At 41.6% G+C, this 72089-nt stretch overlaps 1 pseudogene; it reads right to left on the reverse strand.

Moving 5' to 3' along the window:
• Positions 1–24868: 24868 nt before the first annotated feature.
• Positions 24869–39470, reverse strand: LOC100677308 (transcriptional enhancer factor TEF-4-like; annotated as a pseudogene).
• Between the last annotated feature and the right edge of the window lie 32619 nt (positions 39471–72089).

Raw genomic sequence — 72089 nt, forward strand, 5'->3', positions numbered from 1 at the left:
CAGCCTTGTTGGAGTGAGATGGAATCTCATCGTAGTTTTAATTTGCATTTCTCTAATGGCTAATGATCGAGAGCATTTTCTCATGTATCTGTTAGCTGCCTGAATATCTTCTTTAGTGAAGTGCGTGTTCATATCCATTGCCCACTTTTTGATTGGGTTGTTTGTCTTTTTGTGGTTGAGTTTTAACAGAATCATATAGATTTTAGAGATCAGGCACTGGTCGGAGATGTCATAGCGGAAAATTTTTTCCCAATCTGTAGGTGGTCTTTCTACTCTTTTGGTGAAGTCTTTAGATGAGCATAGGTGTTTGATTTTTAGGAGTTCCCAGTTATCTGGTTTCTCTTCGTCATTTTTAGTAATGTTTTGTATTCTGTGTATGCCTTGTGTTAGGGCTCCTAACGTTGTTCCAATTTTTTCTTCCATGATCTTTATTGTTTTAGTCTTTATGTTTAGGTCTTTGATCCACTTGGAGTTACCTTTTGTGTGTGGTGTGAGGTGTGGGTCCTGTTCCATTTTTTTGCAAATGAATATCCAGTTATGCCAGCACCATTTGTTAAAAAGACTATCTTTTCCCCAATTAACTGACACTGGGCCTTTGTCAAATATCAGCTGCTCATATGTGGATGGATTTATATCTGGATTCTCATTTCTGTTCCATTAGTCTATGTGCCTGTTGTTGTACCAGTACCAGACTGTTTTGACTACTGTGGCTGTATAATATGTTCTAAAATCAGGTAGAGTGAGGCCTCCCACTTTCTTCTTCTTTTTCAGTAATGCTTTACTTATCCAGGGCTTCTTTCCCTTCCATACGAAGTTGGTGATTTGTTTCTCCATCACATTAAAAATGTCATTGGAATTTGGATCGGAAGTGCATTGTCTGTATAGATGGCTTTTGGTAGAATAGACATTTTTACTATGTTAAGTCTTCCTATCCCTGAGCAAGGTATGTTTTTCCACCTATGTAGGTCCCTTTTACTTTCTTGCACTAGTACTTTGTAGTTTTCTTTGTATAGGTCTTTTACATCTTTGGTAAGATTTATTCCTAAGTATTTTATCTTCTTGGGGGTTATTGTGAATGGTATTGATTTGGTGATTTCCTCTTCGATGTTCTTTTTGTTGATATAGAGGAATCCAAGTGATTTTTTTATATTTATCTTACAACTTGAGACTCTGCCGAACTCTTCTATTAGTTTCAGTAGTTTTCTGGAGGATTCCTTAGGGTTTTCTGTGTATAAGATCATGTCATCTGCAAATATAGATAATTTTACTTCTTCCTTGCCAATCCAAATGCCCTTTATTTCTTTATCTAGCCTAATTGCTCTGGCTAGGACCTCTAGCACAATGTTGAATAAGAGCGGTGATAAAGGGCATCCTTGTCTGGTTCCCCTTCTCAAGGGAAATGCTTTCAGGCTCTCTCCATTTAGAATGATGTTGGCCGTTGGCTTTGTATAGATGCCCTTTATTATGCTGAGGAATTTTCCTTCAATTCCTATTTTGGTGAGAGTTTTTATCATGAATGGGTGTTGGACTTTGTCAAATGCCTTTTCTGCATTAATTGATAAGATCATGTGGTTTTGTCTTTTGTTTATATGGTGGATTACAATAATGGTTTTTCTGATATTAAACCAGCCTTGCATACCTGTTATAAATCCCACTTGGTTGTGGTGAGTTATTTTTTTGATGTGTTGTTGAATTCTACTGGCTACAATTTTGTTGAGGATTTTTGCATCTACAGTCATGAGGAATATAGGTCTGTAATTTTCTTTTTTTGTAATGTTTTTACCTGGTTTTGGTATCAGGGATATGGTGGCTTCATAGAATAAGTTTGGTAGTATTCCATCCTTTAATATGCTTTAAAATACCTTTAGTAGTAGTGGTGTTAACTCTTCTCTGAAAGTTCGGTAGAATTCTGCAGTGAAGCCATCCGGGCCAGGGTTTTTTTTTTTTGTTGGGAGTTTTTTGATTACCTTTTCAATGTCTTTGTTATGGGTCTATTTAGTTGTTCTACTTCTGGTTGTGTTAGTTTAGGTAGGTAGTGTTTTTCTAGGAATTTGTCCATTTCTTGTAGGTTTGCAAATTTGTTAGAGTACAATTTTTTGTCATCATCTGATTTGATTCTTTTAATTTCAGTTGGGTCTGTTGTGATATGGCCCATCTCATTTCTTATTCAGGTTATTTGTTTCCTTTCCTGTATTTCTTTAGTCAGCCTGGCCAATGGTTTATCAATTTTTAATATTTTTCAAAGAACCAGCTTTTGGTTTTGTTAATTCTTTCAATTGTTTTTCTGTTCTCTAGTTCATTTAGTTCAGCTCTAATTTTTATTATTTGTTTTCTTCTGGTGCCTGATGGATTCTTTTGTTGCTCACTTCCTATTTGTTCAAGTTGTGAGGACAGTTCTCTGATTTTGGCTCTTTCTTCTTTATGTATCTGTGCATTTATCGATATAAATTGACCTCTGAGCACTGCTTTTGCTGTGTTCCAGAGGTTTTGATAGCAAGTGTTTTCATTCTCGTTGAATTCTATGAATTTCTTTATTCTCTCCTTAATGTCTTCTATAACGCAGTCTTTTTTGAGCAGGGTATTGTTCAGTTTCCAAGTATTTGATTTCTTTTCACTGATTTTTCTGTTATTGGTTTCCACTTTTTATTTATTTATTTTTTGGTTTCCACTTTTATAGTTTTGTGGTCTGAGAAGATGCTTTGTAATATTTCGATGTTTTGGATTCTGCAAAGGTTTGTTTTATGACCTAATATGTGATCTATTCTAGAGAATGTTCCATGTGCACTAGAAAAAAAAGTATACTTTGTAGCAGTTGGGTGGAGTGTTCTGTATAAGTCTATGAGGTCAAGTTGGTTGATTGTAGCAATCAGGTCTTCCTTGTCTCTATTGAGCTTCTTTTTGGAAGTCCTGTCCTTCTCCAAAAGTGGTGTGTTGAAGTCTCCTACTCTAATTGTGGAGGTATCTATCTCACTTTTCAGTTCTGTTAAAGTTTATTTTCTGTATCTTGCAGCCCTGGCTTTGGGTGCATAAATATTTAATATGGTTATATCTTCCTGGACAATTGTCCCTTTAATCATTATGTATTGTCCTTCTTTATCTTTTGTGATGGATTTAACTTTAAAGTTTATTTTGTCAGAAATTAATATTGCTACTCCTGCTCTTTTTTGCTTGTTGTTTGCTTCGTATATTTTTTTCCATCCTTTGAGTTTTAGTTTGTTCGTGTCTCTAAGTCTAAGGTGTGTCTCTTGTAGGCAGCATATAGGCGGATCGTGTTTCTTTAGCCAGTCTGAGACTCTCTGTCTCTTTATTGGTGCATTTAGTCCATTTACATTCAGCGTAATTATAGATAAGTGTGTGTTTAGTGCTGTCATTTTGATGCCTTTTTGTGTGTGTTGTTGACAATTTCGTTTTTCCACTTACTTTTTTGTGCTGAGACGTTTATCTTTGTAAATTGTGTGTTCCTCATTTTCATAGTAGATGGATTTTTGTTTGCTGAGTTGTTATTTTTTTTTTGGTTTTTATTTTGAGTTATGGAATTGTTAGACCTCTTTGTAGTTACCTTAATATTTACCCCTATTTTTCTAAGTAAAAACCTAACTTGTATTGTACTATATCGCCTTGTTTTCCTCTCCATACGGCAGTTCTATGCCTCCTGTATTTAGTCCCTCTTTTTGATTATTGTGATCTTTTACATAATGACTTCAATGATTCCCTCTTTTGAGCATTTTTTTCTTTTTTAAAATTAATCTTAATTTGTTTTTGTGATTTCCGTATTTGAGTTGATATCAGGATGTTCTGTTCTGTGACCTTGTGTTGTGTTGGTATCTGATATTATTGATTTTCTGACCAAACGATTTCCTTTAGTATTTCTTGTAGCTTTGGTTTGGTTTTTGCAAATTCCCTAAGCTTGTGTTTATCTGTAAATGTTTTAATTTCACCTTCATATTTTAGAGAGAGTTTTGCTGGATATATGATCCTTGGCTGGCAATTTTTCTCCTTCAGTGCTCTATATATGTCATCCCATTGCCTTCTTGACTGCATGGTTTCTGCTGAGTAGTCCGAACTTATTCTTATTGATTCTCCTTTGTAGGAGACTTTTCTTTATCCCTGGATGCTTTTAGAATTTTCTCTTTATCTTTGGTTTTGGCAAGTTTGATGATAATATGTCTTGGTAATTTTCTTTTTGGATCAGTCTTAAATGGCGTTCAATGAGCATCTTGGATAGATATCCTTTCGTCTTTCATTATGTCAGGGAAGTTTTCTGCCAACAGATCTTCAACTATTCTCTCTGTATTTTCTGTTATTCCTCCCTGTTCTGGATCTCCAATCACATGCAAGTTATTCTTCTTGATAGAGTCCCACATGATTCTTAGTGTTTCTTCATTTTTTTTAATTCTTTTATCTGATTTTTCTTCAACTATATTGATGTCAATTGCCTTATCCTCCTCCTCCCCCACTCTGCATTTCAATTGCTCGATTCTGCTCCTCTGACTTCCTATTGAGTTGTCTAATTCTGTAGTTTTACTGTTAATCTTTTGGATTTCTGAATGCTGTCTCTCTACGGATTCTTGCAGCTTATTAATTTTTCCACTATGTTCTTGAATAATCTTTTTGATTTCTTCAACTGCTTTATCAGTGTGTTCCTTGGCTTTTTCTGTAGATTGCCTTATTTCATTTCTGAGGTCATCCCTGATGTCTTGAAGCATTCTATAAATTAGTTTTTTATATTCTGCGTCTGGCAATTCCAGGATTGTGTCTTCATTTGAGAAAGATTTTGATTCTTTAATTTGGGGATATGTAGAAGCAATCATGGTCTGGTTCTTTATGTGGTTTGATATCAACTGCTGTCTCTGAGCCACCTATAAGATATTGTAATGATTTATTTTTATATTTGCTCACTGAGTCTTATCTTGTTTTGTTTTCTTTCAATACACATAAATGGGCTGCTGGATTGCACTGTCTTAATTGTTGTAGCCTTTGAATCACTTATGTCCTATTACCAGCTGGTTTGGGCTGTTACCAGATATATAAGCCTAAGATTCCATTCACTATTTCTGAGTGGAATCTGATTTTGGGTCACCAACTGTTTGGTGTAGACTGTCACCTATTCACTTAGAGGAGTAGTGGTGAACATTATGTGCACAAGATTCTAGTAGCAGCAGGGGGTCACAGTGTGGGGGGGCAGGATGCTGACAGGCTTCCCCCAAGTGCCAATGAGGTAGGTGTGTCTCTATTCCTAAAGCACTTTGGTGGGGGGGCTCTGCAACTGTACCTTAGGCACCCAATGCATATACTGCTACAGATTGGTAGGTGTCACTATCCTCAAACCCCTATGGCAGGAGGCTTGGTAGTTTGGATGGAACTTCAACCCTCGGTTCCCCGTTGTGGATCAGTGAGGTCTCTGTTTAATAGGTAGAGATATCAGACCTGGGAAACTTGTCTTTCCAGTAGTCCGCTAAAACAATTACAGTCAGATCACTATCAGAATGCCTTTGCATTATAGTAGCCACCTTGTTCCCTGTAGGGGTGAAAGCCCAGGACTGTGGATGTCATATGCTTGGCTTGAGCTGGTTCTGTGTTTTCAGTCCAATTTCGGGAAGTCAGGGAAGGATTTTTGGTCCTTGGGTTTTTTGTAGCTGCTTCTCTCAGGCCAGGAGAATGGGTTAGGAGAAGACCAAAAAAAAAAAAAGAAAAAGAAAAAACCACAGAGCACTTCACTCTCTGGCCCAAGAAATTCCAATGTTAATGAAGACCCCTGGGAAGGGGAGGGGAGGGATCAGATAGATAGGAGAGAGTAGCACCCAGGAATATAGACAGAGTTACTTATCTTGCTTGGTGATGACTGTTTTGTCTGAGATTCCCGAGGGGTATGTAGCCTGTGTGCGTTGGTTGGGTCTAGATTGCCTCCGAGGTTCAGCCCCATGTCCTGTGCTTGTGCTGTCTCAGAAGCCGTGGTCAGTTCCTCCACTCCCAGTCCAAAGCCCAGCACCAGGGTTCCCCGGCTGGGACACCTCACTCCAGGCTCCAAAACCAGTTCCTGCCTCCTGGTGACTTCTCCTCTTGTTAGCCGCATCGCTGCACTGCCTGCGTGCACTGGCTGGGCTTCCCCCTAGGTCAATTCTGGGGGCTAGGGCTGCATACCGTGTTTGTGCCATCTCAGGATGTCGTTCTCAGCTCCCCTGCGCCTAGTCCAAAGCCCGGCGCCAAGGTTTTCTGACTGGGATGCTGGCTCCAGGCTCTGAAAACAGTCGCTGCTTCCCCGTGGTTGCTCATTCTCTCATTAGCCACGTCAGTGTGCAGCCTGCTTGTGCTGGCTGAGTCTCTGTCACATAGGTCAACTCTTTAGATCTGTGTTTGATGGTCAGGGTTCGTAGATTGTCATGTATGTGATCGATTCACTTGTTTTTCTGAGTCTTTGTTGCAAGAGGAATCCAAGATAGCTTCTACCTAGTCAGCCATCTTGGCCCCGCCCTGATTATCAAGCCAATCTCTTTTGAGACATAAAAGAGAGAAACCAAAAGAGACACCCAGGGACCTCATATCACCAAGAAAGCAGCACTGGGAGCAGAACACGTCCTTCAGACCTGAAGTTCCTGCACTGAGATGCTCCCAGGCCAAGGGAAGACTGATGCATCACAAGGACCTTCCTTCAGAAAAAGAAAGCCTTCGCCTGGAGCCAGCACCCTGACTTCAGACTTCTAGCCTACTGGACTTCTCTTTGTTAAAGTCATCCACTTGTGGTATTTCTGTTATAGCAGCACCAGATGACCAAGACACTATACAAACATTACATGCACTCTGCACTTACGGTTTGTCTGAGCCTATAACTGCTGAAGTCTTATCTTACTTTATGAATTTTATGAGTCTATTTATATACCCACCACCTGTCCATCAGTTTGTGTAGTGTAGTGGCTTACATTATTGCTATGATGCTGGAAGCTACAACACTCATATTTCAAATACCAGAAGGGCCACCCGTGGTGGACAGGCTTCAGTGGTGCTTCCAGACTAAGGAAGGCAGGGAAGAAAGGCCTGGCACTTACTTCTGAAAATTAGCCTATAAAAACCCTATGGATCAGAACAGAATATTGCCCCCTACAGTGCTGAAAGATGAGCCCAGGTTGGAAGGCACTACACCATGGCAGCAATGGACTCAGACATACCAACAATCATGAAGGTGGTACAGGACTGGGCAACATTTTCTTCTGTTATACATGAGGTCGCCATGAGTCAGAGCCAATGGCGACTAACAACAACAACATACAATCATTATCTTTAGCATATAAATGTTTTAGATTCTTTACTTTTTGATCAGTTGCATTGTTTTCAATGATTGACAGGCTGTACTTGCCATTTGGTAACCAAAAAACCAAACCCATTGCCGCTGAGTCGATTCTGACTCATAGCGACCCTATAGGACAGAGTAGGACTGCCCCATAGGGTTTCCAAGAAGCGGCTGGTGGATTCAAACTTCCCACCTTTTGGTTAGCAGCTGAGCTCTTGACCACTGCGCTCCCAAGACATTTTGTGCTATTGCTGCATCTAAGTAGCTTTATAAATACCTGAAATTTCTGTTATATAAAATATTCTTAGGTTCTCTTTTAAGAGTTTTGAAGCTTTTCTTATCGTTCCAGAGGGGGAAAAAAATCTATGTAAACTAAAAAGAATAGAAGCTGGAAATATGTTAGCACGTTTGCAGCTGGGTTTTTTCTACTCCTTGTACATTATGTGGCTTACCCCAACTTGTGGAAAAGTACAGTAAGTTTTCACTGTAAAGGATGTTGTTACAGTATTATGTGGCTTGTATGGTTTATTCTTTCTTGCAAATATTTTATAATAAACACAAAATATGTTGAAATCTTTTATCTATGACTAAGGTCAATTTGCTTAATGAAATATATATTTTTACCAATAAAAGTTCTTTTTAAAACGGTATATTTATGCCAGTTTTTTGCCTCTAGTGAAAAATCTCGAATCCCACAAATGTGCCTTTAGGTTTACTGAAGTCATTTATTTACAGAAGTTTATGTGGTAAGTCAGAGGTGTCCATTAGGAGAGACAAAAAGAAAAATTCTGAGTTATTACTATGCCAGGTTTGCTTACAAAAGCAAATGTACAACTTTTATGCTCCATATAACATAATTTTTCTGCTGTACATTTATGTGTACAGTGTATTCAGTGTGTGTTGCTGTTCGGTGCCGTCAAGTTAGTTCCAACTCATAGCGACCCTACATGTCAGAGTAGAGCTGCCCCCATAGGGTTTTCTTGGTTGTAATCTATGAAAGCAGATCACCAGGCCTTTCTCCTATGGAGCTGCTGGGTAGGTTCAAACCTCCAACCTTTGGTTAGCAGCCAGGCACTTAACATTGTGCCGCCAGGACTCCTTATCTAGAATATATGCCCCATATATTACATTCAACATCAAATGTTTTTAAAAAGTTCCTAGAATTAATCACAATTGTATGATTTTGCTTCTTTCTGACACTCTCAATGGTCTCTTGTCCATTTCTCTAAAAAGAAAAAGTAACTTTTTTTTTTTTCTTGCGTGTGTTTAAATTGAGCACTTAGAGGCCGTTAAAGGTCTACAGCACTATTTTTCTTTGGAAATATGAGAACTCATGGAAACTTAATATTATTTTGTTATGTTTCCATTAATTCTGATTTATACATACTAATGACATTCAAAAACATAGACTAAAATTTTTTTACTTCAAAATCTCACACTGGTGTAATTTCAAAACACCTGTTTTATATGAAAACTTGCTTAATATTAAACCATATACTTATGATTCATATTATTGCATATTTTAACTTAACCGTACCTTTATTTGTACATTAAAAAATCTTATTTTACCATTTTATCATGCCAGTCAACAACAGAGGTAAAAAATACTCAACAATGGTATTCTACGATGAAGTTAGAGATAAATGACTAAATGGCCAGTGACTTTCTAATCTAGAATATTTTTAAATCTTTCTAGAAGCTGTTATGGATTGAATTGTGTTCCCCCAAAACATGTGTTAGACTCCTGGCCCTTGTATGTGTGGATGTAATCCTGTATGGGAATAGGGTTTTCTTTGTTATATTAATTAGATCATACTTGAGTAGTATGGGTTCTAAATCTAATCACTTCTGAGTTATAAGAAAAGCAGATTAGACACAGAGACAAGAACACATGGGGGAAGAGAGATGCCGTGTAAGGATCACCTGCAAGCCAAAGATCACCAAGGAACCAAGGAATGCCTGGGGCTGCTGACAAGGAAGGACTCAGCACTGCTGAGACCCTCGTTTAGACTTTTAGCCTCCAGAGCTGTGAGAAAATAAACATCTGTCCTTTAACACTATCCAGTTGTATTATTTGTGTTACGGAAATACTAGGACATTAAGACAAAAATTATCATTCAATTTGCTGATGTGCTATTGGCCATTCACTAAAGATGCTTGATTTTATCATTCCTATCCACATTACCTTTCTTTTCAAAATCTTCATCTCCCATAGACTTCTTAGAGAAGTCATAGATTTTCTTTTTTATCTGTCTTCTTTTATTTACAATTGTCATTTCTCTATAAGAAAAACCCTCCCGCCTGTTTTTAACCCTACCGTTATGTAAAGTCTTGTTCCAACTTCATTTCTTCAAGGAAACTTTTGTAATTATCCTCAAGGAAACTTTTGTAATTAACCTGATTTGTCTTTGAGGCATCTGTCTGGCAGCTATTTGAAATCAGTCTTGCGGTATACTTACTTGAGCTTGTTGATCTGTTCAGCTTTTTTAATGCATGTATTCTGTTGCCTAAAAAATTGAAAACTTCTTCTGGATAGAAATCACATCTTAAAATGTGCTTGTGATTCCTCCCAGCATCGCTGCATCAATGCACAAAGGACATTCTACAATTTAGTGAGTGGATTATGGGAAAAACCCTCACTGTGACAGAACACCATTATATACAGGTGTGTTCTAGGTTTGCAGTTGCGGCAGATTAAGCCTATACACACCAATCTATTGCTCAGACTGTGGTTTATTAAAATGCCCTTTTAAAATATAATAAGCATCTGCATTCAAATAGGTTTGTCCTTGCTTAAAAGAGTCAATAGTTAAGAACAGCAGAGTTTCTCTGCTGAAATTATTAACACATAAATAAACATATATTTAGAAGCTTATGGACAACATAGCTATTCATTCGCTAATGTCACACTGACATATTTCAGAAATGTTCACTGTAAGTCACAAAACAGTTTGCAAAATGGTTTACAGGGCACTCACAGTTACAACACTGAGTCTATTGTGGCAAAGCGGAAGTCAGGGTCTGTGGGAAAAAAAGACAAAAAATTCACACAAAAAATTGTTCTAGCCCCAGGGTTCCTGTGTGCACTAACACAGAGAGCAATATTTGTAGCACGTGGCACGGGCAGTGCAGGTTAGGTGGCTTCATTTGGCAGCCCTGCAGAAACTAGACAGTGTACAGAGGGAGACTGCAAAACTGTAAACTTCAGTATCACTTCTTATTTAAATAGCCTTGAAGCTATTATGGATGTTACATCAGTCTACAACCCATGATGCCAAAATGTGCAGTGGTCCTTACCAACCATTTTAGTTAGTAGAAAATAAAATACGAAAAGAAGTAAATCATATACTTATAATGTATATGAATAAATAATATTAGTGGATAAAGCACAAAATATGACAGGACCAACATCTAAATATCAAATATTTTTGATAGTCTAAATTGTCTATGGATGTACCATGATCATTAAAAATGTCTGTTACTTATATGAGGTTTATGTCTCTAAACAGGAAAAAAAAATTGTGGTGACATTTCAGTATCTAAATAATGTCACCACAAATTTTTTTCCTACAAATAACACTATCATTTAGAGAAGTTAAAAATAATGGTCTTATGCTAAATTAAAGGCAGATTATGAGCTTTCTTATTAATTATGTGTTCTGGGTTATTTCTCAGTTACATAACAGTATCTTTTAGATATTAATCAGCCACATGAAGCATATTGAAAACCAAAATTTGCTACCTAACATATTCAGAAAATAAAATAGGCTTTCTAACTTAAATTCTTTTTAGAAGAAGTTGAGGCACAGGAAAACAAATAAACATAGTATCTCTTCCATCAACATTTTATTTAGTTAAATTAAGGAGTAGATTGCAAGTGTTTATCTGACAACTTTTCTGTATGAATGTGGAAAATGTAATCTGTGTGTTTTATATATTTACATATACACATATATGTATATATTTACCAACGATAAAAAAGGAAATGCAATATTTGGGTGGGAAAATAGTATGCATGTGGGCACACACCCACTCAGACAGACTATAAAGTTAGATTATACTTCCAATTTAATTAGCCAAGAATATATTTAAAAAATTATATTTATACACATATATATGTACGTATATACATTTAAAAAGAAAAAACCATTGCCATTGAGTCGATTCCAACTAATAGCAACCCTACAGGTCAGGGTAGAAATCCACTAGCAGCCAAGCGCTTAACCACTGTGCCACTAGGCATGTATATATATATATACACACACATATAAAAACCACCTAGATGCAGCAGCAAGTAACCCAGGCTGCACAGGGAAATGCTCTTGGATGCGACAAGCTCAATAACTCTTCTGCCCGTGCTTTTTTAAACTTGGGGCTTACATCTCCATCCTGGAAGAACTAAAATTATCATTTAGGAAAAAGTTAGCAAGGCCACATTCTCATGGGGGAAGAAAACAGAGACGTTTTCAGGCTTGCCTAATGAATACCCATGCCTCCAGGTTACCAGTCTTCTGAAAAGCCCATTTTCTTACAGTTCTTCCACCATCCTCACAGGCCTGCCTAGAGTGATTCACATACTGTGTGCTTCAAGAATTGTCATCGCAAATCGATTGTCTCAACTATAATATTTGCATTTATAGAGAAATTACACCTAGTTCACAGGAGATTAACTATAATATTTTACTATTGATAGTTTTTGATGTATGGTGTTATGGACTGAATTGTGTCTCCTGAAAATATGCATTGAAATTTTAGCTCCTATGCCTGTGTTATACCTGTAATAGTGGCAGAAAGACGTGGCAGACTGCTTTCATAAAGATTACAGCCTTGGTAACCCTACTGGGCAGTTCTACTCAGCCCTGCAGTGTCGCTATGAGTCAGAATCAACTCAACGGCAGTGGATTGTACCTGTAATATGATCCTGTTTGGAAATAGGGTTGTTATGTTAATCTGGTCAACCCAAGTAGGATGGGTTCTAAATCTAATCACTTCTGAGTTATAAAAAGAACAGAGTAAACACAGAGACACACACGGAGGAAGACAAATGCCGTGGGAAGATTGTAAGCCAAGGAACCAAGGAATGCTCCAGGCTAAGGACTGAAGGAATCAACACTGCCAAGACCCTGATTTGAACTTTTAGCCTCCAGAACAGTAAAAAAAAAAAAATAGGTTTCTGTTCCTTAAAGCCAATCATTGTGATATCTGTGTTATAGCAGCACTAGGAAGACAAGCCCCCATGTGTCTGTCAGTTTGTCATACTGTGGGGGCTTGCGTGTTGCTGTGATGCTGGAAGCTATACCATCGGTATTCAGATACCAGCAGGGTCACCCATGGAGGACAGGTTTCAGCTGAGCTCCCAGACTAAGACAGGCTAGGAAGAAGGACCTGGAAGTCTACTTCTGAAAAGAATTAGCCAGTGAAAACCTTATGAATAGCAGCGGAACATTGTCTGATACAGAGCCGGAAGATGAACTTCCTAGATTGGAAGGCACTCAAGGAAGATGAATTAATACAACTATTATTCAGTTTACGCACCAATCACGAAGGCCAAAGACGAAGGAGCTGAAGATTTTTATCACCTTTGCAGTCTGAAATTGATTGAACATTCAATCAGGATGCATTGATAATTACTGGTGATTGGAATGCAAAAGTTGGAAACAAAGAAGAAGAATTGGTAGTTGGAAAATATGGCCTTGGTGACAGAAACAATGCCAGGGATCAAATGATAGAATTTTGCAAGACCAACGACTTATTCATTGCAAATACCTTTCTTCACCAACATAAAGGGCCACTATACACATGGACCTTGCCAGATGGAACACACAAGAATCAAGTCTATTACATTTGTGGAAAGAGACAATGGAAAAGCTCAATATCATCGACTATCAATTGCTCACAGGCAAGTTCAAGCTGAAACCGAAGAAAATCAGAGCAAGTCCACGAGAGCCAAAATATGACCTTGAGTATATCCCACCTGAATTTAGAGATCATCTCAAAAATAGATTTGACACGTTGAACACTAACGACCAAAGACCAGACGAGTTGTGGAACGACATCGACGACATTGAACATGAAGAAAACAAGAGGTCATTGAAAAGACAAGAAAGAAAGAAAGACCAAGATGGATGTCAGGAGAGACTCTGAAACTTGCTCTCAAACATCAAACAGCTAAATCAAAAGGAAGAAATGATGAAGTAAAAGAACTGAACAGAAGATTTCAAAGGGCAGTTCGAGAAGACAAAGTAAAGTATTATAATGGCACGTGCAAAGAGCTGGAGATAGAAAACCAAAACGGAAGAACACACTTAGCATTTCTCAAGCTGAAAGAATTGAAGAAAAAATTCAAGCCTCGAGCTGCAATAATGAAGGATTTTATGGGGAAAATACTAAACGATGCAGGAAGCATCAAAAGAAGATGGAAGGAATACACAGAGTCATTATACTGAAAAGAGTTAGTCGACGTTCAACCATTTCAAGAGGTAGCATAAGATCAGGAACCAATGGTACTGAAGGAAGAAGTCCAAGCTGCACTGAAGGCATTGGCGAAAAACAAGGCCCCAGGAATTGACAGAATACCAATTGAGATGTTTCAACAAATGGATGCAGTGCTGGAAGTGCTCACTCTCTATGCCAAGAAATATGGAAGACAGTTTCCTGGCCAATGACTGGAAGAGATCCATATTTGTGCCTATTCCCAAGAAAGGTCATCCAACTGAATGTGGAAATTACTGAACAATATCATTAATATCACACGCAAGCAAAATTTTGCTGAAGATCTTTCAAAAGTAGCTGTGGCAGTATATGGACAGGAAACTGCCAGAAATTCAGGCTGGATTCAGAAGACGACGTAGAACCAGGGATATCATTGCTGATGTCGGATGGATTCTGGCTGAAAGCAGAGAATACCAGAAGAATGTTTACCTGTGTTTTATTGACTGTACAAAGGCATTCAACTGTGTGGATTGTAACAAATTACAGATAACATTGTGAAAAACGGAAATTCCAGAACACTTAGTCATGCTCATGAGGAACCTGTACGTAGATCAAGAGACAGTTTTTAGGACAGAACAAGGGGATACTGAGAGTTTTAAAGTCAGGAAAGTTGTGCGTCAGGGCTGTATGCTTTCACCATACCTATTCAATCTGTATGCTGAGCAAATAATCTGAGAAGCAGGACTATATGCAGAAGAACGGGGCATCAGGATTGAAGGAAGACTCATTAACAATCTGCGTTATGTATATGACACACCCTTGCTTGCTGAAAGTGAGGACTTGAAGCACCTACTAAGGAAGAGCAAAGACCACAGCCTTCAGTATGGATTGCACCTCAACGTAAAGAAAACAAAAATCCTCACAACTGAACCAATAAGCAACATCATGATAAATGGAGAAAAGATTGAAGTTGTCAAGGATTTCATTTTACTTGGATCCACAATCAACACTCATGGAAGCAGCAGTCAAGAAATCAAAAGACGCATTGCATTGTGCAAATCTGCTGCAAAGGACCTCTTTAAAGTGTTGAAAAGCAAAGATGTCACCTTGAAGACTAAGGTGTGCCGGACCCAAGCCATGGTATTTTCAGTTGCATCATATGCATGTGAAAGCTGGACAATGAATATAGAAGGCCAAAGAAGAATTGGCACCTTTGAATTGTGGTGTTGGCAAAGAATATTGAATATAACATGGACTGCCAAAGAACAAACAAATCTGTCTCAGAAGAAGTACAGCCAAAATGCTCCTCAGAAGCAAGAATGGTGAGATTGCATCTTACATATTTTGGACATGTTGTCAGGAGGGATCAGTCCCTGGAGAAAGACATCATGCTTGGTAAATTAGAGGGTTAGCGGAAAAGAGGAAGAGAGTCAGTGGGTGGATTGACACCGTAGCTGTAATAACGGGCTCAAGCATAACAATGATCGTAAGGATGGCACAGGACCGGGCAGTGTTTCATTCTGCTATGCATAGGGTCACTGTGAGTCGGAAACAACTCGATGGCACCTAACAACAACAAGGAAGACGTGGTTTTATGAATCTTCCTGTGATCCCTCATTCCCACTCCTTCCTGGGTTCTGATGTGCACCACCAGGTGGGAAAGAGGCCCTGGTGGTTGCTGGTAGCTGCACTCAGATTAGTGGACTCAGAACTTGGAGGATTAGGAAATACTGCAGTGTAGACAGTCCACACCATTTCCTAGGGATGGGAAGTCTGTGAATGTAAAGTGCTACATTAACTGTAACACTATCCAAGTAAGGTGTTATCTCATTGAGTGCCTGACACTCCTTTGTCAGTTCCTCTGATTTTGCTAAGCAGTGTGGGAGATATCAAAAGAGAAGTTAGCTACATCCCTTGTTCTCATATAGCTTACAGTCTAGAAGCTTAATACGGAGCCACCCAGGACCATGTTTATTAAAGTGCTTAATTGCATGGGACAAATTTTTTTTTTTTAGTGAGGTTTGGGATTGATACCCTGGGTGGTGCCAACGGTTAATGTGCTCAGCTGCTAACTGGAAGGCTGGTAGTTTGAATTCATCCAGAGGAGCCTTGAAGAAAGGCCTGGTGATGTACTTCCAAAAAATCAGCCATTGAAAATACTATGGTGCACAGTTCTAGTCTGACACACAGGGGGCCGCCGCGAGTCAGAATCAGCTCAACGGCAACTAGTTCTTGTTTTGCCCTTTTTTAAAAATTTTTTAATGAGGTTTGAGTTAATAGCAATAGTAAAGTTTGAAATCTAAGAAATACGAGAACTAATAAAATATAATATTGGAAGACCATCTAAGAATGGCGTGATCAAGATGTTTACTAAGAGTTTGGGAACCTAGCCAATCCAAAGCTCCTAAGAGATTATCATGCTTTATAATTATGGGAAAACCGATTGTGCTAGTATTTTAGATTTCTGCTTACCTTTTTCTTTCATAAATTCCCAACTATCAACTAAGAGGAAGTGGAGGCTGTTAGAGGAAGAAGTGTATATTGATAAATGTCATGATCACATCTTGTTATTTTTTTTGTAGCCTATGCTGACTGTGGAAACCCTGGTGGCACAGTGGTTAAGAGCTATGGCTGCTAATCAAAAGGTTGGCAGTTCGAATCCACCAGCTGCTCCTTGGAAACCCTATGGGGTAGTTCCACTCTGTCCTTTAGGGTCACTGTGAGTCAGAATTGACTCGACAGCAACAGGATTATGCTGACTGTGTGTGTAGCCACACCTCTGTTATATCAGAAACATCAAAATGGCAACACACACTAATTTCCTTTTCCAAAAGATTTCTTTCTGTATATTTTCTAGCAGTTTGGATGAAGTTATTTTGCATTGGGTATAGTGGTGATTGGGGAGTAGAGACCTTCGTGCCCCACACGTCATTCAGTCTTCCTAACCTGTGTCTCCCCACCCCTCTACCCCATCCCTCCACCCACCCCTCTTCTATGACAAACTGCCTAGGGATTTGCGAATCTTAATGTTGTAGAAGAATACCTATTTAGAAGTCTTGGCTAGTGGAGGACACACGAGAAGAGGAAGGACATGTGTATTTTTATGAGTAAATAAAATGGGTTGGAGTCAGTGAACTACTACTGCTCAAAAGATTGATCTTTACCGATTTGGAGACTAGAAGGATAGTCACAGAAGGAGTAACAAAGAATGCAGCTGCCTGCTCCTTCAACTGCACGGTGCGTGGGGAAAGCTACTGTACTGGATGCAGGTCGCTGGGGCTAACTGGACGAGGGAGTGAAAACACTGAAAGTGAGATCTAGAGACAGAATGAGTGAGGGTGGGGTGTGTGGGTGAACGAGCCAAAAGTCACATCTCTACCAAAATCACTCTGGCATTTTGTTAAAATTTGCAGGTGATTTCTGCAAATCTCAAAAATACCATTGCTCGTCCTGTAGATTAATACCAGCTGACTAAAAAATGGAAACTCTGGTGGCGTAGTGGCTAAGAGCTGCAGCTGCTAACCAAAAGGTCAGCGGTTTGAATCCACCAGGTGCTCCTCGGAAACCCTATGGGGCCGCTCTACTCTGCCCTATAGGATTGCTATGAGTCAGAATCTACTTGATGGCAGTGGAGTTTTTTTGGACTAAAAAATAGACTGCCTGTGTGAAATTCTGAACACATCTTCTAGTTTCAAATTGTTACCAATTGCTTAGAAATCACAACATACACTTCTAAAAAAAAAAAAAAAAAAAGTACACGTTGAACCCTAAGTCTGAGCAACACAAAGTCTCTTGAATAGAGGAAAACAGTTACTCCGTATTAGGCGGCTCGCAGTGCTGATATTCCCTACTGTCCTCCTGTGTTTGCTGCCTACTTATTATCTGTTTTGGTCGTTAGCGTCTCTGCCATGTGAGGGCAGAAAGGAGAAGGAAAGCGCGAATGAGTTGATCCTTCTGGTGACTAATGAACTGGTTTAATATTCGGTTGCATAGAGGTTTAAATGAGATTAGGGATGTCAGCTCTTTGTGCCACTCCCATATTTGATTCTAGGAATAATGGGAATTAGTGAGCTTGACATCAAATTGAGAGGAGCCCTGGTGGTGAAGTGGTTAAACCGCTCCACTGCTAACCAAACAGTTGCCAGTTTGAACGACCAGTCGGCTTCCGTGAAGATTTACAGTCTTGGAAACCCTATGGGGCAGTTCTACTCTGTCCTACAAGGTCACGAGGAATGGAAATAGACTCCATGGCAAGGGGTTTGGCACCAAATTGGTTTATATTTCTATTAAGTAGTCTAGCATGCTAAGTTTACCTTGCCACAAATTGTTTAAAAATGTTCTACCTATTTAGTACATTATTTCACGTTGTCTGTGACAGTACGAAGGCATGTATAAAAAAAACAAAACCCAGTGCTGTCGAGTCGATTCCAACTCATAGCGACCCTATAGGACGGAGTACAACTGCCCCATAGAGTTTCCAAGGAGCGCCTGGTGGATTCGAACTGCCGACCCTTCGGTTAGCAGCTGCAGCACTTAACCACTACACTGCCAGGCTTCCCAGAAGGCATGTATAGTAACCTAATATTCCACATGCTATGCAAGCAAATTCTGACAGCTTAATCCTTTCAAAATAGTTGAAAATCTGGAAGTAAGTGAAAGTCCCAGGCCAGATAAAAATCAGAGCGCACGGTCTTACTCCACGGAAGCAGACACTGCACGTCGGTTCTCGAGCACAGGTCACAGTGTTACACCTGGGAAGGGCTGAAACAATTTCGACTCCCTCTGCATAATTATCTTGTTAAAACCCAAACCAAACCCACTGTTGTCAAGTTGGTTCTGACTCATAGCGACCCTGTAGGACAGAGTAGGACTGCCCCATAGGGTTTCCAAGGAGCGCCTGGTGCATTCGAACCGTCGACCTTTTGGTTAGCAGCTCAGCTCTTACCCACTGTACCACCAGGGCTCCAATTAACGTGTTATACACAATATTAGGTCATCTAGAGTTAATCAGGAAATTTTTAATTCTGCTCTGTGTCAATAACAGGATAAGAAAAACGATTTTGTTCAGCTCATTTAAACAGACAGCATCTGTCTCCTCCACGGCCTCAGCTCCTGTGATCAGTCCTTGGTACTGACCAACCCCTGGGTTCCAGGGATACTGCCTCCTCCTTAAACTACGTCCTTTGTTATAGCAGTTTCCTGCTCTTGCCAAAATCTGGGTTGACTCACCTTCCCATTTGTCCTGTCAGCTTCCCTAGCACTTTTGTACGCTGCTGTTGTTAGTTGCCATGGACTTGGTTCCCACTCACGGTGACCCCATGTGCACTCAGTAGACTGCTACATAGGGTTTTCAAGGCCGTGACCTTTCGGAAGCAGATTGCCAAGCACTTAGCACAACTTTTCGGTTAGTAGTTGAGCACCTAACCATTTGCACCACCCAGGGACCCTAACCCTAACTCTGTGCTCCCTGACTGGCACCTGACTGAGGCAGTGGGGTGATTATAACTTCAGTTATTGACAGGTGATGGCAGTGGGCAGTGGAGGCCTAGGGGATATCTGCGTGGAGTCAGGAACAGTATTTATTTGTTTAATTTCCAATCCACCATAGTCAGATATTTACATGAATAAAGGACAATATGCAGTAAGATGCCCCAGCAAAGCCAAATTGCCATACAAGTTTCTAAATGGCTGTTTTCACATTCTAAATGTATCCCGCCCCGAGCTGTTACAAACAATTCATGGGCAAGCTGGACCACAGCTGACTCACAGACTGCACTTTGAGTAGCCTGAATCTAGGACAGAGCTAGAAAAAAGAAACTGCTCTGAAGATCAAAAAGTAGGTGGCATTTGAGATGAAAAGTTCTGGAGTCACCGGCAAATAGGTAGCTGGAGACGTGGAATTGGAAGAAACCACATAGGAAGAGCACAAAGACAGAAAAGAGAGGTGGATTGAGTACAGGACCCTAGTGAGCAAAGAATTTGAAGGGCTACGGAGAGCAGGTCAGAAAGATGACTAACAACAAGCAGACCCTTGGAAGAGAGAAGCCAGAAGTGAAGAAGGTGGAGGACAGAGAAGCCAAAGGGAGGGGAGAGAAGTGTCAGCTCAATAGCACGCAGTTGGGTCCCTTTAGAGTGGGTGAGCACCTTGGCCTGCATCCCTCATAAAGGCACCCAGTTCAGTGTGCTCTGCGGATTAAGGCGGACACACACACGTATTACACTCTTTAGGAAGTATTCCATCCAAACAGTGTACGTAAAGGGTTTGCAGTCCTTTACCTGGGAAATTCAGCCACGGAGAAAACTGAAACCACAGCAGTTGCTGTCCAATTGGTTCTGACTCATGAGAACACTGCGTATGTCAGAGTAGAATGGTGCTCCACAGGGTGTTTTTTTTTTTTTTTTTACAAACTAACTTCTCATTAAAGAGTTAATACACATATTGTTTTATGACATTGGTTAACAACCCCACAACATGTCAACACTCTCCCTTCTCGACCTTGGGTTCCCTGTTACCAGCTTTCCTGTCTCCTCTCCCCTTCTAGTCCTCGCCCCTGGGCTGGTGTGCCCCTTTAGTTCTTGTTTTGTTTTACGGGCCTGTCTAATCTTTGGATGAAGGATGAACCTCAGGAGTGACTTCATTACTGCACTAAAAGGGCATCTGGGGGGCCATATTCTCAGGGTTTCTGCAGTTTCTGTCAGGCCAGTAAGTCTGGTCTTTTTTTGTGAGTTAGAATTTTGTTCTACGTTTTTCTCCAGCTCTGTCCGGGACCCACTATTATGATCCTGGTCAGAGGCTCCAGGGTTTTTAATGGCTGATTTTTCTGAATTAGGTTGCCAGGCCTTTCTTCTGAGACACCTCTGGCTGGACTTGACCCTCCAACCTTTCGGTTAGCAGCCGAGCACTTAAACATTTGTACCACCCAGGAACTCCAGTCATACAGACCACAGCCTTAATTGATAATACGGATAAATATGTGAAGCATTGGTGCTACCCAACAGAACCTTCTTTGATAACAGAAATGCTCTTTATCTGCACTGTCTGACAGGGTCCTCACCTAACTCCTATCTTTCAAAGTTATGGCTTCTCATTTGAGATTGCCCCTGCATTCAGAGGCTCGGGGGCATAATTTTATATCTACGCAGCTCACTCCCCAACTACCAACACTCCCACTGTTCACACTGACCTGTGAGTAATGTTTAAGTAACACACCCATTAGTGTAGGGATGCTCGTTTAGGTAATAGTCAAATACTCTTACATACTTTGAGAGACAAAAATCTCTGTGAAACAAAAGAATTCCAAGTCAAGACCAATGGTCCACTTCCCCTGAACTATGTACAGCCCAATAAATTCCAGTGCAACATGTCCCTAAAAGCTCATGACAGTCCCTAAAATGTTCATTTTCTAAAAGAGGAAATGTCCTGTGTCAGGGAACGCTGGGAATTGCAAAGGATTATTTTACTGGTGTAATTGACAAGATAAAAAAATTACTGGGATGTTCTGTTTAGATGTGTTTTGTTTTCTCTCTAGTGCTCTAAACACATTTTTTAAAGTTTTTCGTTATGGTGAGGGCAGTGTGAGAATATTAAATCTGCACTAGGCAGTAGTAAGGCCCTAAATAAGAACCTTGTTGTTCGTGGAGTCGGTTCCAAATCATGGTGGCCCCATGTGTGCAGAGTAGAGCTGCTCTGTAGGGTTTTGAAAACTGTTGAGTCAGGAGACCTTTGAGCCCAACCCTTTCCAAGAGACACCTGCTCTGACTTATCTTCCTACACTGCAGAGTAAGCTGCCCTTTCTGAATCAACTCGAAGGCACTAGGCTTGCTTTTTTTTTGGTTTCTTCTGAAATTGTCCTTGACAAGATAACCACAGAATGGGCCATAGATGGCCTCAACCCACCTCTGGGTGGAGACTTAATATCTTAAAAATGAAGAAAAATTCATCCCCTCCTCCATCCTGGGGGATAGAGCCCTTGCCTAAAGAAAATGCACAGTCATCCCCAAGCTCTGAGGGCCTGCGGGAAGGTCAATCCTGAATATTCATGATGAATTTGCATTTCCTTGTCTGCTCTCTGTAAAACCCCACCACCCCAAGCTGCTTGTGAACAGCCTTGGAGGCAGCAGCCCCAACTGCTCCTTTCCTTGTACAAAGAAATAAAGGCGTCTTTCTGATCTCCCACCTCGGCTTCTTGTTTATTAGCTGTAACAAGTCAGGCCAAGCAATACCTGGGGTTTTCACCCGGCAACATTGTGACCTTTTGGAAGTAGGTTGCCAGGCCTGTGGTTTGAGGAGCCCCTGGGTGGGTTAGAACTGCCAACCTTTAGGCTACTAGTTGAGTACTTAACTGTTTGCACCACCCAAGGACTCCTTGTTGTTGTTAGGTGCTGTCTAGGCGATTTCAACTTATAGCGACCCCATGTGACAGAGTAGAACACCTTCACAGGGTTTCCTTGGAGCCCTGGTGGCGCAGTGGTTAAAAGATATGGTGAGGTATGGCGAACTACAGCTACTAACCAAAAGGTCAGCAGTTCAAATCCATCGGTTGCTCCTTGGAAACTTTACGGGGCAGTTCTATACTCTGTCCTACAGGGTTGCTATGAGTCAGAATTTACTTGATGCCAACAGGTTGTTTTTTAAATAGGTATAAGAGAAATCTTTGCTACATGTTTTTGACAGTAAATACTTACTATGTGAGTGGTTATTCCGTTCAAATTTAGTCATTTTGGTAAGTATGGATTTCATCTTCTGAGTTCTCAATAGCAAAAACTAAATTAGAATATGTCTGTTGTTAATTTGCTGTAGACGTGACTCTGACTGATGGTGACCCCACGTGTTACAGAGCAGAACTGCTCCACAGGGCTTTGTGGGCTATAATCTTCACAGAAACCGACCTCTAGGCCTTTTCTTTGAGGTTAGGTTGGTGGCCAAACACAAACAGCTCGTGTCATCTGTTGTTGTTAGGTGCTGTCCAATCAGTTCCGACTCACAGAAACCCTATGTACAACAGAACAGAAATACTGTCTGGTCCTGCACCATCCTCACAATCGTTGTTATGCTTGAGCCCATTTGTTGCAGTCATCTTGTTGAGGTTCTTCCTTTTTTCCATGACCCTCTACTTTACAAAGCATGATGTCCTTCTCTAGGAACTGTTCCCTCCTGATAACATGTCCAAAGTACATCTTCTAAGAGGAGTTTTCTGGCTGTACTTCTCCCAAGACAGATTTGTTTGTTCTTCTGTAAGTCCACCGTATACTCAATATTCTTCGCCAACACCATAATTCAAAGGTGTCAATTCTTTGGTCTTCTTTATTCATCGCCCAGCTTTTTTGCATGCGTATGAGGTGATTGAAAACACCATGGCTTGGGTCAGGTGCCCCTTAGTCCTTAAAATGACATCTTTGCTGTTTTAACACTTTAATAAAGAAGTCTTTTGCCGCACATTTGCCCAATGCAATGCGTCATTTGATTTCTTGACTGCTGCTTCCATGAGTGTTGGTAAAGTAAAATGAAATTCTTGACAACTTCAATCTTTTCTCCATTTATCACGATATTGTTTATTGGTCCAGTCGTGAGGATTTTCGTTTTCTTTATGTTGAGATATAATCCATACTGAAGGCTGTACTCTTTGGTATTCATCGGTAAGTCCTCTTTGCTTTCAGCAAGCAAGGTTGTGTCATCTGCATACCACAGGTTACTAATGAGTGTTCCTCTAATCCTGATGTACCACTCTTCTTATAGTCCAGCTTCTCAGATTATTTGCTCAGCATACAGATTGAATAAGTATGGTAAAAGGGTACAACCCTGACGCACACCTTTGCTGACTTTAAACTATGCAGTATCCCCCCATTCTGTTTGAATGCCCCTTGGTCTTTGTACAAGTTCCACAAGAGCACATTCTTTGTAATGGTATCCATAATTTGTTATGATCCACGCAGTCAAATGCCTTTGCATAGTCAATAAAACACAGGTAAACATCTTTCTGGTATTCCCTGCTTTCAGAACAAGGGATATCATTGCTGATGTCAGATGGATCCTGCTGAAAGCGAGAATACCAGAATAGTGCCACCAGGGTTTCCATAAAAATCCAAGATTTCCAAGAAGTGGCTGGTGGATTTGAACTGCTGACCGTTTTTTGGTTAGCAGCCAAACGCTTAACCATTTGCACCACCAGGGCTCCTACTGTCACCTAGTCTTCCTAAGACAGCAAAACTCTAAAAAACAAAAGAAACACACACACACACTTACAAAAACCCAAGTTACTAAACACATCTACAGCAAAATTATTACTAAATAATAAGTTGTGAGATGGATGGTTGTTCGTTGCCATGGAGTCTGAGAGTAACACTGCTCCATGGGGTTTCCAAGCCTGTGACCTTTTGGAAGCACGTTGCCGGGCCTGTCTTCCAGATGCCTCTGTGTGGGTTCAGAACCACCAGCCTTTAGGCTAAGTAGTCCAGTGCTTAACTGTTTGCATTGTCCATCTTATGAGATGGATAATGATGCATCCCAAAACACTGACTTAATTTTGAAACACTAGCTGGCTCACATTCTAGGAACAGTACACCGTGCTTGAGATTTTTCTATATGCTTTATTTTCTTCAAACATTTTTTGAAATCTTAAAAATGCCTTTAGAAATGAAGCCTGCAACTGTCAAGATAGCCCATCTGGGTATATGAAAGTCAGTAAACAGAGAACGTTCTCAGGGTACGAGATAGGCCGGGTAGGTGGGCGTCCCAGTAGGGTTACCGCATTCACCGAACTGGAACAGGCTCTCAGGAGTGCTGCGTAGACTGAACTGGAGTTTCCGGGCAGCCGGTCCCTGAGCTTTTCCCCCCAGGGTGGGGGTGAGACAGGAGTGCAGAAAAGGATGGAGGTGGGGATGGGGGAGGGGGCACGGAGTAGAGAAAAGGTGGGGCGAGAATGGGGGGAGGGAGGACAGGTAGGGCGGGGGTGAGTGGGGGAGGTGCGGGGTGGGGGTGGGGCGGCAGAGGAGGGGGCTGGGGCGGGGCCGGCGCCTTAGGGGCGTGCACACACGGCAAGGACACGCGCTCTCGTCCACAGCAGCTCACTGAAGTTCCCTCCCTCGCTTTCTCGGCGACGAAGCCTCAGTCAGACCGAGCCTTCGCGGCCCCGCCAGCCTGGCCCTCCCGGGCTAGCGCGTCCTAGGCCGCTCGCTGACCCCGTGCGCTCCTCCCTCGCTGGCGCCTCCGCGCGTCCGGCCCGGGCCCGCGTTGCCAGCCGCGTAGGCAGCGAGGACTCCGCGGTCCCCGGCGGCCGGTGGCGGGCCCGCGCTCGGCCTCACGCCCTCCTCTGGCGGTGGCGGCCGGGATCTCGTCTCTCTCGCGCCCAGACTCTCCCTCCGCGCCGTCCCCGAGAGCCAGGCGCCCGGACGCGGCCGAGGTAAGACTGGGCTGGGGCCGGGGATAATGCCGAAGCGGCTCCCGGCCGGGCAGTGCGGAGCGAAGCCGGGTCCGCGCGTGCAGCCTCCCGCCCGGCCCGGGGCCCCGCCAGCCCTAGACGGAGCCAGCCCCGGGGCCGCAGTGGAGGCGCCACGCCCGCCGCCTGTCCTGCGCGCCCCTCCATCGCCTCCCGGGCTGGGTCCGCGGCGGGCGCCGTGGGGTCCAGGGCCGAGTGGGTGTGGGGAGCGCTCGCCGGCTGCTGGGGAACGAGTCGGGACGCCGCTTGGCCCTTCCAGTTCAAGGTCTCTGGCTTTGCGCGCAAGGAAAGACAATGTAATCTCGGATGCTGAGTGCTTGGGCAGTATCGGTATTTCCTAATCCCTGGCCGGGAGTTATTGCAACTGATGCAGATTCAGAGGCTCTGAAAGCTTGTTTTTGTTTTGTTTTGGGTATTTCCTCCAGTTCCACCCACATACTCCATTGTCTATACTTTCTTTGAAAGCATGCAGATTTGAAGTCGAATTGAATGATCTTTGGCTCCCTCGTGCCCCCATCACTCCGCAGAGCTCAGTCACTTGGCAGTGACACCCCTGCGGGCCGTGGGGAGCCCCTGTACTGCCGCCCAGTAGAGAGTCCTGCTGTCGAAAGAACCGAAGTGACGTATGTAAATGGCAGTGACACTTCTCCCTCTTGAATAGGTCCTGGGAAAGGAACCTGAGATAACTTTGGTGTATGCCTTGATGACCCTGTGACATGGAAAGAATGCACCTGGCGCCTGGCTTTTTAACCGTTCAAAGAGTCAGGCCGATTTTCCGGGCCACAAATAAATGAGCAGGCTTCTTTTTCTGCCTCAGGTACAGGCAAGCTCAGGACTTTTCTCCTGGCCAGGTTATGTATGGCCTGTGAAAAATCTGGCATACATCTGTGACCACATGGTATGGCTGGGTTGTCCAGACCACAAGTTAGGCTGTTTTTGAACAGGAATTTGGTAGTAGAATAAGCATTTTTGCAATATGAATAGTATGACTTCTATTTTCTTTATTTCTCCTTTAACTTTAAAGATATTTATGATTTCTTTATATTTCGAGGAAAATAGCAGTATTAATTTGTTGTACTTATTTTGTGACATCTCAACCCCTGGTGATTCCTATGTGCTCTTTACGAAGCAGAGTAATTTTAACGTAAGAGCAATTTAATGTAAGCCATAAATCTCTGTTGGCAACGTCCTGCTGATTTACTCTATGCCAGTTAATCTGTGATATCACTGTCGACCATAAAGTCACTGATTGAACAGGGAGGTGGCTGTGCTTTGTCAGGCGCTTAGAACGGTGCCCTGTGCTTAGTACTGTGTGTTAAAAAAAAAAAATAGCTAGCTTTAATTTTTATCATCAGTCCAGGTATTTCCTCTGTTTGGCAAAAAGGTTATTTTTCTGTTTTGTTTTTTAATCTCAAATCTTTTAAATCATGGTCTATTTTAAGCCTATGGTTTAGTTTTAGGTCAGACTTGAGGTTAAGCGGTGGTTTTGCTAATGATCGAAAGCTGCTCTGTATATACTTCAGTGAGTCTTATGTAGGGGGTCTGTAAGGGCAAGACCACAGCCCTGAACCCCGTTGTACCTGGACACATTTCCTAAGAGAGAGATCTAATCGTATAAGGTGTATCAGGTGGGGCCTAGACATTAGGAGGAGCCTTGGTGGTGCAGTGGTTAAGAGCTCGGCTGCTAACCTAAAGGTTGGCAGTTCGAATCCACCAGCTACTCCTTGGAAGTTCTATTCTGTCCTGTAGGTTCCCTATGAGTCAGAATCCACTCAACAGCAATAGGTTGGGATTTTTATTTTTTTTTAAGACATTAGGAAAAATCTGGGTCCTTAGCCCCATCCCCAGGCTCCCTAGTTCTTAAGGTCTAGAAATAACCCTTCCAATTCTTAGTTGAAAGAACCTTGTTGGCAGAGCAGGGTTAGCTGACTTCTGCTGTGTTAAAGTCTAGTAGGCGATAGATACATGTACTATATATACATTGACCAGAGCATGTATTTCTTATTCCTGTATTGAAACGTTCAGAACAGGATGTATAGCCTAACTAGCTAAAAGGAGAACAGTTACAGCCCTGCTTGTCCTTGCGTCAGTCACCAAAAGGTTATGTTTGCGACCGAGGTGTTCTAGAAGATGTCTGGGAGTTTACTCCCATTTCCAGTTTCTTCCCCCACCCTCCCTTTCTCTTTTACTTTGGAATATCTTTTTCATTCTTAAAAAACTTAACTTACCTAAGGAAAAGTGTGTTATTAATCCCTGGGCCCTGCAGAGCAGAATCAAAGCTGCTGTCGGCAGTAGATGGTGCTGTGGCCAGCGCTGGTGGACGGAGCCTCAAGTATGGTCATGTGTAATTGGAAGAAATTAATTTAGTATTGCCCGTGGCTTGCCGCCCCCCAAGATACTCTCATCCACACAGACAGTGCCTAACAATCTTTTTAAGAAGGCATTTTTTAAAAAAAGTTTCCCTTTGTATTTTCAACTTTTTTAGACTCTTTGCTTGGTCAAATGTTTCTTTCTGAAAACCACAGTATTTCAGGTGTTAGCCAAACATTGCTTGTAAAAATAGTGCTTACCAACTGTCCACTTTCCTCTCGTTTTTTCCGTACTAGCATAAGATTGATCAGCTGGAACCCAGAGGACCTCCAATTAACCTGATTTGTTTTTTTTCCCAATATTTAACATTTAGGAGAGAGAAAAAATGATAACAAACCTCCTTGCATCTTGAATTTATTTAAGAAGGCAGCTAGCTGGGGTCAGTGATCATTTATTCTGATTTTTACCATTTTTTCTGACTCCCGATATGATGCAGTGAGAATTGATATTCCGAATGAAGATGCTGAAGCTCTGCAGTCATGACTCATCCAAGAAAAATATATTCATTCACTTCAGCACAGGCACCGAGGCTAGAGAGGAGCAAGGTACACTCAGAAACAGGGGTTTTGGTTCGTAGGAACAGAGGCTGAGCCCTGGCCCTGGCCTGTGCAGTCAGCCAGTGTTCTCTGTAATCCTACAAGACTGCACAGTTGCCGGGACCTCCTAGGTGAGGTTAAGTGACCTGCCCGAGTCATATAACTAGTAGGTAGCAAGGCCCAGGCGTGCATGCCTCCAGAGCCTCGAGATTTTCCCCCCGCATGCAGAATGTCCTCTGCTTTGTGCATGCTTAGATTAGGAAGTAATAAAGAATGTTGGGTTCTTTTTGGCTCCATTGCTCCGGTATTCTGGGGAAACTCACAGCTTCCTCTTGCTCCTCCAGTGCCATTGTTTCCTGTGGGTTATTGATGATATTAGCTGCTGAGAGTCACCCCGACTCATGGTGACCCATGCACAGTGGAACTAAATGGTGCCAGGTCCGGCACTATCTCCATGATCTGGTGTTATCCCCAGATTGGAAGTTTGTGATCCATAGGAATTTTATTGGCTGATTTTCTGAAGTGGGTCCCCAGACCTTTCTTCCTAGTCCATCATAGTCTGGAAGTGCCACTGAAACCTGTTCAGCATCATAGCAGCACGGCCAGCCTCCATTGGTGGATGGTGGCTGTACACGAGATAAAATTGGTTGGAAACTGAACCCAGGTCCCTGGCAAGAAAGGTGAGAATTCTACCATTGAACCGTCATTGCCGCTGTCTCTTTGAGTCAAAAGAGGTTTGTTAATTCTGATCATTTAAGTACCCCAGCCCTTGTCTATTAGCCAGAAGGTTGGTGGTTTGAGCCCACCCAGAGGCACCTTGGAAAACAGGCCTGGTGATCAGCTTCTAAAAGGTCGCAGCCTCGAAAACCCTATGGAGCTGTTCTGCTGTGTACGCTTGGGGTTGCCATGAGTTGGGATCTCCTGAATGGCAACTAACACCATCACCGCCAGCACCAAGTACCTCATTTTGATGATTAATGAAATAATGGATTAAATTTTCATTCTGTATACGTGTATATTTTTAATTTCACACTTTAGGCAGAATCTTGTGTGAGTTTTTAAATACGGTAATTTTTTTTTTTTGCATTGAAAGCATTACAGAAATACAAAAAATTAATATTTGACAGTTGCTTAGAAGAAAACCTGAATCATGGCCAAAGTGTTGTTTATTATACTTGATCTTAGCCAAAAGGCTGAGAAGTGATGGGTGTTTTTTATTAAAGAAACTAAACATAATATTGACTCTAAGCTTTGAAAATATAAGTTGTGGGATGATTTAGCATGAAAGATTATGAAGAACTGTGGTAGAATTTTTTAGTTTTTCATTTTTCGTGAACGTCATCATCTAAGCAAATAACTGCAGATAATTAAGGTATAGGCAAGGCTTCTCCATTGTCTCCAAATCCCTTTTCGTCCCGTTTTTAAATTGCCCAGGTTTGTTTCTGAATAATGCTTTTGACCATTTAAACTGTCTTTATTGTGGTGTAAAATTAAGGGACTTAAGGAATCCTTGGGTAATGGCAAACTGTTAACACCCTTGGCTGCTAACCAAAAGCTTGGAGGTTTAAGTCTCCCCAGAGGTACCTTGGAAGAAAGGCCTGGTGATCTGCTTCTGAAAAAACCAGCCATTGAAGACCCCGTGGAGCACAGTTCTACTCTGACACTCATGGAAACCCTCTGAAGACAGCCGGTTTCTTCGTGAACTGACATCTTGCCTCTGCCTGTTTTGACACCTTGCGTTTCCTTTGCGTTATCAGGAAAAGGGATTGAGTGACATCTTCACAGGTTTAGTGTTTTGCAGTTTGGGTCTCATAAGAAAAAGTAAACGTCCAAGGACCTGAGCCTTTTTTGGCAGTGTTTTTAGTAGGTGAAGCAAATTACTTCCTTTTTCCCAGTATGTTTGGTGATAAAAATAGCAAACGTGGGCGATTAAACATTTTTAAACTGACGCTCGGCTGGGATTTTAAAATTGTAAACACTTTAAAGAGAAGTTCAAAGGTGAACACCTAAGCAGAGGGAAACAATATGTCATTTGGCAGACAGGTTTTTGGAAGAATTATAAGAATCCTGCAATGTGTTTTATACATCAGAGCAAGATCAGTGGGTTTTGAAATTGTCCAGTTCCAGATAAGGCTTTTAAAAATACAGTTCACATGTATCTGGGAAATTTTTGAGTGGTTATATTGTAATAAAATACGCTTTTTTCTCATAGCCCGGATGGAAGTTTGTTTCATCTTTTTCCGGAGGAATCACAGATATTCTTCAAAATGTATCATTCTTGCCAGCCTTTTTTTTTTTCTTTTTTGTCCCATTGACTAGAACTTAACGTAAAGAAAATAACTATGCAAAAGAACATAGGTTGGTAATTTTTTCTATTTTGATCATTATATTAAAAGTGTATGGGGGACTTACTGTATGCCGGAAAGATGTTGGGATGCACAGTGACCATAAAAAACAAGGTCACTGCTTTTTTGAGACTTAGGTGTCACTGAATTAAATAGTAAATAAACAAATGAAAAAGCTCATTAAAACAGTGTTAAGAACAAGATCAGCAGGGTCCCCATCTGTATTGGGTGGTCTGGTAGGCCATCATGGGTGGCGTTGGAGCTGAGACCTGAGTATAAAGAAGAGGCAACCTTTGAAGGTCTCTGTGCAAAGGCCCTGTGGCAGGTAAAACCTGTCTGTGTCAGTCAGGTCTGCAGGGCCTTGTAGGACATGGAGGGAGTTGCCATTTATTCTGAGTTACCCACCTTGAATTCCAGCAGGTCTGGGGTCTTTGTTTCACCATTGGGAGCATGACAGGAAGAGGGGTTGGTTATGGACATGGGATTCCTCTCAGGCTGACAACCTAATTATAGGCCAGCAGTAATAGGTGAGTAAGTGGTTCCCGAGACTGAGAAGGTACAGGTTTGGTAGTTGATCCTGCCCTGATGCAAACACTGGCTCTGCTGTGTGTAGTTGAGCGGGTTACTTAGGTTTTTGAAACCGTAGTTGTCTTCTCTTCTCTGTAAAATGGAAGAAATAACAGTACCTACTTTGTAGACCGCTACCCATCTGTCAGTTTGTCTTACTGTGGTGGCTTGCGTATTGCTATCATGCTGGAAGCTATGTTCCCCATGTTTCAAATGCCGGCAGGGTCACCCATGGTGGACAGGTTTCAGTAGAGCTTCCAGAGGAAGAAAGACCTGGCGATGTACTTCCAAAAATTAGCCAGTGCAAACCCGATGGATCACAGTAGGGTATTGTCTCATATAGTGCTGGAAGATGCGCCCCGTAGGTTGGAAGGCACTCGGAATACACAGTGACCACCGAAATGGACTTGAGCTTACCAACGATCGTGAAAATGGCACAGAACCGGGGAGAGTGTTGCTCTGTTGTACGTGGGGTCACTATGAGTGGGAGGAGACTTGATGGTGACTAATGACTTTTAGACGTTCTGATGCTTAAAGTAAGATTTTTGTACCATGCTGAGCACTGTGTTGAGGCTCTTTGCTGTGATTTGTTTCTGTCTCAGGGATTTTGCACTTTGTCCTTCTATCTCATCATGCAGGACGGTGTCGCTTTTTCAAAGACTTCCTAGCCACGGAAGCAAAGGAACCCCTTCTCCAGACGCTCTCTTTCCTTTTGTCCTGTTTTATTTTATGCACACCTCTCATCCCTGACTGAATTGTAGGGTCTGTTTACATGTTGAACAGACATTTCCCCTCAGTTGCAAGGGGCTCTGTCTTGTATGCTGCCATATCCCCAATGCCTGGAACTGCCCCAGGACACATCGCAGGGGCTGGACACGGATCTCCTGACGAATTATAAGGATGATGGTAACGGTTATGCGGCCTTTGCCCTCTGGGGCCTTGAAGGTACAGCTAAAAGGCCTGATTGCAAGCAATTATTTTCTTGGTGCTATGAGATGATGGCTTGCCAATTGGAGTTTATATACCTGAGGTCCAGCAGGGAAGTTCCAAGTAGTCTGATAGGTTTTGGGGAGGGGGGTAAGAGGAGTGGGAGAGTTTGTATTTGGAAACAGGGATTTCTTGGGGTAGTATTACTTGCTGTTGTTTTACCTTGGCATTTCATAGGATGTCATTTGCTTCATATTCAAGCTCAGTGTCACCTGAGGCCTACCTAATGCCAGAGATGCCAGCTTTGTTGGTAGTTGCGTCAGGTCAGCTCCGACTCATGACAGCTTTATGTGTAGCGTAACGAAAAGTTATCTGGCCCTGTGCCATCATCATGATTATTGGAATGTTTGAGTCCGCTATTGTACCTATCCACCTCTTTGAGGGTTTCTGTTGTTTTTGCTGACCATCTACTTTACCAAGCATGATATCCTTTTCTAGCTGTTGGCCTTTCCAGATGACGTGTCCAAAGTAAGTGAGCCAAAGTCTTGCCATCTGTCATGGATTGAATTGTGTCCCCCCAAAATATGTGTCAACTTCGTTAGTTTTGTGTGGTTGTCCCCCATTTTGTGATTTTCCTTTGTGTTATAAATCATAATCTCTGACTGTGGTTAAAGAGGATTAAGGGTGGGATGTAACACCCTTGCTCAGATCACATCCCTGATTGAATATAAAGGGAGTTTCCCTGGAGTGTGGCCTGTATCACCTTTTATCTTACAAGAGATAAAAAGAAAGGGAAGCAAGCATAGACTTGGGAACCTCATACCACCAATAAAGAAGGACCTCCCGGAGCGCGTCCTTTGGACCTAGGGTTCCTGCTTGGAGAAGCTCCTAGTCCAGGGGAAGATTGATGAGAAGGACCTTCTTCTAGAGCCAACAGAAAGGGAAAGCTTTCCCCTGGAGCTGACACCCTGAGTTTGGACTTCTAGCCCAGTAGACTGTGAGAAAATACGTTTCTGTTTGTTAAAGCCATCCACTTGTGATAGTTCTGTTATAGCGGCACTAGATGACTAAGACACACCATCCTTGCTTCTAAGGAGCATTGTGGTTGCATTTCTTCTGAGACTGATGCCGGCTTACAGGCCCCTGATTCATTATAGAAAAGCATACGACAGAGTAAACACAGTAAGGAAATACAACCACCCTTGCTCGTTAACGTGCTTTGTCTACCACAGAAGCTGCCTTCTCCCGGGGCTGGAATTCGGGCTGGAACTGGCAGTCCGCCGGCACCCCGTCACACCCAGACTATGGCTTTTCCCCATTTCTGCCGAACAGCGTTGTTACTTATGATAGTGTGTCCCATTGTAATCGCTTTCAGTGGTGCGTTGGTTTGAACGCCATTTTATTTTTCAGAAGGAGAGCGTATCCAGTTTGGAATGCAGTTTTGTGGCATTTGCTGGTTGACTAGACTGTGGGTGAAGTTTAGTGAATAAAAGACAAAGGCATCTCAACCATAGATGTAGGTACATATTAACTCACACTCGTACAAATATGTCATTCTCCTTTGCCTGGCTACCAGGGGGGCCGCCGTTCCCACTCTTGGTCAGAAATAGACAGCTGGAAATTGGGAACTCAGAAATGTTGGGAAAATACCAGTGAACCCTTAAAGCACATCTGTTTTGACTACACAGTTAGAACGCAGTGAGGAAGCATTGCATGCTGGACTTTTTAATCTGTCCTTCGCCTGTGCTCATTCAAATGATCATGAATTGGAATGTTGTGATTTTTAAGAATTATGTTTTTCTTTCCAATAAGTTTTGTTCTTGTTTATTGACCACGAGAAAACAAGGTAAATCCTTGTGTTGGTTTTTAGTCGGACTAGGAAACCTTGGTGGCATAGTGGTTAAGAGTTTGGCTGCTAACCAAAAGGATGGCAGTTTGAATCCACCAGGCGCTCCTTGGAAACCCTGTGGGGATGTTCTAATCTGTCCCATAGTCGCTATGAGTTGAAATGGACTCGATGGCAATGGGTTTAGTTTTTTTTTTTTTTTTTTTTTAGTCTTGGAGTACTGTTCATAGCTTCAGTTGACCTGTAAAATGAATTGAGTGTGAAATTATAAAATGTTTTGGCCAAAGTAGCCACCACCTTTAAAGGGATAAACTGGCAGTCTGGTAACTTAGTTCTTGAGTTTAATGATGATTTTGTTTTTTCCCATTTTGTTGGTGAATTTATATTGAATGCTCTTACAAAAAAAAAGCCAGACCAGTTGCTGTTGAGATGATGTCAACTCCAGGTGACTCTGTGTATTTCGGAGTAGAACTGTACTCCATGGGGTTTTCAACGGCTGTGATCGGTGGCGTAGTGGTTAAGTACTTACGGCTGCTAACCAAGAGGGTGGCGGTTTGAACCCACCAGGTGCTCCTTGGAAACTCTGTGGGGCAGTTCTACTCTGTCCTGTAGGGTCGCTATGAGTCAGAATCGACTTGACGGCGGTGGGCTTGGCGATCTTTCAGATGTAGATCGCCAGGTCTTCATTTGGGGGAGTCTGTGGGTGGACCCTGGTGGCTCAGTGGTTCAGAGCTCGGCTGCTAACCAAAAGGTAGGCAGTTTGAATCCACTTGCAGCTACTTGGGAACCCTATGGGGCAGCTCTCCTCTGTCCTGTAAGGTCCCTATGAGTTGGAATTGACTCGACGGCAGTGGTTTGGTTTGGTGGGTGGACTCAAACAGCTAACCTTTCAGTTAGTAGGGGAACGCTTAACTATTTGAGCCACTCCAAAATAGGGCAAAGCTATTATATAAATTTCGATTTTGTGGGTAATTGAAATATTATTTTAGATAATGCCAGAGAAGATTTATGGTCCATCTGTATTGTTTGAGAAACCCTGGTGGCGTAGTGGTTAAGAATTGTGGCTACTAACCAAAAAAGTCGGCAGTTCAAATCCACCAGGCGCTCCTTGGAAACTCTATGGGGCAGTTCTACCCTGTCCTATAGGGTCGCTATGAGTCGGAATCAAGTTGACTACAATGGGGTTTTTTTTTTTTGTATTTAGGAGTTGGCTTTAAACACGTTTTACTTGGAAGCGATGGGATGTGAAGGGTGAATGTCCACATGGCCACACCACATTTTCCCAGTTAGACACCATTCTGCCCTCCCTTCAGTGTGATGTGGTTTTTGACTCACATGGCCTGATTTGCTTATCTGCTTTCTCCTACAGGTATTTTCCTTTCAGGATTCACTTGCACCAGACTGAACTGCTTTTGTCCTTAATCCCTCATTTGTTTTCCCACATGCTTCTTCACTCCCCCACCCCCCCACAGCCCCCAAGTACTTTTCATGTGCAGCTTTCAGTGCTGAAGCGGTAGCTGAGAGCAGACTGTAGAAAGCTCGGTCCCAGTCCCAGACGGCTTTGAGGTACTGTGAGCTTATGATCAGAAGGCCTTCCAGTCGGCATACCTGTATATTATCAAGTTACCTTAACATTTTGTGTCTAAATACTTAATTTTTTTTTTTTTAATTTGGATTTTTTTTTTTTTACCAGAGAGTACTAATTACTCACATATGCCTGTGATGTCATCACAGTATTTCAGCAGGTAGGCCCATTGTTTTCAAAACACTGCGTTAGAGGACTTTTGACAAAGTTGGTATAAATGGCCTGGCTCCTGGAGCACTGAGACCAGGTGCCAATCTCTGAGCCCCACTCCTCTAAGTCTTTCTCAGTAGTACCAGCCACGTTATGCGTTTACCGTCCACACTGACCCCCACTGGCTTTATTCAGCCGAGTGCAGTATTGTATGATGTGTCCTTGGTTTTGTGAGCATCTCTTCGGTGAGACAGTAAGTTAATCAGGAGTGAAGACAGCATCTGTATTTCTCCACAGTGAGTGTAATCTTAACGAGTTAGCCTTCACTCCTTTAGCTGCGCCTATGGCGATGATGTTTGTGGTCATGGGCAACTCTTGATTCTGCACAAATTCCAACTTTATGGTTTATCTACAGCACAATTTATAGTCACGTTTAAAGTGATGGCGGTTACTTTGTATAAATACGTGTGATTTGCCCTTTCACTCTTATTTGGTCTTCACATTTAAACCAGGTAGGGAAGTGTTTTAAAACTTGAGAGTAAACATTGTCTTGTTTCAGCAGACAGTGGGTATTTGATTTGATGGTTGTTGTTGTTGTTAGCTGCTGTCAGGTCGGCCTCCAAATCATGGCATCTCCGTGCACCAGGGATTGAAAGCTGCCTGGTCCTGTGCCTTCCCCATCGTCATCATCGGCTGATTTTTGGAAGTAGTTTGTCAGGCCATTCTTCCTAGTCTGTCTTATTCTGAAAGCTCTGTTGAAACCTGTTCAGCAAAATAGCAACACGCAAGCCTCCACTGACAGACTGGTAGTGACTGCAGACGAGGTGCCTTGGCCAGGAAGCAAACTCATGTTTCTTGCATGGAAGGCAAGAATTCTACCACCGAATCAACACTGCCTCAGGATTTGATGGTAGATACTGTTGATTGGCCAACATGATGAGTATCTGAAAGGACTTGAGTGGGATGTAATTATTTTAACACTTACATTATTCACACCTCTGATTTTTCCCCATTAGCACATTAATCTATCATAATAATAATGGTAATGCTGTCGTTATTGAGGCAACACTTATGTCATTCATACTGTGTTCCAGGCACTGTTCTTAGCACTCTAGCGACATTTTGTATTTGTAATGAGGCCCCGTCATCATCTAGGCAAAATACTTCATGTATTCCTCCTTATGTACACTATTTGTGTTTTGCTTTCTGTGACATTTGGCTTCAAGAGGTAAAGAGAGGATCAATTGAGCATAACTGAAACTCAAGAGTTCATTTTTAAATTTGCTTGTTGGGAGTGCTCTGGGGTTTTCTAAGCCCCACATCTGTATCTCTTTGAACCAGGAGTGGAATTGAGACTGGAATCAACCACAGGAGCAGCTGAATACAAGATACATGGTAATGGCAGTGACAGGAGCCACATGACTGTGGTGTAGTTGTCCACATTCCAGTAGGCTGATTTGTTGATCTTTGGTAAACCCCAGGGAGAGTGTTATCTAGAAACTTGACTTCCTAAGGAGAAACTGGCCAGGTCCAAGGGTACTGAGAGCTAGAACTTCTTGTCAAGCCTGTTTTCGCCATTAGGAAATAAGCACCATACTTCACTGAACTCCCCCCACCCCAAAACCAGTGTCTGGATTTTGACCAGCTGAGACGGTGTGATGTGACTAGTGGCATGAGTAGTCACTGACACCACTCCCACTTCTTAGTCAGCAGCTAGTTGAGTGCAGCCTGGTGGGATGGAGTCTAATCTTCCATTTCTGAAAGGCTAAGTGGCTCAGAGCCATCCTCCAGCCGTGTCTGTTAGGACATCACTTCTCGGGTTATAAACCGGAGTCAATGCTGTTGTTGTTAGTTGCTGTTGGGTCAGCTCCAGCTCATGGTGACCCCAAGTACAACAAGATGAAATGTTATCTAGTCCTCTGCCGTCTTCATGATTGTTGATATGCTCAAGTCCATTGTTGTGACCACTGTGTATTTTGAGTGCCTTCCAATCTGGGAGGCTCATCAGCTAGCATTGTATCAGACAGTCTTCTGTTGTAATCCATAGGGTTTTTAAAAATATGTATCTCTTGTTACATTAAAAAATTTTTTTCAGGGCCCACCTGACTCTGCCCCTGTACAGAAAGGGTTAACTTTCCATTTACAATATCACACATCACAGAGTGGGGGCAGGTGATGGGGGATGCAGAGGATGGTTGGGGGGCTGGAAAATGGGCGGGGAGTGGCAAGTCAATGTGTGACTGTTGTGGTGGTTGTTGTTCGATGCCGTTGAGTTGATTTCTACTCATAGCAACTCCATGTGACAGAGTAGCTAAGACCTTCCAGAACAGACAGGGGTTAAGAGACTGGAGTTATCTCACTCCTGTCCCCAACCCCTCATGCTCTAGAGTGATCTATCCTTTCAGACACCCCCAGCGAGATCCCAATATTGGGGTCTACCCTTTCTTCTCAATCCCAGCCCATTCCATCAAGACCAGGGAGCAGAAATTAAGCACCCAGGTTTTGGGGTCCCTTCCAACTTCAAGGGCAGTCTCAGTCACTTAAACCTCAGAGGCCAGCCTGCTTTCATCACAGCCCCCTCCCCAAATGAGTAATATGGGGAGACCTGGAGAGTTCTGCCTGGGAGGAGGGTATTTTGGGGGTGAGCCAGTTTTGGGGGCCCCCCTTTAATCCCTGACCAGGTGCTGGGCCCCACACTCACTTGTGGAGACCTCAAAGATGTAGGCGATGCACTGTTTGTCACCACCTGGAGGATGCTCCAGGATGCTGTTCATCATGTACCACCTGGGCAGCTGCTGCAGCTTGTGCAAGAAGTTCACCAGGCACTTACACATGGACAAGCACAGCAGGCAGTACACGAACCACTCGTCCTCTAGCTTCGCATGCTCCTTATCTCCCATCTCCACCACCAGCTTGCCAGAGGAGCAGCTCTTGGAGGAACAGGTGAGGGTCATGTGCCCTAGGCTCTCATACCGGCTGCTCAGTCTGTAGAAGCTGCTGCCACTGGCACCCACCCATCTGCTCACCACTTGGGCCGCAATTCATGTCCACCCAGAACTTGACCAGGAAAAAGGCATGAGAGGGTGTACAATCATATAGCTCCCTCAGACAGCCCTTTTTCTTGGGGAATTTGTCGGAGGTCTGCTGGACGTCCATGCTCTCAAGTGGGCGAGCTCCGGGGCTGGGGCAGTGTGAGCTGATGTGTAGGAATGGGTGCCTCTGGTAAGAGCCAACAGCATCCAGCGGTTCTACAAAGGCTGAGAACTCCACCAGCTGCAACTGGGTAGTGCCCACAGCCGAGCCTGCCAGGCTGCGGGTGACATGCAGGTGGGGGCAGGGCCGTGAGTGAGAGGGCTTGCGGGGGCTTGTACCCTGGGAGGTCAGCGGATGGGGAGGCAGAGACAAGGAGAACGGCATCTTTGAGAATGACTTCACGTCTGGAATATTCCAGGGGCCCCAGACCCCCTGATCCAAACTGGAAAATCTCAGAAGCCTGAAGGCCTGTGGGACCCAGTTTGGCCTGCAGGGAATGTGCTGAGATGAGCTGGACTGAGAACATGGTGGTCATTTTCTGGAAAGCCTTGTCCTTGGAAACGTGGTCCTTGAGCTTGGACTGGATTTCTCTCAATTTCCTTTGGGCCAAAACCTAGATGTGAGTAGAGACCTGTTTGCAAGTTTGGGTCTTCCTGGTTCTGAGCTTGATATAGTGGGCAAATGGTTCATTCTCACCATACATCTTGCCTTCATCGAACAGGATGATCTTCCACTGACCACAGGGTGGATAGATAGCCAGGGTTTCCTGGAAACTTTCCTTGATGTCTGGGTTCCAGACACTTTCCACATCTGGGCCATCTCACCCAGCCCCCTCCCTGCGGCTCGTGCCGTTAATGGTGGTTTGTTCCCTGGGTGATGCAAATGGTTAAGTGCTTGGCTACCAACCAAAAGGTTGGCCGTTCAGATCTACCTAGAGGCACCTTGAAAGAAAGGCCCGGTTGGTGACCTACTACTAAAAAAATAGCAGCTTTTGAAAACGCTATGGAGCGCAGTTCTATTCTGACACACGTGGGGTCACCATGAGTTGGAATAAACTTGACAACAACTGGTTTAATGGTGTTCAGACCCCATCCATTCTCTGAAATGTCCTGTTGCCGTTAGTCAAATTGTCAGTATACCTAGTGCGGTAGAATGGCATATATCACAGTACTGCCTGTTTGGGATCAGGGGTGCGGTGTACCTGGAGTGAAGACAAGTCTTTAGGAGAAAAATGAAGCTTTAGTAGTTTTATTTTTAGTTTCACTTTCCGTCCTTCCACTTCCTCTTTAAGCAAAAACGAACATATGGAGAAATGCTATATATAACAAGGTGTTTTGTATTCTTGCATTTGACTAAATGAAGTAACAAAACACCTATAACAAACTTTTTTCTGCCAACAAGAGGGTTGTTATTATTAGGTGCTGTCAAGTCGGTTCTGACTCATAGCAACCCTGTGAACAACAGAAAAAAACACTGCCTGGTCCTGCACCATCGTCACAATCATTGTTATGCTTGAGCCCGTTGTTGCAGCCCCTGTGTCAGTCCATTTTGTTGAAGGTATTCCTCTTCTTCCCTGACCCTCTACTTTACCAAGCATGGTGTCCTTCTCCAGGGACTGGTCCCTCCTGATAAAGTGTCCAAAGTACGTAAGACAAAGTCTTGGCATCCTTGCTTCCAAGGAGCTTTCTGGCAGTACTTCCAAGACAGATTTGTTCGTTCTTGTGGCAGTCCATAGTATATTCAGTATTCTTCGTGAACACCACGACGAGGAGGCGTCCATTCTTCTTTGGCTTTCCATATTCATTGTCCAACTTTCACATACATATGAGGTGATTGACAACACCGTGGTTTGGGTCAGGCAAACCTTAGTCTTCAAGGTGGACTTTTTTTTTTTTTTTTTTAATACTTTAAAGAGGTCTTTTGTAGCAAATTTGCCAAATGCAATGTGTCATTTGATTCTTGACTGCTGGTTCCCTGGGCATTGATTGTGGATCCAAGTAAAATGAAATCCTTGACAACCTCAGTCTTTTCTCTGTTTATCATGATGTTGCTTATTGGTCCAGTTGTAAGGATTTTTGTTTTCTTTATGTTGAGGTGTAATTCATATTAAAAGCTGTGGTCTTCACTTTCAAGCAAGGTTGCGTCATCTGCATATTGCAGGTTGTTAATGAGTCTTCCACCAATCCTGATGCCACATTCTTCTTTTGAATAAGCATGATGAAAGGATACAACCCTGACGCACATCTTTCCTGATTTTAAAACACTCAGTGTCCCCTTGTTCTATTTGAATAACTGCCTCTTGGTCTATGTACAGGTTTCTCATGAACACAATTAAGTGCTCTGGAATTCCTGTTCTTTGCAATTTTATCCATAATATGTTATGATCCACACAGTCAAATGCCTTTGGTGTAGTCAGTAAAACACAGGTAAACACCTTTCAGGTATTCTTTGCTTTCAGCCAAGATCCATCTGCCATCAGCAATGATAACCCCTCGTCCCAAGTCATCTGCAAAATCCAGCTTGAATTTCTGGCGGTTCCTTACTGATGTGCTGCTGCAACTGCTTTTGAATGATCTTTAGCAAAATTTTACTTGTGTGTGATATTAAAGACATTGATGATTTCCACATTCCTTTGGATCACTTTTTCTTTGGAATGGATAAAACATGAGCCTTCTTCTGATCAGTTGGACAGGTGTATCTGTCTTCCCGATTTCTTGGCATAGATGAGTGAGTGCTTCCAGTGTTGCATCCATTTGTTGAAAAATCTCATCTGGTATTCCATCAGTTCCTGGAGGCTTGTTTTTTGCCAGTGCCTTTAGTGCAGCTTGGACTTCTTCCTTCAGTACCATCTGTTTGAACATCAACCAATTCTTTTTGGTACAGTGACTCTGTGTATTTCTTCCTTCCTTCTTTTGATGCCACCTACGTCGTTCAATATTTTGCCCATAGAATCCTTGAATATAACAGCTCAAGGCTTGAATCTTTTCTTCAGTTCTTTCAGCTTGAGAAATGCCAAGCGTGTCCTTCCCTTTTGGTTTTCTCCTAGTCTGTGCGCGTTTCATCATAATACTTTGTCTTCTTGGAGCTTTCCTTTGAAATCTCCCGTTCAGCCCTTTTACTTCATCGTTTCTTCCATTCCTTTTAGTTCCTCTTCGTTCAAGAGCAACTTTTGGAGTCTATTCTGACGTCCATTTTGGCCTTTTCTTTCTTTCTTGTCTTTTTAATGACCTTTTTGCTTTCTTCGTGTATGATGTCCCTGATGTCATCCCACAAGTCATTTTTGGTCATTAGCACTCAGTGCGTCCGATCTGTTCTTGAGATGGTCTCCAAATTCAGGTGGGATGTAAGCAAGGTCGTATTTTGGTTCTTGTGAACCTGTTTTAATTTCCTTCAGCTTCAATGGCAACTTGCATATGAGCAGTTGGTGGTCTGTTTTGCGGGTGGCCCCTGGCCTTGTTCCGACTGATGATACTGAGCTTTTCCATTGTCTCTTTTCACACATGTAGTTGATTTAATTCCTTCTATCTGGTGAGGTCCACTTGTGTAGTAATCTTTTATATTGTTGAAAAAAAGTATTTGCTGTGAAGAAGTTACTGGTCTTGCAAAATTCTATTATGTGATCTCTGGCATCGTTTCTATCACCAAAGCCATACTTGCCAACTGGTGATCCTTCTTCTTTGTTGCCAACTTTCACATTTCAATCACCAGTAATTATCAGTGCATCTCAATTGCATGTTTGATCAATTTCTGACTGTAGAAGTTGGTAAAAGTCTTCAGTTTCTTCACCTTTGGCATTGGCAGTTAGCACGTAAATTTGAAAAATAGTCATATTAATTGGCCTTCCTTGAAAAAAAAAAAATTTTTTTTTTTTTATGAATATTATTCTATCACTGACAGCATTGCATTTCAGGATAGATCTTGAAATATACATTTTGATAATGAATGCAACACCATTCTTCTTCAATTTGTCATTTCTGCTATAGTAGGCCATATTATTGTCTCCTTCAAAATGGCCAATACCAGTCGATTTCAGCTTTTTTTAATGCTTAGGATATTGATCTGTATGTGTTCCATTTCAATTTTGAAGACTTCCAGTTTTCCTAGATTCACGTTGTGATTATTAATGGATGCTTTCAGCAGTTTCTTCTCATTTTGAGTCATGCCACATCAACACACGAAGATCCGGAAAGCTCGACTCCATCCATGTTGTTACAGTTGACTCTACTTTGAGGAGGCACCTCTTCCCCAGTTGTATTTTGAATGCCTTACGGTCTGAATGGCTCAACTTCTGGTGCTGTATCAAACAATGTTCCGCTGCTATTCATAAGGTTTCACTGGCCAATTTTTTTAGAAGTAGATTGCTGGGCTAAAAAGACAGGAGAGAAAGAAAAGACCAAAATGGATTTCAGAAGAGGCTCTGGAACTTGCTCTTGAATGAGGAGTAGCCACGGTAAATGTAGAGTAGCCAAGAAAGAAATGACGAAGTAAAAGAGCTGAACAGAAGATTTCAAAGGGCGGATCAAGAAGACAGGGTATTCTAACGAAATGTGCAAAGACCTGGAGTTAGAAACCAAACCGGAAGAACATGCTTGGCCTTTCTCAAGCAGAAAGAGCTGAAGACAAAATTCAGGCCTCGAGTTGGACTGTTGAAGGATGGTACGTGCAATAATTGAACGACGTAGGAGGCATCAAAAGAAGATGGAAGGAATACACAGAGTCACTGTACCAAAAATATTTGGTTGACGTTCACTCATTTCAGGAAGTAACACATGATCAAGAATCCACTGTAGTGAAGGGAGAAGTCCAAGCTGCACTGAAGGCACTGGTGAAAAACAAGGCTCCAGGAATTGACAGAATACCAACTGAAGTGTTGCAACAAATGAATGCAACACTGGAAGCAATCACTCATCTATGCCAAGAAACTTGGAAGACGGCTACCTGGCCAACCAACTGGAAGACATCCGTATTTGTGCCTATTCCAAAGAAAGGTGATGCAACAGAATGCCGAAATTATGCAATAGTTTCATTAATATCATACACAAGTAAAATTGTGCTGAAAATCATTCAAAAGTGGTTGCAGCAGTACATCGACAGAGGACTGCCAGAAATTCAAATTAGATTTTGTGGGTGACTTGGAACGAGGGATATCATTGCTGATGTCAGATGGATCTTGGCTGAAAGTGGAGAATACTGGAAAGATGTTTACCTGTGTTTTATTGACTATGCAAAGGCATTTGACTGTGGATCATAACAAATTATGGATAACATTATGAAGAATAGGAATCCAGAACACTTAATTGTGCCCATGAGGTCTGTACACAGACCAAGAGGCAGTTGTTAGAATAGAACAGGGGATACTGAGTGGTTTAAAATCAGGAAAGATGTGTGTCACTGTTGTTCCCTTTCACCACACTTATGCTCTGTATGCTCTGCAAATAGTGAGGCTGGACTATATGAAGAAGAGTGTGACATCAGAATTGGAAGAAGGATCATTAACAACCTGTGATATGCAGATGACACAGTCTTGCTTCCTGGAGGTGAAGAGGACTTGACACACTTAGTGATGAAGCTCCAAGACCACAGCCTTCGCTGTGGATTACATCTCAGCATAAAGAAAAGAAAAGTCATCACAACTGGACCAATAGGCAGCACCATGATAAAGAGAGAAAATTTTGAAATTGTCAAGGGCTTCATTTTACTTGGGTCCACAATCAACACCCATGGGAGCAGCATTGGGCAGATCTGGTGCGAAAGACCTCTAAAGTATTAAAAAGCAAAGACGTCACTTTGAGGACTAAGGTCCTCCTAACCCAAGCCATGGCGTTTTCAGGTGCCGTGTATGCATGAGAAAGCTGGACGATGAATAAGGAAGACCAAAGAAGAGTTGAGGCCTTTGAGTTATCGTGTTAACAAAGAATATTGAATATACTGCGGACCGCCAGAAGAAGGAACGAATCTGTCTTGGAAGAAGTACAGCTAAGGGTGGCGAGACTTCGTCTACACTTACATTGGTTATGTTACCAGGAGGGACCAGTCTGTGGAGAAGGACATCAGGCTTGGTACCGTAGAGGGTCAAGGAAAGAGAGGAGGACCTTTAAGGAGATGTATTGACACAGTGGCTGCAACGATGGGCTCAAGTATAGGAACAACTGTGAGGATGGCGCAGGACCAGGCAGTGTTTCATTCTGTTCTAGGCAGGGTAGCTGTAAGTCAAAACTGACTCTAAGACACCTAAGAAAAAGATCTACTTCTGTAAAGATTTTAGCCAGGAAACCCTATGAAGGGATGAATTGGATGAACTCCATTCCAGGGCAGTGTGTTTGTTTTTGTTTACTTATCACTTTCCTCAGCAGTTCTAAGCCCTTATTGCATTCAGAGCAAAGTCACTTTAACATGCCCTTCCAGATCTCCCTGACCTGGCCTCAGTGTCTCTGCGGACAGTTTCCTGGGTGTCTCCTGCCATTACTGCTGCCTCCTCTCTGCTTTGTGCAGCCCCTAGAGGGTCAGTGGGTGTTCAGTGGTGGAATTCTCACCTTCTAGGCTGAAGACCTGTGTTTGATTCCTGGCCAGTGCACTTCATGCGCAGCCATCTGTCAGTGTAGGCTCTTCTGTTGCTATCTGTGATGCTGAACAGGCTTCAATGGAGTTTCTAGATTAAGATGGACTAGAAAGGCCTGGTGATCCTTCTCATAATCAGCCAGTAAAAGCTACACGGATCACAATGGTTCAATCCTGTTGTACATCACATTGTCATGAGTTGGGGCTTAGATTGGCAGCTAATAACAGCAGCAGTCATCCTAAAAGGTTTATACCACGCCTCCTCTCTAATTATTTTCTGCAACCTCTATGGACTGAGCTGATTTGTTGAGGAGATTCTGCTTGATCCCCAATTTCTAACCTTGGCCATGAAGGATGGCTTAGTATTCATTGGTCTGAAATGAAACACATTCTTTTTCATCGTTCATAGCCAAAAACTTCGGGCAGTCGACCCTCCGAAAATTCCGAATCTGAAGGTTCCGCATCTTTGCATTTCAACCAACTGCAGCTAGAATATATTCAGGAAAAAAATGTTATGTTGTTGCTGATGTGTACTTTGTAGCTAGGCCTATGATGTTTGCATCTGTACTGAACATGTACCAACTTCTTTTTCTTGTCATTATTCTCTAAACAATACAGTACAACAACTGTTTACATAGCACTTGCATTGTAAATATTATAAGTAAATATAAATATTATAATAAACATTATAAGTAATCTAGAGATGATTTAAAGTATAGTTGGCTCTTCATATCCATGGGTTCTGCATCTGCAGATTTAACCAACCGAGGGTCAAAAATATTTGGGGGAAAAAAAAATAGACTTTTTTCCTTTTTTTGAGGTTTAATGTAATGTAATTATTTCTATTGTACTTTAGATAAGGTTTACAGAACTAGTTTCTCATCAAATAGTACACACGTTGTTCTGTGATATTGGCTAACAATACCACGACATGTCAGCAGTCCCCCTTCTCAACCCTGGGTTCCCCATTACCAGCTTTCCTGTTCCCTCCTGCCTTCCAGTCCCTGCCCCAGGGCTGGTGTGCCCCTCTAGTCTTGTTTTGTTCCTTGGGACTGTGAATCTTTGGCTCAAGGGTGAACCTCAGGAGTGGCCTCATTACGGAGCTGAAAGGGTGCCTAGGGGCCATACTCTCAGAGTTTCTCCAGTCTTCCTCAGGCCAGCAAGTCTGGGCTTTCTTTTTGAGTTAGAATTTTGTCCTACATTTTTCTCCAGCTCTGTCCAGGACCCTCTATTGTGATTCTTGTCAGAGCAGTCAGTGGTGGTAGCCGAGCACCATCTAGTTTTACTGGACTCAGTCAGGTGGAGGCTACGGTAGTCCTTTGGACTAATCTTCCCCTTGTATTTTTAATTTTCTTCATTCTTCCTCCCAAAGGGCTGAGACCAGTGGAGTAGCCTAGATGGCTGCTCATAGGCTTTTAAGATCCCAGACGCTACTCACCAAAGTAGAATGTAGAACATATTCTTTATAAACTATGTTATGCCAATTGAGCTAGATGTTCCCCAGGACCATGGTCCCCACAGCCCTCAGCCCACGAATTTGGTCCCTCAGGAAATTTGGATGTGTCTATGGAGCTACCCTGGTGGCGTAGTGGTTAAGTGCTACAGCTGCTAACCAGAAGGTCAGCAGTTTGAATCCACCGGGCACTCCTTGAAAACTCTACAGGGCAGTTCTACTCTGTCCTGTAGGGTTGCTATGAGTCAGAATTGACTCGACAGCAACGAGTTTGACAGAGCTACCATGACTTTGCCGTGTACAGATTGTGCTGGCTTCCCCAGTATCGTGTACTGTCTTACCCTTCACCAAAGAGACTTTTTTTTTCTTGTCATTATTCCCTAAACAACACAGCCCAACTATTTCCATAGCATTGACATTACATTACATTAGGTATTACAAGCTAGGGATGATTTAGAGTTTACATGACGATGTATTGTGTCATTTTATATAAAGGACTTGAGCATCCTCAGATTTTGGTATTTGTGGGGGCTTCTGGAACCAATCCCCCATGGATACTGTGGATGACTGTATATAGCAAATTGATTTGTTTTGTGAGATTTCTCTACACCTGTGGTAGACAGCTTGGTGTATTATCTGCTTTGAAAAATTTCCAGAACAGAAATCTTTTTGATAGTGAACGTACTACAGTGTAGACTCTTCCAGTTTACTGGATCTGAGTTTGCTGGATAGAGTGCACTTCAAACTGTTAGATGATCAAAGAACTTTCTGGCTTTGCCTGTTAGTTGCTTTGACTCACGGTGACCTTATGGATAAGAGATAATAGATCTATGGATAATATGGGTAACAGATCAAATAGATCAAAATGTTGCCTGGTCCTGTGCCATTTTCCTAATCATTGCTATGTTTGAGTCCGTTGTTGTGGCTAGGATGTCAGTCCACCTTCTTGAGGGTTTTCGCTAACCTTCTGCCTTGACAACCATGATGTCCTTTTCTAGCGATTGGTCGTTTCTGGTGACATGTCCAAAGTCAGCGAGCCAGAGTCTCATCATCTTCACTTCCGAGGAGCATTCTGGTTGTACGGGGTACTTATTCGACTACTGCATCCATACAGAAGTAATTCTGTATTCTGGTCTGACTTTTTGAACTTTGGCTACAAGTTAAGAACTTGCTGAGTTTTTAAAAATCTGAGAGGCTTGCTTGTTGTGGAAGATTTTTCAAGACTTTATGGAACCCATTTACTGCTTTGGTTACTATAAGTAGCTCGAGGCAGTACCTAGGGGTGAAGGAGTTGTCTCAGAGCTTCGGAGCAGTATCCCTGCATGTCGTTTTTTGGGGGCTGTTCCTGAGACATCCCATCTCTTACTGAGTCTGTGGTAGAAACGCCTGACACCTCGTGTGTCATTACTGCCCAGTGTGTTTCACCCTTAGATGCTCATTTGAAAAATCGGTCAAGAGCTTGCAAAGTGAGTAATTTCATTAAAAACATAAGCAGTAAACCTTAGGCAAAATCAAGGCTCAATGATCGCAACTTTTACTAGGCAGTTTCGTCTGGTTTCTTCTCAGTCTTGATCTCTGTAGTCTCTGCTTAAATTTTTCCTAAGTCCTCAAGTTTTTATTTCCTGTTCTCCTCTTATTTCATTTTGTTTGTGTATTTTCTTGGAAGTGATCTCACATCTTTTTGTGAAAGAAGTCAGGGTTCACAGGAAAACTAGAGGCTTTCTCAGTGTTGTTTTGGGTCTCAGCTGGTTCTGTTTAAACTTCTTACACTGGGAAGAACCAAAACCAAATCTGTCGCCGTTGAATTGATTCCGACTCATAGCAGCCATTTAGGATACAGAACTGCTTCATAGGGTTTCCAGGGAGTGGCTGGTGGACTCGAACTGCCGACTTTCTCGTTAGAAGCCGAGCTCTTAACCACTGTGCCACCAGGGCCCCTACACTGGGCAAGTAGGAGGCATATCTTGAGCCTTTTTGAAACTTTAAATCAGGGTGGACAATTACTTTTTGTTTGTAGATGAAAAAAAATATTTACAGTTTACATTTTTTTCCCATTCAAAATAAAAAATTGTATTGAGTCCTATGGGGGAAAAATTAGTAAATTCTTACAACTTAATTATCTCCTTTGAGTAGAAAAATACCCAAGGGGAACTTGGTACTGTTTCTTGGCCGTGAACGTAGTGCTCTCAAGTGTGGCGTGTCTGAGTGGTGTGACCTGACCTCCTGCTCTGTGTCTGTGTGGGGCATCGGCAGTCACCTGTGGTTACCTATCCCCACTGTGTCTCAGTAACCTTGCAAGGTTGGTGTTAACTGTGATCATCCCCACCCTGCTAATGAGGACATTGGCGCAGAGAGGCGAGGTGGATTCTTACAGTTGTTTGGGAGTGGAAGAGCTGGTGCAGAAGTTGTACTCAGTGCTCCCAGTGCTGGGGCTGGCGGGTGGGCAGAGATGGAGGCTCCCCCTGGCCGTCCACCCTTTCCTGTGGCTGCAGGTCTCATCCTACCCAGCCTGGCAGTGTGGAGCGAGCCTGCAGGGAGGTGCGGGGGAGGGCTCCCTCGCAGCCCCTTCTAACAGCCCTGCCTTCCCCTAGGGTCTAAAAAAAGAGGGCTGTTAATGCCTCTCAAATATGTTTTTTGAGTTTGGAATTAGTGGGCTGTGTCTGAAACTGAGGCTGACTGAGCCTTACTTAGCATCAGTTTTTCACAATACCGAAAGAGGCTGTAAATACCTAATGGTACGTAAACTTTACTCCACAAGGGTCAAAGATGTAATAGCAGGAAATGTCGAGTTGAGCATCAGGGTGTAAAGCGGATGGTTTGGGGTGTGTGCGATTGCAGGGTGTCTGTCTTCAGGCACGCCAGAAAGCTCACTGAGGAGTGGGAAGCCCTGTTCGTGGCACTGCCCCAGCCCAGCACACGTGGGGCTCTGTAAACAGTAGTTGACTGTATTAGAAAGGTGGTCCCTGAATGGTGTGAATGGTTAATGTTCTTGGCTGCCCACAGAAAAGTTGGAGATTCGAGTCTACCCAGAGGCACCTCAGAAGAAGGGCCTGGCAATCTGCATCTGAAAAATCAGCCATTGAAAACTTGGTGGAGCACAGTTCTACTCTGACATGCATAGGGTCACCGTGAGTCAGAGGCAGCTCCCTGGCAACTAACTGGTTTTTATGTTGAAAAGACCTGCATAAGATGCAGGGATTAGCTAATTATGTGCTTTCCAGATTGCCCAAAGAAGACTCATAAGGGAAAGTGATAGGGAGGCAGGATTCAAGGTTACAGAAGGCCAGAAGTGACCCAGACAGAGTGGTTGGGGGGGGTGTGTCACAAAGGGGCTGGAGAGTCCTCTCTCTGTCCTGCATGCTGGGCCAGAGATTTTTTAATCTTAAAAGGAGTAACCTTAGTTGCCGTTGCTATTTGTAGCACTGTCTTTTTTACTTCTCATTTTGGGTTTATTTCATCATGCCTTAGAAGCTCTGCATGTGTTTAGGGCTGTCTCTCAGGGGCACAGTGTTTGAAAATTAACGTTATGTCGTTCTTTAACACCAAAATAAACTGATAAATGTTTGTAAGCAGTGTGTGGGGAGGAGTGAAATGGTTGGCCCTCATGTGGAACCGATGATTCTGGGCTGTAAACGTGAGGGACCCTGCGCTTCATGTGAGCTGGGGTTCAGTCTGCATCCAGGGCCTGGCATCTCTGTGTAGAGTTGCACTTTTGCCTCTTTCTCTCTGGCTTGGCAAAGGCCCCAGTAAAACTACGACTGTCAGGGCTAAAATGGCACAATAGGTATCAGTTCTTGCTTTTAAAGATTACCTACCCCAGTGGTTCCCAGATGTTGGCCCAGCAGGAACACCTGGGCGGGACTATGGAGAGCACTCCCCGGGAGACTGGAAGGCAGGGAGCTCTAGGAGCCATTGATCTAGGCCAGGGGTTTGCAAACACATCAGAATCATCACCTGAAGGACTGTAAAAACATAAATGCCCCCCAGATTCTGATTCAGTAGTCTGGGGAGGCCCGAGAATTTACATTTCTAACAGGGTTCCAGGTGCTGCTGTTTCAGGGGGAGGAGAAGCACATTCTGAGATCCCTGGATCTAGGCGAAGTCCTCGTTTTAGAGGTGCCTGTTAAAAATTTTTTTTTTTTTTTTTTTTGTGTGGTGCTAAGGCTGAGAGGCCCCAGGCACAGGAAGCTTTGCAGGATCCTGGACAGGAGGGAGGATGATTGCAGACTGATGTCCTCATGGAGGATACCTGGTGCTAATGGTTAATGAGCTTGGCTGCTAACCAAAACGTTGGAGGTTCAAGTCCACCCAGAGATGCCTTCGAAGGTGCCTTGAAAGAAGGTTCTGGTAATCTATCTCTGAAAAACAGCCCTTGAACACCCAGTATTGCGCAGCTTTCCTCTGATACACGGGGTCACTGTGAGTCAGAGTCAACTTGATGGCAACTGGTCTTCAGGGAAAATGCTGCAAGGGGCAGAAAGGGTCGCAGAAGTTCTCCTGATAAAGATGATTTACGATGTCAAAGACTTTTTCATCAAGAATGTTCAAATGAGTCCATAATTTTTAGCACTTATGCTGAAAAGCCAAAATGCATATACATATATGGTTTTTCCCAGGCTTTTTACGTTTGTCTTTAGTCTGTATAGATTCTCACATCTAGAATATTTCACTGATGCTTTTTGGAACCATTTATTAAGCATTGTAGATACTTGGTGCAAACTTGTGCTGTACATTTTTATTTTAAAAGGAAAATCTGTTTTCGGAGTGTATTTTGCTTTAATAAATAATTTTCAAATGTGGTGTTTATAAGAAGTCTTTGTTAAGCTCAAGACTTTAGGTAATGAGCATATACTTATTTCCTTAGACTGAAAAAATACTGTTGAATTACAAACTAATTTTCTTTTCTTGGGAATTTAATTTTTTTAGTTGAGGAATTAATGTTTTTTATTTTGAGATAACGTGGCTGAATTTTGTTTCTGTTTTTTCCCTTTGCCATGGCACGGCACTGTTACTGCTCCTGACTTTAATTTTCCAATATTGATTTTGTGCCTTGGAAACTCTGGTGGTGTAGTGGTTAAGCATTACGGCTGCTAACCAAAGGGCGGCAGTTCAAATCCACCACCTGCTCCTTGGAAACCCTATGGGGCAGTTCTGCTCTGTCCCATAGGGTTGCTATGAATTGGAATTGACTCAAGGGCAACAGGTTTGGGTTTTTTGATATTTATTTATTTTTTCTAGACTGCAATCTTTTTTTTTTTTTTTAATTGTGCTTAAGATGAAACTTTAAGCTCAAGTTAACTTCTTATAAAAAATTCATACAGATAGTGTTATGTGACACTAGTTGCAATCCCTATAATGTGACAGCACACTCCGCCTTTCCACCCCGGCTACCTCTGTCCATCCAACCAGCTCCTTTTCTGTCTTCTCATCCTGCCTCCAGACAGGAGCCGCCCACTTAGTCTCCTGTATCTGCTTGAACTAGATGTCCCCCGAAACCATGGTCCCCAGACCTCAGCCCCTAATACTCTGTCCCTTGAAGGGTTTGGTTGTGTTCAGGAAACTTCTGTGCTTTTTGTTTAGTCCAGTTGTGCTTACTTCCGTTATTATTGTGCATTGTCCTTCCCTTTAAAAAAACCTTTTTTTTAACCTTTAGCTAAGATAATTCTTATCTACTATCTAGTTAGTGAATACCCCTCTCCCTCCTTCCCTCCCTCATTTTCATAAACATCAAGAATGTTTTCTTCTGTGTTAAAACCTTTTCTTGAGTTCTCATAATAATGGTGTCATACGATTATTTCTCCGTTTTCGACTGACTAATTTCAGTTAGCATAATGTCCTCCAGATTCATCCATGTTGTGAGATGTTTCTCGGATTCTTCATTGTTCTTTATCACTGTGTAGTATTCCATTGTGTGAATTTACCATAATTTGTTTATCCATTCGTCTGTTGATGAGCACCTAGGTTGTTTCCATCTTTTTGCTATTGGGAGCAGTGCTGCAAAGAACATGGGTGTGCATATATTTGTTCATGTGATGGCTTTTCTTTCTCTAGTATATGTTCGTAGGAGTGGGATTGCTGGATCGTATGGTAGTTCTATTTCTAGCTTTTCAAGGAAGCACCAAATCGATTTCCAAAATGGTTGTGCCATTTTACATTCCCACCAACAGTGTATAAGTGTTCCAGTCTCTCCACAACCTCTCCAACATTTATTATTTTGTTTTTTGGATTAGTATTAGCCTTGTTGGGGTGAGATGGTATGTCATTGTAGTTTTGATTTGATTTCTCTAATGGCTAATGATCATGAGCATTTCCTCAGGTGTCTGTTAGCTGTCTGAATGTCTTCTTTGATGAAGTGTCTGTTCATATCCTTTGCCCATTTTTTAATTGGCTTATTTGTCTTTTTGTTGTTGAAGTTTTGCAGTATCTCGTAGATTTTAGAGATCAGACCCTGATCGGATATGTTGTACCACAAACTTTTTCCCAGTTTGTAGGTTGTCTTCTTACTCTTTTGGTGAAGTCTTTTGATGAGCATATAAGTGTTTGATTTTTAGGAGGTCCCAGTTATCTAGTTTCTCTCCTGGCATTTGTGCATTGTTAGTAATGTTTTATATACTGCTTATGCCATGTATTAAGGCTACTAGCATTGTCCCTATTTTTCTTCCATAATCTTTATCTTTTTAGGTTTTATATTTAGGTCTTTGATCCATTTTGAGCTCGTTTTTGTGCGTGGAGTGAGGTATGGGTCGTTTCATTTTTTTTGTGATGGATATCCAGTTATGCCAGCACTGTTTCTTAAAGAGACTGTCTTTCCCCATTTAATGGACTTTGGACCTTTGCCAAATATCAGCTGCTCACAGGTGGATGAATTTATGTCTGGATTCTCAATTCTGTTCCATTGATCTATGTATCTGTTGTTGTACAAGTACCAGGCTATTTTGGCTACCGTGGCGGCATGACAGGTTCTAAAACCAGGTAGTGTGAGGCCTCCCACTTTGTTCTTCTTCAGTAATGCTTTACTTACCTGGAGCCTCTTCCCTTTCCATATGCAGTTGGTGATTTGTTTCTCTATCTTGTAAAAAATGTCCTTGGAATTCGGATTGGGATTGCGTTGTGTGTGTAGATCACTTTGGGTAGAATTGATATTGTTACAATGTTGAGTCTTCTTATCCATGAACGAGGCATGTTTTTCCACTTATGTAGGTCTCTTTTGGTTTCTTGCGGTAGTGTCTTGTAGTTTTCTTTGTATAGATCTTTTACATCTCTGGTTAGATTTATTCAGAAGTATTTTATCTTCTTGGGGGCTATTGTAAATAGTATTCATTTGGTGATTTTGTCTTCGAAGTTCTCTGTTGGTGTATAGGAATCCAACTGTGTTTTGTATGTTTATCTTGTATCCTGAAACTTTCCTGAAATCTTCTATTAGTTCCAATAGTTTTCTTGTAGATTCCTTGGGGTTTTCTGTGTATAAGATCATACCATCTACAAATAGGGATACTTTTACTTCTTCCTTACCTACCTGCAGGCCCTTTATTTCTTTTTCTTGCCTTATTGCTCTGCCTAGGACCTCCAATACAATGTTGAGTAAGAGTGGTGATAAAGGGCATCCATAGCCTGGTTCCTATTCTCAAGGGGAATGCTTTCAGACTCTCTCCATTTAGGGTGATGTTGGCTGTTGGCTTTGTATAAGTGCCCTTTATTATGTTGAGAATTTCCCTTCTATTCCTATTTTGCTGAGAGTTTTTGTCATGAATAGGTGTTGAACTTTGTCAAGTGCCTTTTCTGCAACAATTGATAAGATCATGGGACTCTTCTGTTTTATTTATGTGATGGATTACATTGATTATTTTTTTACGTTGAACCATCCCTGCATACCTGGTATGAATCCCACTTGGTTATGGTGAATTATTTTTTGATATATTGTTGAATTCTATTGGCTAGGATTTTGCTGAGGATTTTTGTGTCTAAGTTCATGAGGTATATTGGTCTATAATTTTCTTTTTTTGTGGTGTCTTTACCTCATTTTGGTATCAAGGATATACTGGCTTCACGGAGTGAGTTTGGGAGTTTTCCATTCTTTTGTATGCTCTGAAATACCTTTAGCAGTAGTGGTGTTAACTCTTCTTTGATAGTTTGGTAGATTTCTCCAGTCAAGCGGTCTGGGCCAGGGCTTTTTTTGGTTATTGTTGGAAGTTTCTTAATTACCTCTTCAAGCTTTCCTTTTGTTATAGGTTTATTTAGTTGTTCTACCTCTGTTTGTGTTAGTTTAGGTAGGTAGTGTGTTCCTAGAAATTTCTAGAAATTTGTCCATTTCTTCTAGGTTCTCCAATTTGTTGGAGCACAACAAATTTGTTATAATTTGTTATATTCTGTAATAATTCTTTTAATTTCAGCTGGGTCGGTTGTGATAACACCCATGTGGTTTCTTACTCAGGTTATTTGCTTCCTCTCTTGTTTTTCCTTTTGTCAGTTTGGCCAAAAAGATTTTGTTCATCTTTTCAAAGAACCAGCTTTGGTCTTGTTAACTGTTTCAGTTGCCTTCTTCTGGTGCCCGTGGGTTTCTTTTGCGACTCTATTTGTTCAAGTTGTAGGGTTAATGTTTTGATTTTGGCCTTTTCTTCTTTTTTGGATGTGTGTGTTCATTGCTATAAACTGACCTCTGAGCACTGCTTTTGCTGTGCCCCAAAGGTTCTGGTAGGATGTGTTTTCATTCTCATTTGATTCTATGAATTTATTTTTTCTGTCTTTGATTTCTTCTATTACCCAGTAGTTTTTGAGCAAGATGTTGTTCAGTTTCCAAGTATTTGATTTTTTTTCCGTGCTTTTTCTGTTATTGATTTCTACTTCTGTGGCTTTTTGTTCAGAAAAAGATGCTTTATAGTATTCCGATGTTTTGGACTCTGTTAAGGCTTGCTTTGTGGCCTAATGTGTGGTCTATTCTGGAGACTGTTCCATGTGCGTTGGAAAACAAAGTATACTTGGCTGCTGTTGGGTGGAGTGTTCTGTATATGTCTATGAGATCAAGTTGATTGTGGCATTTAGATCTTCCATGTCTTTATTGAGGTCCTTTCTGAATGTTTTGTCCTTCACCAAAAGTGGTGTGATAAAGTCTCTTACTATTATTGTGGAGCTGTCTATTTCTCTTTTCAATGCTGTTAGAGTTTGTTTTTTCTGTTTTGGAGCCTGCCATTGGGTGCATAAATATTTATTATGGTTATATCCTCCTGGTGTATTGACCCTTTAATCATTATACAGTGTCTTTCCTTATCCTTTGTGGTGGATTTTGTTTTAAAGTTTTGCTGAATATTGCCACTCCTGCTCTTTTTTGATTGTCATTTGCTTATTTTTTCCCTTCCTTTGGGTTTTAGTTTGTTTGTGTCTTTGAGTCTTAGATGTGTCTGTTATAGGCAGCATATAGACCCATAAAATCCAGTGTCAGACTGTGTTTTTTTTAACCACTCTGCCACTCTCTGTCTCTTTATTGGTGGGTTTAGTCCATTTACATGCAGTGTAATTGTTGATAGGTATGAGTTTAGTCCTATCATTTTGATGTCTTCTTTTCGTGTGTGTTGTTGACGGTTTCTTTGTTCCACTTAATTTTTTGTGCTGAGTTGTTTTTCATTATGTATTTTCTTTTCACTGTTGATTTTGTATTGCTGAGTCTTTATGTTTTTCTTCTTTTTTATTTTGATGTGTAGGATTGTTTGTTTCCTTCGTGGTTACCTTAAAATTTACCTCTATTTTTCTAAGTTTAAATTAATGTTTTATTTCTTGATATTGCCTTGACTTCCTCTCCATATGAAAGTTCTAAGACTACATTACTAAGTGCCTCTTTTTTCTTTTAATGCTGTCATCTTTTACCTATTGATGGCCTCTGTTTCCCTATTTTCAGTGTTTTAGCTTTGAATTGTTTTTGTGACTTCCCTATGTGCGTTGATATCTGGTTACCCTGTCCTGTGTTCTAGCCTTGGGTTGTTATCTGATTTTATTGATTCTCTAACCAGAGGACTCCTGTAGTATTTCTTGTAATTTTGATGTGGTTTTTACATATTCCATTAATTTATGCTTATCTGCAGATGCCCTAATTTTGCCATCATATGTTAGAGACAGTTTTGCTGAATATGTAATTCTTGATTGGCAATTTTTTTTTCCCTCACAGCTTTATATATGTTATCTAATTGCCTTCTTGTCTGCATAGTTTCTGTTGAGTAGTCAGAGTTTAGTCTTGTTGACTGTCCTTTGTAGGTGACTTTTTGTTTATCCCTAGCCGCCCTTAAAATTTTCTCTTTATCTTTGGTTTTGGTAAGTTTGATTATAGTATGTCTTGTTGCTTTCTTTTGGGATCTACCCTGTGTGGGTTTGGATGAGCTTCTTGGATAGATATCTTCTCATCTTTCACAATATCAGGGAAGTTTTCTGCCAACAAATCTTCAACAATTATCTCTGTATTTTCTGCTATTCCCCGCATTCTGGTACTTCAGTCACTCGTGGGTTTTTCTTCTTGTTAGAGTCCCACATAATTCTTAGGGTTTCTTCATTTTTTAAAATTCTTTTATCTGATTTTTCCTCAAATATGTTGGTGTCGAGTGCTTTGTCTTCAGTCACACTAATTCTGACTTCCATTGCCTCAATTCTGCTCCCATGACTTTCTATTGAGTTGTCTAATTCTGAAATTTTGTTTTTAATCTTTTGGATTTCTATTTGCTGTCTCTCTATGGATTCCTGCAGCCTGTTAAATTTGTCATTTTGCTCTTGCATAACCTTTTAAGTTCCTCTGTTGCTTTGTCCTTGTGTTCCTTGGTTTGTTCTACGGTTTGCCTGATCTCTTGAAGAGCTCTGTATATTAATGTTTTGAATTCTGCCTCTGGTAATTCCAAAACCTTTCCCTTTTAGAGGTTTCCTGGTTCTTTGTTTTGGTTGCTTGCTGAAGCCATCATGTTCTGCCTCCTTATGCGATTTGATATTGACTATTGTCTCCAAACCTTCAATAAGTTATTATATTTATTTATTATATGTTTGCTTACTGTGCCCCAGCTTCTTGTTTTGTTTTAATAATGCCCAAATAGGCTGGTTGTGTGAACTAGCTTGATTATTGGTGCCTTTGAAGCTCTCACGTTCTGTAACCAAGTGGTTAGAGCTTCTACTAGGTCTGTTAGCCCTGAGTCCATTTACTTTTCTTGTGTGGATTCAGCTCAGGTGTCCAGGTCATCAGTCACCTAGTTTGTGATGCAGGCTGTCATCTACAGTCCTAGATGGGCAGGGCTACATAGGGGTGATTTCAGCAGGCACAGTTATCTGGCTGCCGAGCAAGGTAGGGGGCTCCTAACTGTCCCTGAGTGTCTGGGTGGAATGCGTATCCCTGTTCCCTAGAGTGCATAGGTGGGTGGGTTTTGGAGCCAGAGTTTGGATACCCAATGCTGTCTGCTGTTAGGACTGGAGGTACCACTTATTCTTGGACCCCTGTCGTGGGTGGCGATTAGGAGCATGTGAAGCCTCCCGTCCTCAGGCCGCTGATCTGGGTAGGTAAGGATCCTGCTTAATGGGTAGGGTGGGGTCAAATGTCATGAATCTGCCGATCCCCCTTAGCTGTTGTGGTTGAAAATAGGCCTCAGGTATATACCCTGTTACACTGTGCTAATGAGGGCCTACGCTGTTGAAATGAGCCCACACAGGACTAGGCAGGAGTGAAAAGTGTTCAAGTCCATGGACTCCTTATGCCTGTGCTTAGACAAAGGGGCTCTGCCTGCCCAGAGGACCTGGCTTAGGGGAGCTGGCAGATTATTTTTTCCTGTTTTTTAATTTGTTCCCTCTCCAAAGCCAGGAAGATGGCTCAGGACATTTGACTGGCCCCACTTCTGGCCCAGGAGGTGCAGCAGTCACTGAAGGTGGACTAGGACAGAAGCAGAGTGTGTGTGTGGGGGCGATGGGTGACCGGGAGAGAGGCACGTCCCAGCGGCGGAAGGCTTATTTTGATCGTGCACATTAGGTTAGATGCTTGCATTTAACTTTCGCAGATCCAGAGCCCCTTCCCCTGGTTCCGAAGGATTGTGTAGACTGCCCACCCCTCAGTTTCTCCCCGTGTGGAAGACGCATCCTGCGCTCTACTGCTGGCCTCAGCCCACACGTGTTGGCCAAGCCAGCCTGCAGGGTGCCGGCCAGATCATGTCTGGAAAATCTGTGCTGCTTCTGAACAGTCTCCCTCCCTCTGCTGCTCAGTCTGACTCCTCAGCTTTGATGTTCAGGGCTCCTAGATTGTCAGGTATAATCGATCCACTTGTTTCTTTGGGTCTTTGTTGTAAGAGGGACCACAGGAAGCATCTGACTACTCCACCATCTTGGCCTGCCTCCTGACTTTTGTTTTAAGGTACATGTCTTAGTCCGGGTTTTCTAGAGAAAGCAAAATCAGTAAAGCATATAAATGTATATATATATGTAGAGATTTATATCAAGGAAATGGCTTATCCAGCTGTAGAGGCAGGAACCCAGCTCCTGGGTCAGGTTAGAAGCTTCTCTTGATTTACATAGCCGCGAGGGTGTCAAACCCAAGATCAGCAGGTCAGACAGCAGGGCTCTTGCTCACAGGCTGTGAATACCAATGAATCCCAAGATGGATAGGTAGGCAAGACAGCAGGTAAGCTGCTGGTTCGAGTCTCAAGAACTGGAGGTCAGATGAACAAGAGCCAGTTGCAGGATTCAGATGGAGCAAAAGCCTGTGAGCCTTAGCCAGAAAGTCCACCTATTGGACGCAGGCCACACTCCCAAGGAAACTCCCTTTCAACTGATTGGCTACTCATAGCAGATCCCATCATGGAGGTGATCACATTATATCAGATGTCATCATGGAGGTGATTACATCATCATAAAAAACAAACAAACCCATTGTTGTCGAGTCGATTCTGACTCACAGCAACCCTGTAGGACAGAGTAGAACTGCCACATAGGGTTTCCAAGGACTGCCTGGTGGATTCGAACTGCCAGCCTTTTGGTTAGCAGCTGTAGCTTTTAACCACTACCCTACCAGGGTTTCCATGGACTGCCAAATTACATCATAAGTGTCATAAAAAATAAATAAATAAAATAACTGTCATACCACTGAGAATCATGGCCCAGCCAAGGTGACACACAACCTTAACAATCGCAGTACATAAAATCTACTCTCTAGGAAAAATTTTTCTTATTTAAAAAAAATTAATATAGGTATTATTAAATTTGGTGTAGCATAATTAAATAATCCCTAAACTTAGTTTTAGGTTCTTAAATAAAAATTCTCTCAGTAAATGAAAATATATTTTTTGAAAGATTGCAAGGATTTAAACGAAATCTAGGGAAATGTGTATTCTATAATTTTAAAAAGTTCTTTTATTCGGCTGTATGGTTGCTATGAGTTGGAATTGACTTTATGACAATGGGGATTTTTGTTTGTTTTTCGTTTATTTGGAAACAGATTTAATTCAGAATATCATTCACTTCATTCCATTGTAATTTAATTATACAATTGACTGTTTAATCTGAATACCTCACAAAACAGAGACTAAGTAGGGCATCCTTTAAATAATTTTAGAATCCTAGAAATCTGATAATCTGTTCAGAGAGCATGGCAGAGGGAACTAGAACATGTATTCTCAATGCCCCTTTGATGACTTTTTATCTATGATGTAGATACTTTTAGATGAGCTGGGCAAAAAGAATGCTAGGAGTTCAACTTCAGATCTGTATTAGTTATCCGTTGTTACCTAACAAATTATCCCAGAATATAGTGACTTGATATGATAAAGATTTATTAACTTCACAGTTGCTGTGGGATTCAGGAGTGTCTTAGCTGGGTGGTTTGGCCTTGGGGTCTCCCATAAGGTTGGAGTCAGGATGTTAGCTGGGGCTGCAGTCACTTGGAGGCAGGCCAGGGGCTAGAGAATCCACTTCCTGATGCTTCAGGTGGTACTTCAGCTGTCTTGGTTGTAGGTCAAATTTGCTTCTAGGCAAGAGCCTGACAGGTTTTTCTTAATGTCCCAGCCTGGTAGCTCCCCAACTCCGCTTACTCAGCAAGGTTTTCCTGACGGGCTGCCTTGTGTTGGGAAGTGCTCCAGGTCCTTAGGCTGCAAAGATGCCTGCTGTGTTCTTTGCCCTCCAGGAGCTCACAACCTACCAGTTGTTGTTGTCGGGTGCTGTCAAGTTGGTTCCGACTCATAGTGACCCTAGGTACAACAGAACAAAACACTGTCCAATCCAGCACAGACCTCACAGTCATTGTTATGCTTGAGCCCACTGTTGCAGCCATCGTGTCAGTCCATCTCATTGAGGGTTTTCCTCTTTTTCGCTGGTCCTCTATAGACTTTACCAAGCATGAGTTCCTCCTCCAGGGACTGGTCCCTCCTGATAACTTGTCCAAAGTATATGTGACAAAGTCTCATCATCCTAGCTTCTAAGGAACAATCTGGCTGTGCTTCTTCCAAGACAGATTTGTTTGTTCTTCTGGGCAGTCCATGATATATTCAGTATTCTTTGCAAATATTATAATTCAAAGGCATCAATTCTTCTTCAATTTTCCTTACTTATGGCCCAGCTTTCACACACATCTGAGGTGATCAAAGATACCGTGGCTGAAGTCAGGCACACCTTAGTCCTCAAAGTGAAATCGCTGCTTTTGAGGACTTTAAAGAGGTCTTTTGCAACGAATTTACCCAATGCAACACGTCTTTTGATTTCTTGACTGCAGCTTCCAAGGGCATTGATTGCGGATCTAAGTAAAATGAAATCCTTGACAACTTCAGTATATTCTCTGTTTATTGTGTTGTTGCTTATAGCTGGCCCAGTTTTGAGGATTTTTGTTCTCTTTATTTTGAGGTGTAACCAATACTGAAGGCTATAGTCTTTGATCTTCATCAGTAAGTGCTTCAAGTCCTCTTTGCCTTCAGCAAGTTGGATTGTGTCATCTGCATAATGCACGTTGTTAATGAGTCTTCCAATCCTGATGCCGTGTTCTTTTTCATATAGTCCAGCTTCTGAGGTTATTTGCTCAGCATTCGTTTGAGTGAGTATGGTGAAAGGATACAACCCTGACGACGCACAGCTTTCCTGATTTTAAACCACGCATTATCTCTTTGTTCTTTTCCAACAATTGCCTCTTGGACTATGTACAGGTTCCAGGTAACCACAATTAAGTGTTCTGGAACCCCCATTCTTCACAGGGTTATCCATAATTTGTTATGATCCGCACAGTTGAATGCCTTTGCATAGTCAACAAAACACAGGTAAACATCTTTCTGGCATTCTCTGCTTTCAGTCAAGATCCATTTGATATCGGCAGTGATGTCTGTCTTTCCATGTCCTCTTCTGAATCTGGCCTGAATTTCTGGCAGTTACCTGTCGATGTATTGCTGCAACGACTTTTGAATGTTCAGCAGCAAAATTTTGCTTATGTGTGATAACTGGTACATAATTTCCACATTCTGTTGGATCACCTTTCTTTGGAATGGGCGCAAATATCTCTATCAGTCAGTTGGCCAGGGAGCTCTCTTCAAATTTCTTGGCACAGATGAGCGAGCACCTCCAGCGCTATGCCTGTTTGTTGAAATATCTCAGTTGGTTTTCCGTCAATTCCTAGAGCTTTGTTTTTCACTAATGCCTTCAGTGCAGCTTGGACTTCTTCCTTCAGCACCGTCGGTTCTTTATTGTATGCTACTAACTGAAATGATTGAACATCAGCTGATTCTTTTTGGTAGAGTGTCTCTGTGTATTCCTTCCATCTTCTCTTCATGCGTCCCGCGTTGTTCAATATTTTGCCCATAGAATCCTTCAGAATTGTAACTCGAGGCTTGAATTTTTTCTTCAGTTTATCAGCTTGAGAAATGCCGAGAGTGTTCTTCCCTTTTGGTTTTCTATCTCCAGGTCTTTACGCATGTCATTATAACATTTTAATTTGTCTTCTCATACCACCCTTTGAAATCTTCTGTTCATTTACTTCATCATTTCATCCTTTTGCTTTAGCTACTCTGTGTTCAAGAGTAGGTTTCAGAGTCTTCTGACATCCATTTTGGCCTTTTCTTTCTTTCCTGTCTTTTTAATGACCTGTCGCTTTCTTTATGTATGATATCCTTGATGTCGTTCTACAACTTGTCTGGTGTTCGGTCATTAGTGTTCAGTGCTTCAAATCTATTCTTGAGATAGTCTCTAAATTCAGGTGGGATATACTCAGAGTTGTATTTTGGCTTTCATGGACATGCTCTAATTTTCTTCAGTTTCAGTTTGAATTTGCATATGAGCAATTGATGGTCTGTTCCTCGGTCGGCCCCTGGCCTCGTTCTGACTGATGATATTGAGCATTTCCATTGACTTTTTCAACAAATATAGTTGATTTGATTCCTGTGTACCTGGTGAGGTCCGTGTGTATAGTTGCCAGTTACTCTGTTGAAAAATGGTATTTGCGATGAAGAAGTTTTTGGTCTTGCAAAATTCTGTTATGTGATCTCTGTTGTAATTTCTATCCATAAGGCCATTTTTTCCAACTACTGATCCTTCTTCTTTGTTTCCAGCTTTTGCATTCCAATCACCAGTGATTATCAATGCATCTTGATTGCATGTTCAATCAGTTTCAGACTGCAGAAGTTGGTAAAATTTTTTTCATCTTTGGCCTTAGTGGTTGGTGTGTAAATTTGAGCAATAGTTGGATTAACTTGTCTTCCTTGTAGGCAAATGGATATTATTGTATTAGTGACTATTGTAATTTAGGATAGATCTTGAAATGTTCTTTTTGACAATGAATGGGGTGCCATTTCTCTTCAGTTTGTGATTCCTGCCATAGTGCCATAGTAGGCCATTGATAATCGAATTCAAAAGGGACAATTCCTGTCCATTTCAGGTTCTAATGTCTAGGATATTGATCTTTTTGTGTTCCCTTGTATTTTTGATGACTTCCAATTTTCCTAGATTCATACTGTGTACATTCCATGTTCTGATTATTAATGAATGTTTGCAGCTGTTTCTTCTCATTTTGATTCCTGTTACCTCAGCAAATGAAGGTCCCAAAAGCTTTACTCCGTCCATTTCATTAAGGCCAACGCTACTCTGAAGAGGTAGCTCGTCCCCAGTTTTATATTGAGTGCTTTCCAGCCTGAGGGGCTATCTTCTGGCACTGTATCAGACAGCGTTCTACTGCAATTCATAAGGTTTTCACTGGCCAGTTTTTTCAGAAGTAGCCTACCAGGTCCATCTTCCTAGTCTGTTTCTAGCCTAGAAGCTCCGCTGAAACCTGTCCACCATTGGTGCCTCTGCTGATGCTTGAAATTCCAGCGGCAAAGCTTCCAATACCACAGCAACACGCAAGCCACCCCAGTATGACAAACTGGTAGACGAATGGTGAATAAACCACTAGAGAGTTGACCGAATCCAGGATCCTAAGAGAAGGTGGTGCAGAAAGTGCCAAACCTGAAAGATATGGGTCCAGGGAGGCTTCCCTATAGAAAGTCAGGTCTGCGCTGGTCTTAAAGGAAAGGTGGGTGTTAAGCTGGTGAAGAGGATGAGCGGAAGTGGGGAGTCATGGAGAAATTCAGGAAGGAAATTACAGGGAAATGGAACAGACTACAAGAGACTGAGGCGTGAAACAGCCTGGCAAGTCTGGGGAACTTCACACAGCTTTAGTTTTGCTCATGTGTAAGGTGAAATGCTTGTGTTTGGGAAAGGCGAGAGGAACAGAGAAAACAAATGTGTCATGAAACCAAGTTTGGACTTCATGTAAGTTCGTATGTCTCAGCCATGGTCTTGGGCATGTGGTCACGTTGCCCACCGTGGGTGTGTTCTCATTTACTCATTCAACCTGCAAGATTTAAGGCATCATGCTGCGTCACTTCATCCTGCATGGTTAGGTGTGTCTCCTTTTGACGGACGGGCGACTGGTGTAGGGAGATTCAGAGACTTGCACAAAATCACAGCAACCGGTAAATGGCAGGGCTGATTCTTTATCTGTGTCTTGTGTGAAAACCTTCAAGTAGAGTTAAGTTACGAATTAGTTTTTCGTAAAAATCACCTGGGACACATACTTGAAGATTTCAGTATGTGAAGAGCTTCAGGTGAGATAATTCAGCAAACAGGAATATAAAAGGAATCCCAGTGCCTGTCTTTGCTTAAATCTTGCACCAGTGAGGGTAGGGGGTTGAGGGAGAAGGATGCAGGGCCTTCTTTCTATGGGTTGAGGGGAATGAAGACCAAGGATGATTTTACTGGTCTTCGTTGGTCTGACATTACAGTCTTATATTCTTTCAAGAAATTTCCAACGTCTCTAAGAAATAAGTTGGAAGATACCCATAAGCCTTAGTGAACTATTTTCTTTTTATATTTGGCATTTTATTTTTTTTATAGTTGATATTTGATTTGATACTTCAGAGCGAATAGCTGAAAGGTGCTAATGAGGTATTTAGTATTTGTACTGGAACCATAGGGACCCCTGGTGGCCCAGTGGTAAGATCTTGGCTGCTAACTGAAAGGTCGGCAGTTTGAATCCACCAGCTGCTCTGCAGGCAAAAATTGTCGCCATCTGCTTCCATAAAGATTACTGCCTTGGAAACCCTATGAGACACTCTGATACAGGGTCCTTATGAGTCGGAATTTGATTCGTTGGCAATGGGTTTCTGGAACCAAAAGCTGAGAAATACTAACCAGTATTAATGTCCTAGAGTTCCCTAGGAGTGGAGAAAAAGAGTAGAATTACTGAACATTATTTGAGAGGGATACTTTGGGGTTCAGGATTGCTCTTTATGTTATGAATTGCGGGACCCTATTCTAAGCATTTTATGTGAATTAGTTCATTTAATCCTCAAAAACTGGCCAAAAAGTTAGGCTTCTGTCTGTTTTGCAGTGCTACAGGATATGAAGTTTACTTAGAAAAGGACTTATATACTGTTAACAATTATGTTCTTAAATGCTCAAATGAATGTATTAAAATTTTGTTACCCTTATCTTTTTTGTGTGTGTATCTACTTTTTCTGTCAATTGCTGAGAACAGAACTAAAAATTTCTAACTATGATTGTGGATTTGTCTATTTCTCCCTTTAGTTCCATAAATTTTTCCTTCATGTAATTTAAGGTTTTGTAATTAGGTATGTATGCATTTAGAACTGCTCATACTTTTTTTTACTGAATTGGCTCTGGTATCATCTAATGCCCTTCTTTATCTCTGGTAATACTTCCTGCCTCGAGGTCTGCTTTATCTGATATTAATGTAGCCATAACAGGTGTCTTAGGGTTAGTGTTTACATGGTGTGTGTTTGCGTATGTGTGTCTGTGTATATGTATATGCACATATAAGAATATATATATTCTTTTATTTTTTTAACATGTTTAGTACTTATACTTACAGTGTGTCTCTTGTAAAAAACATGTAGTTGGATGTTGTATTTTTATTGTCTTGACAAATTCTCCCATTTAATTAGAGAGCTTAAGTCATTTATATTTGATGTCATCATGGATATGGTTGATTTTAAACCTAGTGTTTTAGTGTGTGTGTTCTATTTGTCTGATCTGTTTGTTCCTTCTTTCCTGCCTCATTTTGAATTAGTCAAGTTATTTTTCAATATTTCGTTTGTCTTCTTGGGTTTTTGGCTAAACTTTTTGTTTTATGTTTTCACTGGTTACTTTAGCGGTTACAATACATATTGTTATCATCTCACTGTTTGTCAAATTGATATTATATTCCTTCCCATTTAATGTAAGACTCTTACAACTGTATGTTTCCATTAATGTTCCTCCCATCCTTTGTGTTACTGTTGTTATAGATTTTACTTCCCTATAGGTTATAAACCTCGCAGTACATTATTATATTTACTTGGAACAGCCAATTATATATTTTTTTAAGTAAAAGAGAAAAAACTAGTTTTATATTTATTTATTAGATATGTATGTATTTATATTTTCTTATTTACGTAAATATTTTACATATTTTTGTTAAATATTTAAAGATTTTTTTTATGTGTATTTACCCACAGATTTATTATTTCTGTGCCATTCTTTCCAGTAGTTCTGAGTTTTTCTATTTGTTTTTATATCCCTTCAGCTGCTGCCGTTTATCGAGAGTGTGGGGGTCTGCTGGTGATTAATTTTCTCAGCTTTCATTTCACTGAAAGTGTCTTTATTTTACCTTAATTCTTGAGGGATATTTTTTCTGGATATGGAATTCTAGGTTAACAGCTTTCTTTTTTCTTCCAGTACTTTAAATATGTGTGCCATCCTGGCCTCCTTTGTTCTTCTCTACGTTCCCCCATTTGTAATGTCTTTTTTTCCTCTGGCTGCTTCTAAATTTCTCTTTATGTCTTTTCAGCAATTAGACTTGATAAGCCTAAGCGTGATTTTCTTTGTATTTACCCTGCTTGAGGTTTATTGAGCTTCTTGGATTGGTGGGTTGATGTTGCTCAAATTTGGTAAATTTCATACACATTTTTAAAAATATTTTTTGTTCCATTGTTTTCTCTCCTTCCATCTCCCCTAATTACCCATCTGTTTGATTTTTTTATATTATTTCACAGGTCATTGATACATTGTGAATTTTTTTATGTTCTTTTCTCTCTCTGCTTTTTTGGGGGAAGTTTAGTTTACTGATTTTTTTTCTTCTATACTGCCCATTTAGCAATCAGTACTTTAAAAAAAAATTTTTTTTTTATTTCAGGTGTTGTACTTTTAGTTCTAGACTTTTAAATTAGTTATATTTTAGAGTTTCTTTTTCTGTCCTAAAACATTCCGTCTCTTCTGCCCTTATACCTTTATTTTTCTATAAATTCTGTAGATCCATATGTAGTGCAGATGGTTTGTGCTCAACTGTTTTTAAAGGTTGGTGGTTCTGAACTCACCCAGCAGTGCCACAGAGGAAAGGTCTGGTGATTGCTTCCATAAAGATTACAGCCAAGAAAACCCTTTGGAGCAGTTCCACTCTGTGACACGAAGTCTTTAACGTATTTGTGATAGTTGTTACAAAGTCCTTACCAACGAATTTCATTAACTGGGTCATCTTTGCTTCTCTTTTTGTTGACTGTGTTACCTCGTACTTATGGATCACATTTTCCTGTTTAAGATTTTTTAAAATTATAGTCCAGGTGTTGTGAGTAAAAATAATGGAAACTGAAGTATAATATTTTGTTTCAGAGATAGCAAGCTCTTTTTTCTTAAATGGAGATTTAAGTGAGGAGCTGAATGTTCACATCTTCCAGAATTTAGCTAGGGTCTGGGTTGCAGTTCTAATTACACTGAGTTCACCTAATCTACCGCTTTAAATCTGTCAGTATTTCAGCTGGGAGGGAGCTGGACTGCAGTTTCAGATGTTTTTGGATTCTGTGATTTCTCTCTTTTCTGCCACTGCTTTTTTTAAAAATCAGATTTTGGAGGTGGGGACAGAGGGAGAGATCTGTTGTGGAGAGTAATTTGCTTTTGCACTCGCTGTTGCTCCAGACTCCAATCTGACCTGTTGGTTCAGTGACCCGTGGGTTTAGACATCCCTCTAAGGCTTCTGTAGCTCTGCCAGGTCCCTCCGTCTCTATCAGCCTGCTCCTCCGTCCATCTGCATCCAGGCTGGGCACGGTCCTCAAATATGTAGGCTGCTGTGGGTCTCAGACAACCTATGGAGGGCTTGTTTCTTGTTGAAATTAGGGTCATCAGGGTTTCTTTGTATTTACCACTTGTTGCTAGACTTATAGAATAGTATGTTCTTGTTTTGTCTGGGTGAAGTGTCTTCTTACCATGGCATCAGAGATCTTTCATGTCCTCTGTATCCTAATTGGAAATGGAAGTCTCATTTGTATTTTTTTTTGAATAATTTTTATTGTGCTTTAAGTGAAAGTTTACAAATCAAGTCAGTCTCTCACACAAAAACCCATATACACCTTGCTACACACTCCCAATTACTCTCCCCCTGATGAGACAGTCTGCTCTCTCCCTCCACTCTCTCTTATCGTGTCCATTTTGCCAGCTTCTAACCCCTCTACCCTCTCATTCCCCCTCCAGGCAGGAGATGCCAACATAGTCTCAAGTGTCCCACCTGATCCAAGAAGCTCACTCCTCACCAGCATCCCTCTCCAACCCATTGTCCAGTCCAACCCATGTCTGAAGAGTTGGCTTTGGGAATGGTTCCTGTCCTGGGGCAACAGAAGGTCTGGGGGCCATGATCACCAGGGTCCTTCCAGTCTCAATCTGGTCTTATGAGAATTTGGGGTCTGCATCCCACTGCTCTCCTGCTCTCTCAGGGGTTCTCTGTTGTGTTCCCTGTCACGGCAGTCATCAGTTGTAGCCAGGCACCATCTAGCTCTTCTGATCTCAGAATGATGTAGTTGCTGGTTCATGTGGCCCTTTCTGTCTCTTGGGCTCATAATCACCTTGTGTCCTTGGTGTTCTTCATTCTCCTTTGATCCAGGTGGGTTGAGACCAATTGATGCATCTTAGATGGATGCTTGCTAGCATTTAGGACCCTAGGCGCTACTCTTCAAAGTGGGATGCAGAATGTTTTGTTAATAGATTTTATTATGCCAATTGACTTAGATGTCCTCTGAAACCATGGTCCCCAGACCATTGCCCTTGCCACTCTGGCCTTCGAAGCATTCAGTTTATTCATGAAACTTCATTGCTTTTGGTTTAGTCCAATTGTGCTGACCTTCCCTGTATTGTGTGCTGTCTTTCCCTTCACCTAAAGTAGTTCTTATCTACTGTCTAATTAGTGAATACCCCCTCCCACCTTCCCTCCCTCCCCGCTCTCGTAACCACAAAAGAATGTTTTCTTCTCAGTTTAAACTATTTCTCAAGTTCTTATAATAGTGGTCTTGTACAATATTTGTTCTTTTGCAGCTGACTAATTTCACTCAGCAAAATGCCTTCCAGGTTCCTCCATGTTATGAAATGTTTCACAGATTCCTCACCGTTCTTTATCAGTGTGTAGTATTCCATTGTGTGAATATACCATAATTTATCCATTCATCTGTTGATGGGCACCTTGGTTGCTTCCATTTTTTGCTGTTGTATACAATGCTTCAGAAAACATGGGTGTGCATATATCTGTTTGTGTAAAGGCTCTTATTTCTCTAGGATATATTCCAAGGAGTGGGATTGCTGGATCGTATGGTAGTTCTATTCTAGCTTTTTAAGGAAGTGCCAAATAGGTTTCCAAAGTGGTTGTACCATTTGACACTCCCACCAGCAGTGTAGAAGTGTTCCAATTTCTCCACAGCCTCTCCAACATTTATTAATTTGTGTTTTTTGGATTAATGCCAGCCTTGTTGGAGTGAGGTGAAATCTCATTGTAGTTTTGATCTGCATTTCTCTAATGGCTAATGATCGTGAACATTTCCTCATGTATCTGTTAGCTACCTGAATGTCTTCTTTAGTGAAGTGTCTTCATATCTTTTGCCCATTTTTTAATTGGGTTATTTGTCTTTTTGCAGTTGAGTTTTTGTAGTATCATGTAGATTTTAGAGATCAAGTGCTGATCAGAAATGTCATAGCTAACTTTTTCCCAGTCTGTAGGTAGTCTTTTTACTCTTTTGGTGAAGTCTTTGGATGAGCGTAAGTGTTTGATTTTTAGGAGCTCCCAGTTATCTAGTTTTTCTTCTACACTTTTAATAATGTTTTGTATACTGTTTATGCCATGTATTAGGGCTCCTAATGTTGTCCCTATTTTTTCTTCCATGATCTTTATCGTTTTAGATTTTATATTTAGGTCTTTGATCCATTTTGAGTTAGTTTTTGTGCATGGAGTGAGGTATGGGTCTTGTTTCATTGTTTTGCAGATGGATATCCAGTTCTGCCAGCACCATTTGTTCAAAAGACTGTCTTTTCCCCATTTAACTGTTTTGGGGCCTTTGTCAAATATCAACTGCTCATATGTGGGTGGATTTATGTCTGGATTCTCAATTCTGTTCCATTGGTCCATGTATCTGTTGTTGTACCAGTACCAGGCTGTTTTGACTACTGTGGCAGTATAATAGGTTCTAAAATCAGGTAAAGTAAGGCCTCCCACTTTGTTCTTCTTTTTCAGTAATGCCTTATTTATCTGGGACCTCTTTCCTTTCCATATGAAATTGATGATTTGTTTCTCCATCTCATTAAAGAATGTCCTTGGGATTTGGATCGAAATTGCATTAAATGTATAGACCGCTTTTGGTAGAATAGACATTTTTATAACGTTAAGTCTTCCTATCCATGAGCAAGGTATGTTCTTCCACTTATGTAAGTGTCTTTTGGTTTCTTGCAGAAGTGTACTATAGTTTTCTATGTATGTCTTTTACATCTCCGGTAAGATTTATTCCTAAGTATTTTATCTTCTTGGGGGCTACTGTAAATGGCATTGATTTGGTAATTTCCTCTTCGAGGTTCTTTTAGTTGGTGTAGAGGAATCCAACTGATTTTTGTATGTTTATCTTGTATCCTGATACTCTGCTGAACTCTTCTATTAGTTTCAGTAGTTTTCTGGAGGATTCCTTAGGGTTTTCTGTGTATAAGATCATGTCATCTGCAAATAGAGATACTTTTACTTCTTCCTTGCCAATCTGGATGCCCTTTATATCTTTATCTAGCCTAATTGCTCTGGCTAGGGCTTCCAGCACAATGTTGAGTAAGAGTGGTGATAAAGGGCATCCTTGTCTGGTTCCTGATTTCAATGGGAATGTTTTCAGGCTCTCTCCATTTAGGGTGATGTTGGCTGTTGGCCTTGTATAAATTGCCCTTTATTATGTTGAGAAATTTTCCTTCTATTCCTATTTTGCTGAGAGTTTTTATCATGAATGAGTGTTGAACTTTGTCAAATGCGTTTTCTGCATCAATTGATAAAATCATGTGATTCTTGTCTTTTGTTTTATTTATGTGGTGGATTCCATTAATTGTTTTTCGAATGTTGAACCATCCCTGCATACCTGGTATGAATCCCACTTGATCATGGTGAATTATTTTTTTGATATGTTGTTGAATTCTATTGGCTAGAATTTTGTTGAGGATTTTTGCATCTACATTCATGAGGGATATAGGTCTATAATTTTCTTTTCTTGTGCTGTCTTTACCTGGTTTTGGTATCAGGAATATGGTGGCTTCATAGAATGAGTTTGGTAGTATTCCATCCTTTTCTATGCTCTGGAATACCTTTAGTAGTAGTGGTGTTAACTCTTCTTGAAAGTTTGGTAGAACTCTGCAGTGAAGCCGTCCAGTCCAGGGCTTTTATTTGTTGGGAGTGTTTTGATTCCTTTTTCAATCTCTTCTTTTGTTATGGGTCTATTTAGTTGTTCTACTTCTGTTTGTGTTAGTTTAGGTAAGTATTGTGTTTCTAGGAATTCATCCATTTCTTCTTGGTTTTCACATTTGTTTGAGTATAGTTTTTCATAGTAATCTGATATGATTTTTTTAATTTCAATTGGGTCTGTTGTAATATCGCCCATCTCATTTCTCATTTGGGTTATTTATATTTACTTCCTCTCTTGTTTTTCTTTTGTCTTTGACTCATTTTTTAATTGGATCATTTGTCTTTTTCTTGTTAAGGTGTTGTAATATTTTGTAGATTTTAGGGATTAGACCCTTGCTGGGTATGTCATAGCCAAAAAAATTTTCCCAGTGTGTACGT

This window comes from Loxodonta africana, chromosome 18 (genome assembly GCF_030014295.1).
Source record: "Loxodonta africana isolate mLoxAfr1 chromosome 18, mLoxAfr1.hap2, whole genome shotgun sequence".
NCBI lineage: Eukaryota > Metazoa > Chordata > Mammalia > Proboscidea > Elephantidae > Loxodonta > Loxodonta africana.